At 28.5% G+C, this 72089-nt stretch overlaps 1 protein-coding gene and 2 long non-coding RNA genes across 4 annotated transcripts in view; all 3 read right to left on the bottom strand.

Annotated features, from left to right (window-relative positions):
* Window positions 1–11021: 11021 nt before the first annotated feature.
* Window positions 11022–24013, bottom strand: LOC147806885 (uncharacterized). The gene is made up of 3 exons (XR_015435336.1): window positions 22998–24013; window positions 20526–22889; window positions 11022–11657 (listed from the first exon to the last, which is right to left on the bottom strand). It is a non-coding gene; the product is annotated as an uncharacterized LOC147806885 (long non-coding RNA).
* Window positions 24014–30269: 6256 nt separating this feature from the next.
* Window positions 30270–66874, bottom strand: LOC147806884 (tetratricopeptide repeat protein 39B-like). Its single transcript, XM_087167373.1, has 6 exons — window positions 66211–66874; window positions 56276–56396; window positions 34344–34411; window positions 31586–31677; window positions 31366–31499; window positions 30270–30349 (listed from the first exon to the last, which is right to left on the bottom strand). Exons 1-6 carry the CDS (start codon window positions 66211–66213, stop codon window positions 30333–30335), a joined length of 435 nt encoding a protein of 144 aa, XP_087023499.1. The 5' UTR covers window positions 66214–66874; the 3' UTR covers window positions 30270–30332.
* Window positions 66875–71873: 4999 nt separating this feature from the next.
* LOC147806883 (uncharacterized) overlaps window positions 71874–72089 on the bottom strand; it is a 13823-nt gene continuing 13607 nt past the window's right edge. For both annotated transcript variants that reach the window (XR_015435334.1, XR_015435335.1), the window contains exon 3: window positions 71874–71913. This is a non-coding gene — a long non-coding RNA (uncharacterized LOC147806883). The remainder of the gene's footprint in view (window positions 71914–72089) is intronic.

Below are 72089 nucleotides of genomic sequence, written 5' to 3'. Positions count from 1 at the left end.
CTTTATGTGCCCCCTAATTAGTGTATAAAAATCCCCTTTGGTACGATTGTTTGGTATATAAAACTCTATTTTCTGGCAGAGCTTGAAAATTATAAGTTAATATTAAAGGGAGTTACGGAGTGAGTGGTGTACGTAGCTCCGGAGACGAAATTTATCCCTTTTTCAGCTATTAATCCCACTTTCCCAAAGAAAAATAATTATTTTTATCTATATAACACTTTATTCACGTTGAAATATCGAAGAATAAATTTCAAAAAATAAAATAAGGTAAATAGAAAAAAAAATTAAAAATTAATCCGTGACCTGGACCGAACCCCTGACCACCGCGTCTACAAACTTCTTTACCCGTAGCGGTAACAACCACACCACGACTCACACGATGCTTCCACGAATATATAGCTTAAAAAAACTTCCTTCCAGTTAAATGACAAACTCTCTTTTGGCCCTTTATGTGCCCCCTAATTAGTGTATAAAAATCCCCTTTGGTACGATTGTTTGGTATATAAAACTCTATTTTCTCGCAGAGTTTGAAAATTATAAGTTAATATTAAAGGGAGTTACGAGGTGAGTGGTGTGCGCAGCTCCGGTGACAAAATTTATCCCCTTTTCAGCTATTAATCCCACTTTCCCAAAGAAAAATAATTATTTTTATCTATATAACACTTTATTCACGTTGAAATATCGAAGAATAAATTTCAAAAAATAAAATAAGGTAAATAGAAAAAAAAATTAAAAATTAATCCGTGACCTGGATCGAACCCCTGACCACCACGTCTACAAACTTCTTTACCCGTAGCGGTAACAACCACACCACGACTCACACGATGCTTCCACGAATATATAGCTTAAAAAAACTTCCTTCCGGTTAAATGACAAACTCTCTTTTGGCCCTTTATGTGCCCCCTAATTAGTGTATAAAAATCCCCTTTGGTACGATTGTTTGGTATATAAAACTCTATTTTCTGGCAGAGTTTGAAAATTATAAGTTAATATTAAAGGGAGTTACGGAGTGAGTGGTGTGCGTAGCTCCGGTGACAAAATTTATCCCTTTTTCAGCTATTAATCCCACTTTCCCAAAGAAAAATAATTATTTTCATCTATATAACACTTTATTCACGTTGAAATATCGAAGAATAAATTTCAAAAAATAAAATAAGGTAAATAGAAAAAAAAATTAAAAATTAATCCGTGACCTGGACGGAACCCCTGACCACCGCGTCTACAAACTTCTTTACCCATAGCGGTAACAACCACACCACGACTCACACGATGCTTCCACGAATATATAGCTTAAAAAAACTTCCTTCCGGTTAAATGACAAACTCTCTTTTGGCCCTTTATGTGCCCCCTAATTAGTGTATAAAAATCCCCTTTGGTACGATTGTTTGGTATATAAAACTCTATTTTCTGGCAGAGTTTGAAAATTATAAGTTAATATTAAAGGGAGTTACGGAGTGAGTGGTGTACGTAGCTCCGGAGACGAAATTTATCCCTTTTTCAGCTATTAATCCCACTTTCCCAAAGAAAAATAATTATTTTTATCTATATAACACTTTATTCACGTTGAAATATCGAAAAATAAATTTCAAAAAATAAAATAAGACAAAGAGAAAAAAAAAATACAAATTAATCCGTGATCTGGACCGAACCCCTGACCACCGCGTCTACAAACTTCTTTACCCGTAGCGGTAACAACCACACCACGACTCACACGATGCTTCCACGAATATATAGCTAAAAGAAACTTCCTTCCAGTTAAATGACAAACTCTCTTTTGGCCCTTTATGTGCCCCCTAATTGGTGTATAAAAATCCCCTTTGGTACGATTGTTTGGTATATAAAACTCTATTTTCTGGCAGAGTTTGAAAATTATAAGTTAATATTAAAGGGAGTTACGGAGTGAGTGGTGTGCGTAGCTCCGGTGACGAAATTTATCCCTTTTTCAGCTATTAATCCCACTTTCCCAAAGAAAAATAATTATTTTTATCTATATAACACTTTATTCACGTTGAAATATCGAAGAATAAATTTCAAAAAATAAAATAAGGTAAATAGAAAAAAAAATTAAAAATTAATCCGTGACCTGGACCGAACCCCTGACCACCACGTCTACAAACTTCTTTACCCGTAGCGGTAACAACCACACCAAGACTCACACGTTGCTTCCACGAATATATAGCTTAAAAAAACTTCCTTCCGGTTAAATGACAAACTCTCTTTTGGCCCTTTATGTGCCCCCTAATTAGTGTATAAAAATCCCCTTTGGTACGATTGTTTGGTATATAAAACTCTATTTTCTGGCAGAGTTTGAAAATTATAAGTTAATATTAAAGGGAGTTGCGAAGTGAGTGGTGTGCGTAGCTCCGGAGACGAAATTTATCCCTTTTTCAGCTATTAATCCCTTTTTCCCAAAGAAAAATAATTATTTTTATCTATATAACACTTTATTCACGTTGAAATATCGAAAAATAAATTTCAAAAAATAAAATAAAGTAAAAAGAAAAAAAAAATTTAAAAAATAATCCGTGACCTGGACCGAACCCCTGACCACCGCGTCTACAAAATTCTTTACCCATAGCGGTAACAACCACACCACGACTCACACGATGCTTCCACGAATATATAGCTTAAAAAAACTTCCTTCCGGTTAAATGACATACTCTCTTTTGGCCCTTTATGTGCCCCCTAATTAGTGTATAAAAATCCCCTTTGGTACGATTGTTTGGTATATAAAACTCTATTTTCTGGCAGAGCTTGAAAATTATAAGTTAATATTAAAGGGAGTTACGGAGTGAGTGGTGTGCGTAGCTCCGGTCACAAAATTTATCCCTTTTTCAGCTATTAATCCCACTTTCCCAAAGAAAAATAATTATTTTCATCTATATAACACTTTATTCACGTTGAAATATCGAAGAATAAATTTTAAAAAATAAAATAAGGTAAATAGAAAAAAAAATTAAAAATTAATCCGTGACCTGGACGGAACCCCTGACCACCGCGTCTACAAACTTCTTTAACCATAGCGGTAACAACCACACCACGACTCACACGATGCTTCCACGAATATATAGCTTAAAAAAACTTCCTTCCGGTTAAATGACAAACTCTCTTTTGGCCCTTTATGTGCCCCGTAATTAGTGTATAAAAATCCCCTTTGGTACGATTGTTTGGTATATAAAACTCTATTTTCTGGCAGAGTTTGAAAATTATAAGTTAATATTAAAGGGAGTTACGGAGTGAGTGGTGTACGTAGCTCCGGAGACGAAATTTATCCCTTTTTCAGCTATTAATCCCACTTTCCCAAAGAAAAATAATTATTTTTATCTATATAACACTTTATTCACGTTGAAATATCGAAAAATAAATTTCAAAAAATAAAATAAGGCAAGGAGAAAAAAAAAATACAAATTAATCCGTGATCTTTACCGAACCCCTGACCACCGCGTCTACAAACTTTTTTACCCATAGCGGTAACAACCACACCACGACTCACACGATGCTTCCACGAATATATGGCTTAAAAAAACTTCCTTCCGATTAATTGACAAACTCTCTTTTGGCCCTTTATGTGCCCCCTAATTAGTGTATAAAAATCCCCTTTGGTACGATTGTTTGGTATATAAAACTCTATTTTCTGGCAGAGTTTGAAAATTATAAGTTAATATTAAAGGGAGTTGCGGAGTGAGTGGTGTGCGTAGCTCCGGTGACGAAATTTATCCCTTTTTCAGCTATTAATCCCACTTTCCCAAAGAAAAATAATTATTTTTATCTATATAACACTTTATTCACGTTGAAATATCGAAGAATAAATTTCAAAAAATAAAATAAGGTAAATAGAAAAAAAAATTAAAAATTAATCCGTGACCTGGACCGAACCCCTGACCACCACGTCTACAAACTTCTTTACCCGTAGCGGTAACAACCACACCACGACTCACACGATGCTTCCACGAATATATAGCTTAAAAAAACTTCCTTCCGGTTAAATGACAAACTCTCTTTTGGCCCTTTATGTGCCCCCTAATTAGTGTATAAAAATCCCCTTTGGTACGATTGTTTGGTATATAAAACTCTATTTTCTGGCAGAGTTTGAAAATTATAAGTTAATGTTAAAGGGAGTTACGAAGTGAGTGGTGTGCGTAGCTCCGGAGACAAAATTTATCCCTTTTTCAGCTATTAATCCCTTTTTCCCAAAGAAAAATAATTATTTTTATCTATATAACACTTTATTCACGTTGAAATATCGAAAAATAAATTTCAAAAAATAAAATAAAGTAAAAAGAAAAAAAAAAAATTTAAAAATTAATCCGTGACCTTTACCGAACCCCTGACCACCGCGTCTACAAAATTCTTTACCCATAGCGGTAACAACCACACCACGACTCACACGATGCTTCCACGAATATATAGCTTAAAAAAACTTCCTTCCGGTTAAATGACATACTCTCTTTTGGCCCTTTATGTGCCCCCTAATTAGTGTATAAAAATCCCCTTTGGTACGATTGTTTGGTATATAAAACTCTATTTTCTGGCAGAGCTTGAAAATTATAAGTTAATATTAAAGGGAGTTACGGAGTGAGTGGTGTGCGTAGCTCCGGTGACAAAATTTATCCCTTTTTCAGCTATTAATCCCACTTTCCCAAAGAAAAATAATTATTTTCATCTATATAACACTTTATTCACGTTGAAATATCGAAGAATAAATTTTAAAAAATAAAATAAGGTATATAGAAAAAAAAATTAAAAATTAATCCGTGACCTGGACGGAACCCCTGACCACCGCGTCTACAAACTTCTTTAACCATAGCGGTAACAACCACACCACGACTCACACGATGCTTCCACGAATATATAGCTTAAAAAAACTTCCTTCCGGTTAAATGACAAACTCTCTTTTGGCCCTTTATGTGCCCCCTAATTAGTGTATAAAAATCCCCTTTGGTACGATTGTTTGGTATATAAAACTCTATTTTCTGGCAGAGTTTGAAAATTATAAGTTAATATTAAAGGGAGTTACGGAGTGAGTGGTGTACGTAGCTCCGGAGACGAAATTTATCCCTTTTTCAGCTATTAATCCCACTTTCCCAAAGAAAAATAATTATTTTTATCTATATAACACTTTATTCACGTTGAAATATCGAAAAATAAATTTCAAAAAATAAAATAAGGCAAGGAGAAAAAAAAAATACAAATTAATCCGTGATCTTTACCGAACCCCTGACCACCGCGTCTACAAACTTTTTTACCCATAGCGGTAACAACCACACCACGACTCACACGATGCTTCCACGAATATATAACTTAAAAAAACTTCCTTCCGGTTAAATGACAAACTCTCTTTTGGCCCTTTATGTGCCCCCTAATTAGTGTATAAAAATCCCCTTTGGTACGATTGTTTGGTATATAAAACTCTATTTTCTGGCAGAGTTTGAAAATTATAAGTTAATATTAAAGGGAGTAACGAAGTGAGTGGTGTGCGTAGCTCCGGTGACGAAATTTATCCCTTTTTCAGCTATTAATCCCACTTTCCCAAAGAAAAATAATTATTTTTATCTATATAACACTTTATTCACGTTGAAATATCGAAGAATATATTTCAGAAAATAAAATAAGGTAAATAGAAAAAAAAATTAAAAATTAATCCGTGACCTGGACCGAACCCCTGACCACCTCGTCTACAAACTTCTTTACCCATAGCGGTAACAACCACACCACGACTCACACGATGCTTCCACGAATATATAGCTTAAAAAAACTTACTTCCGGTTAAATGACAAACTCTATTTTGGCCCTTTATATGGCCCCTAATTAGTGTATAAAAATCCCCTTTGGTACGATTGTTTGGTATATAAAACTCTATTTTCTGGCAGAGTTTGAAAATTATAAGTTAATATTAAAGGGAGTTACGAAGTGGGTGATGTGCGTAGCTCCGGAGACAAAATTTATCCCTTTTTCAGCTATTAATCTCACTTTCCCAAAGAAAAATAATTATTTTTATCTATATAACACTGTATTCACGTTGAAATATCGAAAAATAAATTTCAAAAAATAAAATAATGCAAATAGAAGAAAAAAATTAAAAATTAATCCGTGACCTGGTCCGAACCCCTGACCTCTGCGTCTACAAACTTCTTTACCCACAGCGGTAACAACCACACCACGACTCACACGATGCTTCCACGAATATATAGCTTAAAAAAAACTTCCTTCCGGTTAATTGACAAACTCTGTTTTGGCCCTTTATGTGCCCCCTAATTAATGTATAAAAATCCCCTTTGGTATGATTGTTTGGTATATAAAAATCTATTTTCTGGCAGAGTTTGAAAATTATAAGTTAATATTAAAGGGAGTTACGGAATGAGTGGTGTGCGTAGCTCCGGAGACGAAATTTATCCCTTTTTCAGCTATTAATCCCACTTTCCCAAAGAAAAATAATTATTTTTATGTATATAACACTTTATTCACGTTGAAATATCGAAGAATAAATTTCAAAAAATAAAATAAGGTAAATAGAAAAAAAAATTAAAAATTAATCCGTGACCTGGACCGAACTCCTGACCACCGCGTCTACAAACTTCTTTACCCATAGCGGTAACAACCACACCACGACTCATGCTTCCACGAATATATAGCTTAAAAAAACTTCCTTCCGGTTAATTGACAAACTCTATTTTGGCCCTTTATGTGCCCCCTAATTAGTGTATAAAAATCCCCTTTGGTACGATTGTTTGGTATATAAAACTCTATTTTCTGGCAGAGTTTGAAAATTATAAGTTGAGAAATGTGTTCTGTGTTTGAAATCAAATGTCTTTCTTGGTTAAAGAACGCATAATGGAATAAAAAATAAAATAAAATAAAATGACGGGAGATAGGTTCAAATTTCAAGTCCGTCTATCTCCCTCTAATATTAAGCTATAAATTTCAAACTCTGGCGGAAATTTGGCCTCTGTGAGCCGAACCACCCTACAATGGAAAATATTTATAGACCTATTAGGAGGGGGGGCCGCATACGCCCCTTAAGTCTTTTCTTTAGCTCACCGGGAGAGAGAACTTGAAGCTATGAAGTAGCCTGATCTCCGTATAAACGTATTTCAACGGCTAAGACTGCATGCTAGTGACTTGCGCCTTAAGCGATGGGGTGCGGGTTCGAACCCCATCTGAGGATAATTTTTAAAAATTTTTATATTTTTTTATTTTTTTTTTTTTTTGACATTATATTATTTATTTATTGTGTTTTTCGATATATTAATGAATTTTATACAAAAAAATAATTTTTTTTATTCGGTAAATTTCAAATAATGCTTAGAAAATTCCTGGAAAATTAGTTTATTTTTATTATATTTTTTTTTAAAACTCCTTGTACAATATTTTCACGATAGTTTAGCATTCGAAATGTGTTCCATGCTTAAAATAAAGTGTCTTTCTTGGTGAAAGAACGCATAATGGAATAAAAAATAAAATAAAATGGCGGGAAAAAGATTCAAATTTTAAGTCCATCTAACTCTCTTTAATATTAAGCTATAAATTTCAAACTCGGATCGAAAGTTGGCCTCGATGAGCCAAATAACCCTACCATTGGAAATTTTTATAGACCAATTAGAGGGGCCAGAAAGGCCCCTCAAGTCTTTTGTTTAGCTAACCGAGGGAAGGTACTTGAATCTATGTAGTAGCTCGATGACCGTGTAAACGTGGTTCAACGGCTAAGACCGCTTGCTAGTGGCTTACGCCTTAAGCGAGGTGGTGCAGGTTCGAACCCCTGCCGAGGGCAATTTTTAAAATTTCGTATATTTTTTTCTTTTGTCTTTTTTTTACTTTATATTATTTATTTAATGTGTTTTTCGATATATTAAAGGATCCTATATGTAAAAAATAATTTTTTTTTTCCTGGAAATTTCAAATAATGCTCAAAAACTCGAAAAATTAGTTTATTTTCATGATATTATTTTTTTAAATTTCTTTTACAATATTTTCACGATTGTTTAGTATGCGAAATGTGTTCTGTGTTTGAAATCAAGTGTCTTTCTTGGTGAAAGAACGCGTAATGGAATAAAAAATAAAATAAAATGGCGGGAAAAAGATTCAAATTTCAAGTCCATCTAACTCCCCTTAATTTAAAGCTATAAATTTAAATCTCGGGCGGAAAGTTGGCCTCTATGAGCCAAACCAACCTACCAAGAAAATTTTTTATACACCATATAGGGGGGGGGCAGAAAATGCCCCTTAAGTTTTTTGTTTAGCTAACCGGGAGAGGGTGCTTGAAGCTATGTAGTAGCCTGATCCCCGTATAAACGTGGTTCAACGGCTAAGACCGCGTGCTAGTGACTTACGCCTTAAGATAGGGGGTGCAGGTTCGAACCCAGGCAGAGGTCAATTTTTAAAATTGTTTACATTTTTTTCTTTTGGTTTTTTTTTACATTATATTATTTATTTAATGTGTTTTTCGATATATTACAGGATCCTATGTGTAAAAAATATTTTTTTTATTCTTGCAATTTCAAATAATGCTTAAAAACTCGAAAAATTAGTTTATTTTTATCATATTATTTTTTTTAAACTTCTTTTACAATATTTTCACGATAGTTTAGCATGCGAAATGTATTCCGTGTTTGAAATCAAGTGTCTTTCTTAGTGAAAGAACCCATAATGGAATAAAAAATAAAATAAAATGGCGGGAAAAAGTTCAAATTTACAGTCCGTCTAACTCCCTTCAATTGAAAGCTATAATTTTAAAACTCGGGCGGAGAGTTTGCCTCTATGGGCCAAACCACACTACCAAGAAAACTTTTTATAGACCATATAGGGGGGCAGAAAATGCCCCTTAAGTTTTTTGTTTAGCTAACCGGGAGAGGGTACTTGAATCTATGTAGTAGCACGATCCCCGTATAAACGTGGTTCAACGGCTAAGACCGCATGCGAGTGACTTACGCCTTAAGCGAGGGGGCGCGAGTTCGAACCCCGGTTGTAGTCAATTTTTTTTAAAAAAATTTTCTTTTGTTTCTTTCGCTTTTTATTATTTATTTAATGTGTTTTTCGATATATTATAGGATCCTATATGTAAAAAATATTTTTTTTAATCGTGCAATTTCAAACAATGCTTAAAAACTCGAAAAATTAGTTTATTTTTATCATATTATTTTTTTAAACTTCTTTTGCAATATTTTCACGATAGTTTTGCATGCGAAATGTGTTCTGTGTTTAAAATCAAGTGTCTTTCTTAGTGAAAGATCGCATAATGGAATAAAAAATAAAGAGCAAGGAACTAACGCTTCACCGTTATAAATTTTGAACATTTTATGCCAGTGATATAAACGAAAAAGAACTAGAGCTATAATTAGAACATTTCAAGCATGATTTGGCCTAGTAGAATAAGTTAGATAAATTTGGAATAGATGCATAAAATAGTAAAAAACAACAATCTCGGAGACACGTTTCCATACATTGACGTTTGTCATATTTTTTTCAAGCGTGACATTGGACAATTGTCACTCATGATAACTAGATGTAGTGGCGCACGTTCATTCTCCATACTAAACTTGATAAAAAATGAACTAAAAATGACTTAAATAATGATTTTCAATGATCATTGAAAATGATGTGTAGGAAATAGATTTTAGCAATGTAATAGAAGGCTTCACCTCTCAAAACGCGTAAAAAGTATTGCTACCTTAAACTTTTGGTGAAAAAAATGTAGTTAAAACTTTTATAATAATGTATCAATGTTTTATTTTCTTAAACCAAAAATTATTCAAAAGTAAAATTTTTTCTTTGAAATTACTCATAAAGAGCCCGAGGGCCCCCAAAACGGTTCTGCTTTTTGGATTATACATTTTCAATTTAAAAAGTTTTATATATTACCTTAACGCTAGTTTCGTGTACAAAATGAATAAATAATGAAAATGTGACCGAGCTTACACTTTATCGTTCTCATTTATCTGCTATATAACTAAAGTTTTTCTGGAGAGTATGCATAGCGCTATCGAAAGACGGAGCTCCAAAACTAGCACAGCAGTACGTTGTAGTTTTGGGAGGTAATGTCCCAATAGTTTCGTCAAGAGAGCAGTCCAAAGTTTAAAACAATTATTGTTAATTTTACTTTCTGTGTATTTCACTATATCTCAAAAAATTATAAAAAGAATTTGAAACATTTTTGTTCTCAGTTATAAAATTCGTTTATCCAAAAGAAAATTCTATGCAAAATATAACTTATAGTAAATGCTCATTATTTTATATAATAATAGTCGAAAAATATTTATAATATTATATATTAATAACTGCAAGGTAGAAATTTTTTTCAAAATTTAACTTTTCACTAATTGACCGATTTAACTGAAATTTTGCTATTTAAAATTGCATTCCTTAAAATGATGTAAAAAAATTTTCTACTATACAATTCAAAAATTTTAAGACTTATGTTAAATAAAAAAACAATGATCATTTACTAAAAGATATATTTTGAGTGGAATTAAATTTAAATAAACGAATTTTACAATTGTGAACAAAAATCTTTCAATTCGTTTAAAAAGTAAAAAAAAGAAAAGTAGTCAAAAAAAAATTAACATGAAGGGATCCAAATTTTGGAATTCTCTTCTGTCCAAACTATTGGAACCGTATCTCCAGAGCTCCGGTTGCCCCCAATATCTTGGGGGCCAGACATTTACATCACTAAAAAAAAAAAAAAGCTGGCTTATTCAGAGAAAGTGCATTTTTGTGTCTGATTTCGTAAAATATTGTTACTGTAAGACTGTCTTTTTTGTGTTAAAAGGGCATTTATATTCTATTCCTTTACTATTTGATTAAAAGGGGCCACATACTGTCTTTGGAGATTACTGACCTCATTTCAAATCAACTTAAATAGAGTTTAATACTCATTATATGAATTATTTGTGTTTGCTTATGCTTTACTGCTATTTTATAGCCTGAATTAATAATGCTTTGTTTTTTTAATAAAGTGGAAAACAGTATTCTTTCTTCTTAGAATAAATCAATTATATTTTAAATGGGAATAAAAAGTACATTGAATGCTTAATTTCTGAATCATTTTGATCAATATTAATGTACTTAAGTGTGTACTCAATAAAAGTTAATTTAAAAAAAGGAGCTGTTATGGTACATTGTTTTCAAAAATGCTGCAAATCAAGTTTCGTTTCTTTTTTGCCTACTATGGCAGGTAACACAACTTTTTTTTTATTATAATTAATTTAAGACAGAAAGTAAGATTTGTATACTATTGAATTTGTAATCTTTGTTGAGAAGAATATAATTACATGTATAGAATTGGCATGTGATGTGAAGATGTGATGATGAATTGGCATGTGAAATGTAAGATACATAATATGTATCTTCAAGAAATGATAAATAAATAAGATACATTTTATTTTGATAATTTTTATTTTTACCTTTTTAATTATTTCTTAGTGGTAAGTAAGAGCACAGCATATATGTAAAAAGTACAAAATAGGACACACAAAAAAAAAATATGTTAGTTGGATCAGAAAATTTGAAGCATGTCTATTTTTTTTTTTGTTCTTATACAATAGAGAAAGAGTATTGGTAGACAGCTTGACTCTATGATGGTGCAATCACATAAGGTTTATGACAGCTACTAGTGGCAACATCCTGAGAAAAGGAGCAGCTAAAAGTCTTGTCTGCTTATTCAGCTGTAAAATAGAAGCATTTTTCTTGATAAAAAAAATTGAAATCATGTTACCTTAAAGTTCTGCAGTGGGTCAGAATCTAATCTAAGACATACATTATATTAATATCAGACAACTATGCTAAATAATAAAGAGCTTAATTATTTTTTATGAATTTAAAAAATTTACAATTATATCTATTACATATAACAAAATTAATGACTAAATTTTGACTTGTTATGGCACAGAGATATTCTTCAAAGTGAATGAGTATCTGCATAAATCATAGTAGAAACATGAAGTCCTGGTAAACATATCTCACAGAAAAGCTTTAAGCAGACAATGCTGTGAGATTATTCTCCGGGACAAATGTAAATCATCAGTAAAACAAACAGCAATGTAAATACTAACAAATTTTTTTATTAAAAACAAATTATATTAAATATTTAAAGAATAATTCCTTAAAAAATCTAGGTAAAAGCTAGAAGAGAACAAGTTGCTTCAAATTAGTATTGCACTCAAGATACCTTGTGAAAATTTCAATGGATGGCTAAGTATATAACTTAAAGCACAGCTTTTTAAATTGTAAATCTAAAAAAGATTGAAAACATTACTTTGAATCAACTTGAGTAACAGAGTGAAAGGGGACATTTAACACAAAAGTATACATTTTAAGAGAAAATTTTTAATAACCAGGAAAGTATTATAAGCATGCACACATACAATTATATATATATAAAATAAAAAATGCCCACGATTTATTAAACCTGGCTCATCCAACATCTTCTGGGACTACTTGCGACACCGTCAGAGTAGTTTCACTACACTTTTGGGTGGAAGTGCTACTCCAACTCATACTTTGGGATTTGGTGCATTCGTCACTTAAAAAATCTAAACATAAAAAAGGAGTTGAAAAGGGTGTTAATATCTGAAGGCATGTTGACGCAGTTAACAGAACATTGGAGCACACATCCACAATTAGGAAATCGCTCTCGTGCTTTGCTAGTCGACCAAAAAGCTTTTATTAACAATAAAAAATTGGCCCACTTCCTCCATGCATGTTTAACTTGTCATGAGGTTGAACTAATTCTCTCAACTCAATCTTCTAGCATTCAGGTGTTCACTCAAGTATTATAGTTATAATGGGTTTTGCAAAAATGAATTTTTGAATCACATAGTTACAGTCTAGTAAAAGAAGTAAAAACTAAAGGAAGATAGTTCTCATTGTTACAATTTTAAGTTATGTCTAAGTGTTGATAGGTTACTGGGTTACAAAGTTACATTGAGAGTTAAATTGTTAAAATTAAATAAATTATTGTTACGAGAGGTTTGATGCTCGGTTTCTTATTTTCAATTCTTTTGCAGGTTTTCCATTTAATCAGGTTATTTACGACTGAAAGAGAGGGGTAGTGTCTGATTAATCTTATTTAATATTTCTATTGCAGAATCCATCAGAGTTTAGACATAAATAACAGCATTTAAAGAACAAGACAATCACAGGATATTACATCACAACATTTAATAGTTAGTCACAGCACAGATTTTTTAAAAATTTATTTTCTTTGCATATGACATAAATGAGCTCACGGCCAACTGCTTGATCGGCGGGTGCACTGCCTACGGTAGAACTTAGTTGCAGAACTGTGGTGAACAATAATTTTGTACAAAATAAGAGGTAAACAGCAGAGCAACAATTTCGTGCTTTTGTATAAACAACTGAAGTTTATTTAAAAATGATAAAAGATTTCGCTTTTGTAAGAGATAATAAGTCTGTGTATAGTTCATTTTGTAAATATACATCTTTAACCTTAGCTGATAATTGTCTTTGCCAGGTCCTGTGAATGTGCCATTTACATAGCAAACGTGAAACCTTTTCAAAAATCGTATTGAATGGATCAGCTGTAAATTTATTATTAGTCATTATACAATAACAATTTAGGTTTGGAATTTTAGATTTAAGAGAAAGAAATACTTAATGGTTTCTGCATCTAAACTGCTAGTAATAAAATGTGCAACTGGATAACTATGTCAAAACTCTGTAACTGAAGTTTATCTAAAAATATGATAAATATTTGTGTTATGAATTAAGCTAAAGAGACTTTACTACATCATCAAGTAAAACTTAAATAGAACATTAAACAAGGAAACCCATATTTCTTTTAGACTGCTCTTATATCTCACAACTTGCAAACTTAATTCTTTATTTTGATCTTTTAGAACAGACACATTTACAGACTGATGGCAGAAATAACTAACTTTTTAAAAAATTAACATAAGCAACTAACTTAACTTTCTGATACAAGAACAATGTTAACCTTAAAGGACAAAAAATAAATCTTCAAAAAATAACTAAAGCATTACACCAATATTAACAAAAATATGGTTTAATAACACAAGCCTGCGAAATTGAAGTTTTTGAAAAATACAAGAGAAGTTATTGTTGATTTATATGTTATTTGATGTGCTGATTTCGAAAATGATCTTCATTTTTCCTAATCACATTAGGATTTTTTGTAAAATCGATATTAATGTTTTTACTAAAATCCTATTTGGAAAGGAATTTTCTCAAACAAATTTTCAAGTACTATCCAGTAACTGCTCTCTTCATTCATTTTGATCTATGTAAAATTTAATCTTGTGAAAGAAAATTGATTTTTGAGCTATCAGCTAATTTTTTATAGGTCAAAATGAATAAAAAATACTGTTACCAGACCGCACAAGTCACCTCTGGTCGAGGGAAAAACAATAAGTTCCTTGCGTTTAAACTTTTTATATCAGTTTCTGGAAAAAATCACCAACATACAATTTTAATTAATTTTTTTTTATTAAGATAGCTTACGTAAAATTGACGATTGACCAAAAATAGCAAATATTGTGTATGTGTACATGAAAGTTTGAAACAAATACAAAACAAGCAAAAAACTTATTGGTAATTTAAAGGTAACGTAAAAAAGAGAAAAGTTTCTATTTAAGGATATACTCGTTTTCCTCTGAAACTTATTTTTGGTGATCTTCTTTTATGCTAAATCTCAGATCTATCCCGAGCTATCATCGAACAGTAGTCGGCGAGCATGTTCTTGTCCCATCTTCCTTGATATTTACGCTCCATATATCTGATATCTTGATGGAACCTTTCTTCTTGTTCTTCGCTGACTGCTCCTAAATTATCGGGTAAAAAGTTCACATGTGAGCAAAGGAAATGCATTTTTACACTCATGAAGCTACCCAAAGTTTTAAATTTGTCCAGCATTTTCATTACAATTTCCTAATAATCAGGATCCTTGTAATTACCCAGAAATTTACTGACGACATCTTTGAAAGCAACCCAAGTTTCTTTTTCCGTTGCTGCCGTGTCTCAAATTCTTTATCCTTCATGAGTTTGCGGATATCTGGACCAACAAAGATTCCTCCGTTCAACTTGGCTTGGGATAAACCTGAAAACTTTTCGAACGGGTATTTGAAACAATCGCCATATTTTGAAACAGCCTTGACAAACTGCTTCATTACACCTTATTTTATATGTAGCGGAAGTAACAATACTTTTTTCGAATCAACTTAGCTGTTTCGAATAACGTTCTTGGTGCCTGAGTCAAGATTTTGTCTTTTCAGTCATTCTTTTTTTTACCCAATGTTGAGTCTTGTCACGGCTGTCCCATTCACAAATGAAACATGGGAACTTTGTAAATCCACCTTGTTGACCAAGAAGCATGGAGATAACTTTCAAATCACAGGAGATGGTCCAACTGTGATCGATGTATTTTAGTTTGTCTAGGACGAATACCAGGTTTTCATAGCATTCTTTTAAATATACTGAGTGTCCAACTGGTACAGATGCATACTGGCTCCCATGATGAACAGCTTTGAGGCTTCTTTTAGATGAATCTATAAACAGCCTCCACTCATCTTTTTCGTAGATGACATTAAATTTGCTCATCAATCCAGGAACATCAGAACAATATACAAAGTTCTCCTCTTCATCAAAGTACTTAATAAATTCCTTTTCACGATTCCTGTACTAATAAAATGATGTTCCTTTGGCCAATAAGTTTTTTTTTCTTTCTGTCTGGAGCCTAACAATTCATCTGCCTCTTTCAAAAGGCCAAGATCACTGCTCAGATAATTAAGTTCAACCTGAGAGAAGGGCTGAGGTGAACTGGCTACAGGTGGCTTATATTCAATATCGGAGTCTTGAACTTCTGGATGTTTCAAGTCTGAAGAGATGATTGGCAATTCAGTTGGAGGCGCAGGCTCACCAGGTCCATAAGGAACGAGGCATATAGCCGATTTAATACTATCAGGATAAGATATTAGCCTTTGATTGTTCTGGTTATACCCACGAACATAGCAGGAACAAAAATAACAATCATCAAAGTGGTTTTTGGGCCCCCTCCATGTCATAGGAATTCCAAATGAAACACTACACACAAACTTTATAGAGAGCCCACGATTTGTTCTGGTCTCCTAATTTCATGCCAAAATATGCTCCATTAGTTGTCTTACATAGTCTGTAATGCTCCTCATGCAATTTTTAACAACACTATACTCGCCGCATACATAACAAAAGCCACCTGGGAAAGTTTTACAATGTCTCGAACTCGAAGTCATGTTTCACGAAACACACAGAAAAAAAGCAGACGTTAAAGTCACTCCCTATTACGTTTGCTAGTGTTTCTGAGAGGTCAGCGAACCTAGATAAAAATTCTCGCGACGCTATTGTTAGAGAGAGATTGTGACAGAGTAGTCATAGAGGGCTGCTTTTGTAGATTTAACCTAAGTAGAATGCTGGTCAGTCAAGAAGTTAAGCAATTCAAAAACGAAATTTTTTTATGATAAATGTTCATAAAAATTCCAGTAAAACTGAATTTTTCAAAAAAACGCAACGTGATAGAAAGTTTTCATTATTATTTTCCATTTCAGCACCAAAAAATACATTAAGTTCAGCTATCAGACCCCTTGAATTTTTTTCATCGAAGGCCTGTGTAATAAAAGTTTATTAACTTCCAGACATAGTTTTTTTCTTCCTCTCTTCTTCAGCCCGCATTTGATTTAGAGTGAAAAAGAGAGACCTTATATTATTTTGAATGTTTTATAAGTCAAAATCAATCCTACTGAATACATGACAATTCATCATTTATTATGAAGTAAGATTTAAATACTTTTAAAAATGACATTAATTAATTTTATTTCTCCCTATTGATAGAAATTGAATGCTAAAATAATAAATTTTTAAAAATTGATGAAGAAAAAAGAAATAATTTTTTTAAAATAATCAATATAATACATTTATTGTTTATTAATAAAGGAGGAAGATACTAACCAGCCTTTCTTTCTAACCAACCAGCTTAATGTCTTTTTCTTAGCCTGCATTTGATTAAAGAAAAATACTGGGAAACATCAAAAGATAATTATTCTGAACTTAATTATTTTATTAAAATTTTAATTTACAAACAGAACACTATAACAATACAGTTTTAAAAAAAACACTTAAGGTAAAATGCCACCGTTAATAATATTCAATTGCACAATGTCAGATTTGATTTAAGCGAAATCTTTCAAGTCTTGAAAAGTGATTTCACGTCACTCTCTGAAACCGAATTTAGGACGAGGGTCAGGGAGAGACTGACCGAGATGTGTTATCGGTCGATTAGAGAGAAATTCAAATTGGAATGTAGAATCGCAGTCAAAATAGTGTTGAATCAACTTGCACCTAAACAAGTTGATCTTATTCTGGGAAAGGAAAACAACATTCATCCGAACATTGTTAAGCTCACTTGGTGGTCGAGTTACACAAAGTTTATTCTAAACAAAAATTTTAGAATTTCAAGTCGAGCGCATCAGTACAGAAAACTATATTACGATAAGGAAAGCTTTGTTATCGTAAGGGAAGAGGATGTGAAGTATGCAAGAAAGGCTATAAAGCGATTGCATAAACTTAAAGTCATTGTTCAGAAGGATAATACGCTATCTTCCATAAGTCATTTAAATTCTTGTAAAAATAGCTTACTGATAGAAAGTACATGAAAAGAAATTGCAACATTTAAGTGATTTAACTATTATTTAAATTTTGCCTATTCTACTTTTCAGTGTAGATTCAAATTCAGTGCCTGTCATTGGAAAAAAAAAAACTTTTTAGTCTGATTATACGAGCTAATAATTCATAATACATTTATTACTTTAATTGAAATACAGTAGGGAACCGATTACCCGGAACGGTCGGGACGATCGCTTTTCCGGATAACTGATTTTTCCGGTTTTCTGAATCGCTACAAAAAACCGTTTTTTTAATTGTTAAACCCAACTAAAAAAAATAATAAAATTGGAAATAATCTTAAAAATATGAAAAAACGATGAAGTAATACACTAATGATTATTTCCAAAATGATGGTAAGGTAAACATCTTTAAAAAAAGAAAGAAAAATGAAAATTTTTTTTAAAAAATGGCGAGAAAACTTATCGAATTTCGTTCCGGTTTTTGGGTTTTCCGGTTTTCTGATTTCCGGATAACGGGTTCTGTACTGTAATTAAGTATAATTAAGCTATGTAACAAAATATTGCTAGCTGTTGAGTAAATAATACATGAAATTCATTCAAAATGATGTTATGTAAAGCATTACTCTATAATAGGATTTTAAATAATTTATGATTTGAAATCTTTTAGGGAGAAAGAGAGATATTTTCTAATTATGCTATTTACAATCACCCAGGCACTAATTAAGTTAATTTCTATTAGATGTCTAGTATGTTTTTAAGATCTCACAGTACCTTTGCAACAATTATTTTAAATAAAGATATAATAATTCATTTTGTGGATGCTTTACATGCTCATTTAACTTATAATCAATAATTTATTTTCAAAAAGTAATTAAACTGTTTAATTTTTTTAACATTTTAAAAAAATTTGAAAAAATTCAAAAATTTTAAATCCCTAAGGCTTTTTTATTTGAACATATTTTCAAAAAAATTTTTTTCCCTTGGTGCTTACCATATTCATCTTAACAATTTGTGCATTTATTTGTTGATTAATCAATTAGAATATTTTTGATAGATTATTTTGTAAAAATGTAGAAAAAAAGGTTAAAAATTCCTGTTAGGTATATATAACATGCTGTAAAAATTTTAATACCTTATAAAATGCTTATTCCATGCACAGTTTAAATAAGTGTATTATACTCAAGATAAAAAAGTAATAATACTTAAATAGAAAAAATTCCTTAGGGATTTAATTAAGATTAAAACACAAAATTATCATCAATGAGGAAAAGCACTCTAAAATCTGTCTGCTGTGCAAGTTTCTGTATTAGGACAATCTAAAATCAGTCATAACTTTTTTAAAAATGTAGATAGATAGATGACTTTTTTTCAGTGAATTTGAAATAGTTTAAAGTTTTATTATAAGCAATAAAAAAATTCGATACTTTGGTCATTTTTTGGGTACTGTGACCTCTTAAAAATATTAAATTTTTTTTGCAGACATAAAGCATGTGATTGAAATGGAAAGTAATGAACATAAAAGAATAAATGTATTTTAAATGCAATTGAAATATTTGACTAAAATTTCAAGTATTACTCAAAGCTCTTAGAAATAATATTTCTTTTAAATATACATGTATTAAAATAATTTAAATATCACATTATAAAGTTAACTATTTGATAATAGTAATTATTGTCCAATATGTCATTTGCAATATTGATAAAAACTAATAAAAATTTCATAGCAAATCAAATAATTCAGATGCATTTAGTTTATTCTAAAAATAATTAAGGAGTGGACTTTAAATTAAAAATATTATCTTCCTGGCTTTTTCATTTTCCACTTTATTTTTCATTTGAGTATACTAGGACATTTATCAAAATTAAAAAAGGAAGCCTCTCACAGAGATATAAGTAAGCTTTTCTTCTGTTATCTGTTCAATATTAGATGGCTAAATATATGGTTCATCATTAAATTGGAAGCATTTGAGATGCAACAACATCCTCAAAAATATTCATAGAAAAGATCTGCATAATAAATGTTATTGTGATTTCATAATTAATGTCATGAAATTACTAAAATATTTCTTGTGAACTTAGCTAAAAAATTTTTTTTTCCTTTTAACTCTGAAATGTAAACTAATTATAATAATTATAATAAAAGGCTAAGAAATAGAAGTCCTATCACTTTTTCTTTTTTATTTGTAGTGAAGAGCAGTTCTGGTATGATAACAACAAATGAAAAGGAACAATTCTGGCACCGCCGCTGGAATAGAACACATGAAGAGAAAGGTATTTTGTTGCCGTTGAACATAAAAGAATTTGAAAATGGTTTACCCTACCTTCCAAAAATATATAAACTTATAAATATAGATTTTATATGAATGATAAATAGGTTTAAGTAGCATTCAATTTTACTCAAAAATGATAACTAGCTACAAATTAGATTTAAAAAAAATTTTAAATTTAAATCAGTGACATTTAAAAAAAAAAATTCAAGTGGTTTAAATTATGATTTTTCCTCTTTCAATACCTATTCATGTTAAATAATTCCTTGTTAACAATGTTTGATATTTCTGATTCATACCGAAATAAAGACAATAATGTTATCTTTTTAACATATTAATAACTGGTACATTCATATATTTTAAATAGGCATTAAGAAAAGATGTTGGTGCATGCAAAAGTCTCATTCAGACATGTATTCTTTAATCCAACATGCTAAGCAGGGCATGTATTAAAATGTTGAAATTTTTTAAGCACTAGGAGATCCTGAATAACACACAAAAATAATGGGTTAGCGTTATTTTTAAAAAATATCTATAAATTTATTAAAGAAAATTATTTAGAGTCATATAATAATAATAAGAACAAACAGGTATGAAAGTTACAACAATAAATTTAACATGTTAAGCAACATACCGAGCTGGTTCTAAGAGTTTTTTAGCAGTTACACCATCTCCCTGCTTTAACTTGATCAATGCCAATTCAGTCATAGTGAAAGGTATCAAATACATATCATCTTTAACTCACTTTTCACTGAAATATTTCCAATTGTTTAGGATCACAAAAAATATAATTAAACAACCAAAAAATCCTAAAGGACTTTTGAAATGAAATCATAAGTTTTTCTGTATTGTTTAGCTTTATTCATTCACATATAGCACGAAATAATTATTTCTTATATTTTAGTATTTTTATTATTCTTTTGAGGTCAAAATGCAGCAAATTTACATTTTGTTTGAAAATATTCATAAAAATTCATAAAAAGAAGTTTTTAAATAATAACATGTAATATAAGTCTTATAATGTATAATGTTAATCCTTCACTAAATAGTTTTTTTCTTCCTCTTTTTTGAATCAAATTTTCACTTAATCATAATACTTCATTAGAAATTAGAAATTTTTCTCCACTTCCATAAACTTTCTTGTCTTTAGTTAAATAAACTCAGTAAATATTAATGGTTACCTTTTGTAGAAAAATATCCAACATTCGTTTTCTTATCTAGGGAAAAACTATTATTTGGAAAGGAAGTAAAAAGTTTCTTTTAAAACAAAATTTCTTAAAACTTTATGTTAATAAGTAAATCAAAATCAACCAACTACTTTGTGATTCATATGTTTATGCTTATTATCATCTTTTTTAGAGTATAACAAAAGTTTGAAAAAATAATGGACATCAAATATAGCTTAAAAACATAGAAAAAATATTACAAAAATAGAAATTAAATTTTCAAAGCATGAAAATTAATAAAGTCTATTTCAACAAGATATTTTTAAATAATGCAACAACCATTTTTAAACTTTTATCAACATTAATTTTACTAATATAAATCTTTATATCAAGAAGCTGGGAGAAAGCTGTGCACAATTCTTATTAAAATGTAAATTGTGGAAAACACTTTGATTAAAATTTATAAGAAAGCTAATATGAACTAATTTATTTAAGTAATGAATCACAAATTAAAAACTGCCAGTAATTACATAGGTGTCAGAATCTAATAAAACAAATGGGATTGATGAATTAGTCACATCAATTATAAATTAGCTATCAATAATTTTAAAATAAATTTCATTCAACGTATTTTATTTTAATACACAAATTAACAAAAAAACAAACACTGGTTTTCATTATTGTAATAATTGTAATTTAATTGAGACAATTATCAGTCAAGATCAGTAGACTACTGATGGACTCTGGTCTACTGATTGAACTATATTTTAGAGTGAATATTTTTAAAGATACATTCTCTTGTAATTAAATTGTTACTGCAGAAATTGTTATTGTTAGAAATTGATCAACTTGTATTAAAGATTTTAAAATTTTGCAATATGATCTACAGATTTAGTTTTTAGCCAAGTTATAGAAATAAGCACCTGTACATTGTTTCTAGATTATATTAATTGAACTGTATTTGTGCTTTTATTTTTATTCGTCAATTTGTAAATCACTCTAGTATTCAGCGGTAAATTACGTGCATGTTAACTAAAGACTATAATACTTACGTAGTTTTATACAGTATTTTAAACCGAGTTTTTATTTAAACCCAAACAGCCAACAATCAATATAAGGACTCTTGCTGACTTAAACAGAGCACTTAAATTATAGTATAGTGAGGTAACATATATAAAATAAAGTTTCTAAAAATTTAATTGTTAATAATTCTTGCGAGGTAGATACATTTTTTTCTGTAATTTAAAAAATAGATTTAACACTTCTCTTTAAATACTTCTTTTAGGAATGAAGACATTTAATTTTAAATGCTATTATGGAAAGTTTCATGGAACCAGGTGTGCCAAAAATTACGTATGATTCGAAAAATTAAGCAAAGAACGGAGGATATTTACTAAAACATTTTTCTTGTTTAATTTCAAAATTAGATACTAAGATTGTCAGCAGATGGAATCTATGGCTACAAACACCATTGTTCCAACTAAAAAAGTATTTGCAAGAATGTCATGTCTAAATTAATGTCCTTAAACTTGGCCAGGTTTTGCTGCATATGGTAGTCATTTAGAAAAATTTCCTTCTGTTGTCTTTTAATATTATCAGAACTTTTGTTCAATTATGTGCAACTAATTTTGAAACTAAAAAATTACCTAGTTTCTTAAGAACAGTAGAAAAGCAAGTAATTCTATCACCTTCATTTTTTCTTTAGTTAATATTTCAAATTCTAGGTCATTTTTCTGACAGCAAGTATAATGAACAGTAAAATAACATTGCATGCATCAAATGGGACTTTCATATCTTACATTTTAATGAAGAGGTCTATGCAATAGGGAAGCCTACAAAAAAGAATGTAAGCTATTTATAAAAACGCAAATGAAATTAGTCAGTCTATAATATTGCATGTGCAAATAAAAAAACACACAATAGCAAATAAAGCTAATTACCAATAATTTATTCATTCAAATTATTTTAAAATACAGTCGTTTAAAATCGTATCAAGAAATGACTCCACGGAAACAATCTTCAACTTGATTGATGCGACCCAAATTAGTACCGCTGACTCGACCAAATTATATACACCTCTCAGTAATATTAATCATGTCGTGTGCCCGCTATATCTAGATAAATATGATTATGAAAAAAATTAGAGACAATAACTAAAAACACACAAAATTCACTGAATTGGTTAAGTAAGAACATTTTAAAAAGTGCAATGTCATTAATTTTGAAACTTCACAAGAAACTTGATTTATGAGTATTTTACAAGATGAAGTTTTAAATAAATTTTATCTAAAACTGATTTTGCCAGCTAAGTGTTACACAATGAGTCAAGATGCAACAAGTTTTCAACTGTGATAAAACTAGTGCTTATATATATATATATATATATATAATTTCTTAGGGACAATTTCACTTCGATATTCAACGTTTTTGATATAAGTTTAAAATCTATTTTTTATCACAATCAGGCTGAGTTATGAGAGCGAATGCAAAATATATGCCTATTGTGGCAAAATGACCGATGCACAAAAACTAAGTGACAGTACAATAGACTACACATAAATATTTTTGAAAATTAAAAAGAATAAAACAATTTTAGTACTTAAAAAATTTAAAAAAATAAGAATCAAGGAGGAAAAATGTTTTAAGAAATTAAAAAGAATGCATGAAGAAAGATTTTAAGGAATAAGAACTTTAAAAAAAATGAGCCCCACACCAGACTCCAAAGAATGGAAATTAGTACTTGATAACAATACTGTATTTTTCACTGAGGAACCAAAGTATCAATCTCAGACATGATAAATGTTAATGTTTTTTTTTTATTTATAAGATAGACAAATGATTCCTGAAAGAAGAAATTATCTGAATTTTCTTCAATGTTGTTTTCTTTTAGTGCTTAATTTTTTATCTTTTCGTATATAAAAAATAAATAAAAGACTTACAGACAAAAGAAACATTAAAACAAACAAATTCCACCATAGTTGAACTAAGTGTGGCTTTAAAAAAAAGAAGAAAAAAAGATATTAAAGTTTGTAAAATCTATTGCAATAACTGAAAAAAGATTGATGATAAAAACTTCAAGTATTTACTACGAAATCGCACAAATTGAGCAGGTGAAAAAGAAGTTAATCAAATGTATGTTTCGAGATTCACATATTATAATTAATAACACTGTACTAAAAATATTGAGATTTTAAAAATATTCAAAATTTAGCAGTGACAACTGCTGAAAAATTGATAGAAAAAAAACAGTAGAATTATCGTATAAGATTATTAATATTCAGTTGCGCAATTTGAATTTTCTGTATCATAGTAATATCTGTGTTTTAAGATATCATGTCCTCCATGAACTCCAAAAAAAAAAAACTTAAATCAAGTCTGCGAAAAATCAATTACACAAATAAATACGTGATTAGAATTTCTCGCTTCTTAATAATATTGTATGAAAATATCACGATTTAAAAAATCCTGACGATATCAAGTAGCAAAAACTTTAAAAACCTCAACTAAAACTTGGTAGTGTCCTCGTAAAACAAACGATAATAATAAATACATGAATTGAATTTTGCGTGTCACAATAATATTGGAATTTTAAGAACCATGAGAAAATCAGTAGCAGTAACTGCAAAAGAAAAAATAAAACATCGGAATCAGGAATTATAATGATATCCAGCGAGTTGAAATCTCCATCTACAGTTATCATATGAAAAATTCAATCTAATTGCACCCAATTAAAAAACGAGAGCAAATATATAATATTGACTAAATAATTCCTTTATTACAAATCGGAATTTATGACATATTTAAAATCAAAGTTTAAAAGGAATGAAAAAAAAAAACACCATTTTTTTTTCTAGGGAACGATAATTGAAATGTTTCCATTTCAGAATTACTTTGAAGACCGTCAACTTAATTATTTTTCTATTCGCCTCCGTGGTTCATTAATTTTTACCGAAGAAGTTATTACAGATGCAAAGTTTTATAAGAGTTAGTTATTACAGATATAAAGCATAGAAACTCAAACAAATCTGCTGAAAAAAAGTTTTTTTGGATCTCATTAAGTACTCAAAAAGAAAAAAAGAGGTGCTTGTAAAGGAGGTATAAATTTCATGTTAACTAGATTTTGTGTAAGTGGTAAAATTTAAGTTTTTGATTAGCGAAATTCCGAGAAAATTTTGTTGAAATATAAATTATTGATTTACGAAAGTCCGTGAATCAATAATCTTGAGATTCGCGGAATTCTGCAAATTAACAGAAGAAACACATGCCTAATAAGAACAAAAATTCCAAATAATCTACCTATACATTATTAGCCCTTACTGTTTACATTCAAAACTGAAATGAATTTATCTTAAAAAAAACATACCTTTGGCATCTCAAAGACTAGAAAATATAGTTTTGATTTTGCAAAGAATATTTTCAGTAAGTTCGCGAGATTTTGCTATCATTGGAAAACTGTTCCAATTATACACCAATTCCTAAAAGAAACAATATATAGCTGTAATGAAATATTACAAGTTACAAAATTATAATGTTATGAATAAATGTTAAAATAATTTATAGTGTAATTAATAAAACAGTTTAACACATTTAATCAGCAATATATATATATATATATATATATATATATATATATATATATATATATATATATATATATATATATATATATAACGAGTGTATTCTAGAGATTAAAAATGCAATTTGAATATTTAGTAAAAACGGCAGCTCTAGACACATTAGTTACCCATAAGATTTCTTTTTGTGTGTAATGCAGATTTTTGCTGAACATTTTTAAATAAAAAAAAATTACATTAATAAAAATAAATTCTGCACAAAAAAAATCAAATTCAATTTAACAAAAAATAGATCAAAAATAATATTGACCCACCGGGGGAAAGATTAGGTAACAAGCAATTGTCCTTAATTAAGACAAATAACCTATTAAAAATACACATAAAGCATGTAAAAAATTTCGCCAAATAATTTTTTTTTTTTCTGAAAAAGTTCCCCCCAGAAATTTTTTTTTACGTAAATGAAAAATTTTTTTTGGAAATATCAACTTTGCCATTATCTCATAAAAAATAGAAGTATATTAAATTTAGAAATATTTTCATAATACTCTTTGTTATCTTGTTTTCTCATTTATAACTAAAATAATACTAAACATTTACATTCATTATGTAAAACATTTACAACAAAAAAATGGATAGTTTTAAATCACATATTGAATAAAAATAAGGTAATTATTTATACTTAATTCATGAATTCATTAAAATAAATAATACAGATCTCAGTGAGCAATGAAGTGAACTCAGTGAACTGATGTGTCAAAATAATTACTGTTTTTTGAAATAAATTTCCCTTCAAAGTACAGTATTTTTCTCTAGATACATCAAAAATAAATCTGAAAGCTAATTTAGATTATAGTTTAAAAAGTCTTTATTAACAAATTTCCTAACATAAATTTCTTTTTCTTCAATTTTCTAAAGTTGTAACACCTAATATTTTCTTCATGTTTCTCATGGCCAATCATAAAAAATAAATCATATGACCAGAATAAAAATTGCAATTTAAATATTATTTTAAAATCACTGAGGTTTAAAGTAATTATTTCCGTAATTAAAACTTATCTTTAAAAATTATACTTACATTTAAATTATAATTATATTTTGTTAAAAAATTCATCAACAAAAAAATTGTAGTTGGGTATAATATTAGGCAGGTGAAAAACTGAAAACTTTAGCCAAAACGCCATCTTCTTCATGTATGAATAAACACCAAATTTACAAAATACAGAATATGAAACTTCTCACTGAAAAACAAATTATGAAAATAATTTTAGAAACTAACAAGTAGTAGGTAATGAAATTTTTTTAAAAAAACTAATTATAAAGCTTAAGAACACAGATTCTTTTCTTTTAAAAAAAATAAGTGATATAATTTAAAGATGATATGAAAAACTTGTGATACCTATGGTATACTAAAAAAAACTCATGATATACTAAAAATTTAGAAATGCAATAAATATTTCTTTACATTTTCATTTTAATATTTATCTGTGTTTAGAAATAAAAACTTGTTATTAAACGAAATTTGAAAATATTTACAACATTTAGATAAATGACTTAGTTTAAAAGAAAGAATGTGTGTAAAATATTCAATTTACAAATTTTTTTACAACAATGAGCTCATAAGTAAATAATCAATTTATTTAAAAAAAAAATCGATATCAAGAATCTTTATTTAAATAATGATAGTAGAAAATAAAGAGAGTAGAACGTGTAAAATGTAAACTTTTTAAAATTGTTTGATATTTTAAGAATGTAACAGAAAATAATCAAAGTTTAATTAGGCTAAACTTAAAAGTTTAAAAATAATGTTTGCAAACAAAAAATTATTTTAACTTAGGCAAATATACTTTCAAAGAAATTCATTATACTACACTTAATTTTAAAATATTTAATTTTCACTTTTTTCTTAAGCAATCAATTTCATTTTTAAAAACAAAATAATTTGCCATTATTTGAAAGGTACCAAATATTAAAATAAAAAATTAGATTGTAACTAAAGTAATAATAAATAAGCTTTCACTAAACAAGTTTTTTTAAATCTAATTCAATAAAATCTTAACAATTACAATTAATAACTAACAGATTTTAATTTTGATATTTCAATTTGATTTTAACAAAAAAATTTAATTTATGAAATATGGTATAATTAAAATAAAAGCTAAAAATAAACATAAGATAATTGTTACATTTTTATATAAATTGACATCACATGAAGAATATATGTTAAAAAATACTGAAACTGAATATAAACAGACTCATTGAATATTTTTGACTGGTAATTTAATAGCCAATATAAAGAAATAAAGAGTTTATAACAAAGGAATATGGTTAAACAGGGTTCCCACTCTATAATGAGATTGAAATTCAAGAACTTTCCAGGACTTTTCAAGGACCTCAACAAAATTTTCAAGGACCTTAATCTAAGACCAATTTTAAAAATTCTTCTCTTCTATTTTACTAGAAGCAACAATGCTTGTTGTGGCAATAATTAATTTCAAATATAATACCTAAATGCTTTGCCTATATAGAGAGAAGAGAGTATATGTATTATGGACTAAAATTTATATTTTTTTAAAAACAACCCTACTGGTTTTACATATTAATTCACAAAATCATTTTCAGCACAATCTATAACTAATGGTAATGAGGTGTTAATGGGGAAATCCTTTAATCCTGCGTATTTCCATGTGAAGGCTGCATGAAAGACAGAGCTAAATCTTAGGTATTCCATATTCCATGACTATTCCATAATCCCCTCCTCTATTAAACATCGTTTCTGAAATTATTCATCCATAATTTACACAACCTTCTCTAAATGTTATGCAGCAACAATTCTTTCTGAAAATAAAAATTAGAAGGAACATATCCCATTTTCACCATGTTTAAAAGCATTATTCGTTATGTGTAATCCACAACTGCCAATGAATATGACCTGGTGGGAATATTTCTCTTAATTCACACTGAAGCTTCTAATAGAATTTCCAATTGACATAGGGTCCATCCATGGATAATTGAAGTATTTTAGAGAGATTTTAACCATCATCCATGCATTTGTAAAAAGAGGACAAAATATTTTCTGCAGTTCCATGACCCATAAATTGGGAGGTAAGATACTTAGTGCAAACTTTATTATCAATTCCTTACCATAATGTCCATCTGCTTAAATTGTAGAGACTGATTTAACGTCTCATCAAAGAGTACAGTGTAGCAATCAACATTCTTCAGCTCATTTATTAGAATCCCTTTGAAGTATAGTGCCAATCCAAAGGAGCCCAAATAGGCTCACTTTGTGGCACTACAAAAAAATTGTCTCGCTATACAGCTATCAGCAAACATTTTGGAGAACAATTTATTAATCCCTTCACAGGAGTTACATGAATAATTACTAGTGATGCACTTCAGACTCCAGAGAATTTCAGCATCAAGCACATTCCTTTTGACCAGATAAGAAGACAAGGTTACCTCGGCCACTAAAGTCTCTGTTTCACTTGGGGCACACGATGTTGAAGGAGTATTTACACCAGATGAATTAGATGTTGATGTCTTTGGAAAAAGAGAAGTATTTACTTTTTTGTTTTACCTTTCTTTCATGTGTGACTTCAGAGCAGATTCTTCCATTTTTGCGATATCGATCTCCTTCATGCATAATCGGCACTTGGCTCTGAACTTCTTTTCGGGCATCGATAAAATCCATTCTTTATAAGCTTGATTATCCATCCATTGGGGATTAAAATAGCACTTCCCAGGCATAACTAGTCTAAACTACATAACACAAATACAAAGCCGTGCCTTTGCGAATACACTTTACAATAAAGTTTTGAAATGATGCAAACATAAGGACAAGTGCGGATGGTAAAACGGCAAATTTATTGAAAACTACAAGGTACATATTGTTACGAAATTCGAGAGTATTCCAGTTTCGATAAGAAAAAAGATCTAAGCATATGCGACAGAAGATGAAGTGGAGTCCCGCCCCGAACGCATTGATTGTCTGCTGTGCTCCGCGTGCTTGGCAGACACCAAGACGCTAGGCCCGGTTAGAAACGGTGGCGTTAAAAACCATGTGAGAGAGCTCAGGAACAAAACAGAAAGAACGAGAAAGATCCGCGGGTGTTTATAAAAAGGGCCGCCTGCAGTATTTAACAAATTCAAGGACCTATCAAGTTTTTCAAGGACCTAAGACGTTTTTCAAGCACTTTCAAGGACCTAAATATAGCACACAAAAAATTCAAGGACTTTCAAGGACTCTCAAGGACCGTGGGAACCCTGTTAAATGATATTTAGAAAAAAGAATTTAAAAAAAACAGGGTCAAAGATTATATTCTTTTATTTTCAAAAAGTTAATATAAAAACTAAACTTTAATTTTTTTCAAAAATTTTTTTCTTTCAAAAAATGAAGTAGAAATAACAAGAGAAATAGTTCACACTACCTTTTGTATATAAAAATAATTACTTATAATTATTTATTTTTTATTTATAATTTTGATTTATTATTAAATTATAAATACAAATATCATGTGTATCAGATATTAATATCATCATGTGTATCAAATATTGGTTTTGGATTTACCAATGAAAATAATGTTTTAAGTCATTAAACTTAATAATGCTTAATAATCAGACGACCTTTCTGGGACACAAACTTGACAGATTTTCATACTACATACTTTTCTAAAGGTATTGATTTACCAGCTAATCGCTGTTTTAAGCTTGGAACTTTCCTAAAACAGCACATAAAATAAACTGCTTAATATTTTTAAAATTCAAGAAAAATAATTTAAATGCTACGTTGCAGAAAAAAAGAGCTAAAGTTCCAAAATGAGATAAAATTATATTACTTTAAAAACTTATGATCATAAAAAGCTTTCCGCAATGATATTTAAATGTAGTCTTGTTTTATAAGCAAGACCTTTAATGGAAAATAAGAATAACCTAACATAGAATGGAAATTAAAAAAATAATTAACATAAGCACTTATTTTTGTAACTGCCTGAATAATTGCTTCATAATATATATTTCAGTTCTTAAACAATAGCCCTAACCAACTTAAATAATAGTGTTTTTAAACTTTACTATCAATTATAAATTGTTGATGACCACATAATCAATGATGAACAAGTAAGGATATGACGAAATAAACAACATTGCAAGTACATAAAATATACACAACAGCAGTAGTTTACTTTTCCTCAAACTTCTTTTATTTATAACACAGCTATAAAGGTATAATTGGAAGGCATATCAGCCTGGTAATTTATGAACATAAAAAACAAACAGAAAAAAATTAAATTCTAAAAATATTTTAATGTTTTTTTCAGTTTAAATTATTCAAATTTCAAATAATCACCGAACGCATGTTAACAAACAATATTTGAGAACAAATTTTTTTTTTTAAATAAAAAAAGATCATCAGAATCATGCTCCTCTAAATTACTTATGTCATTATGAGTGTCCTAAGAACCTGTTTGTATAATTAGAAAACATTTTTAATTATTTTAACATTTTTAATTATGCTTGTATAGTTCGAAATTTTTTTTAATTTTTTAATTCTTTAAAAAAAAAACAAAGATTAAGCAGTTTCAAGAAAATTCGAAAATATTATTCATTTATTAACAAAGATATCTAAGAAACTATGTAAGATGCAAGAATTCTAAATAGATTACATTTACAGATAAAGACAAGCATTTCTGTAATCATTACTAAAATAAATCTCACTCCACGATTTCTGAAATAGTACCTTGTAATTCTGTTTTTCCTTCTTCTACCATCATAAAGAGAATTGAAGCATGAACATAAGTATAAACCACCGGAGACCACTCTAATCTCAATATATCAGAGCATTTTGCTGCTTCTTTCCAATCACATTCAAAGCTAATCGAAATATAATAAAGTTTATCATATAAACAATGTATGTTCACAATTATAAAAGCAAGAAGGTAATTAATTCTGAATGTTACCGGTGGCACCACACCAATTCCCAATAACCAAGATAATGACATTTTTTACACTCTTGCTGAACATTAATAGACAGTTGATATGTGTCAATGGCCTAAATACCCAAAATGTAATTTTTAGTACAAGATGATAAATACTACCTACACTGGTGGACAAAATTAAATGATGGAAAGCATTTTCGCATATTTCTATGATGCTATATTCTTCTACGACGCACATTTTTATGACGCTATTTCTGGACGGTTATTGATATGGAGGGAACCTGGAACCCGATACCATCCCAGGAACATTATCGAAAGGGACCATTATGCTGGTGGAGGACTCATGGCTTGGGCAGGGATCATGCAAGATACCCGCACACCGCTCCTATGTGCTTGACAATTGATCCGTTAATGCCCAGAGGTACAGGTAGGAGAACCTAGAGCCCTATGCGCATTTTTTCAGGGACGCTGATGGCCCTGAGTTCATTTTTATGGAGGACAATGCGCGACCACATAGGGCTCTCATGGTTGATGAGTATCTGGAAAGCGAGGATATTCAACGAATGGATTGGCCAGCCAAATCCCCTGACCTGAATCCTATTGAACATGCTTGGGATGCTCTTGGGAGAGCTATAGCGATGCGCCAACCTCCCCCAGAACCATTCTGGAGTTCAAAATTCCTCTGGTGGAAGAATGGGAGGGTCTTCCACAAGTCCTCCTTAACTCCCTTATTAACAGCATGCATACTTGTTGTACATGCTGTCTGTTTGTCAGGGGTGAAAATACACCATACTAGAGGCAACACACACTCTACACGCCTCACTTTTATAGTCATCTTTTATCCTTAAGTTCAGACTACATTGGATTTATTGGCAATAGGTCTTGCCAGTGAATGGCACTTTCATTTTTGTTTCGCATACTTTATTATCATGGAATAAGCTATAACCATACCAAATTTCATTTATTTATATTTAGTATTTTTTTTAGATATTTGGGAAAATGTCTTCCATCTCTTAATTTTGTCGACCAGTGTATTTTAGATAATTTATCATCTATAATTATGTGAATAATAATAAGCATGATTAATTAAAAAATCTCAACTTCTGAAAGTAAGGAATATAAATATTAATAAAAATGATATAATGAAAAAATAATCATTAAAATGCATATTATTAAAAGTAACAACTAAAAGGAGAGTTATTTTAATAGGACATAATTATTTTTCACATCAGTAACTAAGAGTTGATAGAAAATAAAAGAAAAACTTGATATATCAGCAAAGCAGTGACTTATGTTTTTGCTTGTCTTCAACTTTGAGATAAAGGACTAAATTAAAACTTTGTTTTTTCATATTCCCAATTTTAGGCAAGAAGGAAAAATAGCTGATAGTAAAAATATGATTATTGATATAATCATTTGCTTGGGATTTTTCCTTAGTTCATGTTATCCTCTAAAATATAGTGCACTTAAGAATTCTAAATTATAGAGATTTAGTGTTGCAGTATCAATTTATGCAAAGTAACAGAATTGCTCAAATTACATACTTAATATTTTAGATTGGGGCAAAAGAACAGTAAATAACGATGAGAAATAAGAGCAAATCCACATACATTTATCTCAGGCATAAGAGTAGAAAAAAAATCTTAAATGACCTATCAACTAAAATCATTAAAAAAAAAAAAAAAAAACAATATTTGCGTAATAATTTGCGCAAAAGAAAACATTTAAATTATTTGCATACTTATTTAAAGCCTTTTTACTTTGTACTTAGACAGTCAAACAAACTGTTAACTTTCAAAAGTAAATTATGATTAAAGAGAATAAAATAATAACAGAGTAATAAAGTCTAAAGTTTAGAAAGTTGAAGCCAAAATCTGAAATATCTAGTGCATGTGTTCTATGGTGAATGGCCAATTTTATCTGTGACATATGCATGAATGCAATTATTTAACACCGTAAGTTTAAGTAAAACATTCTTAAATGAATGTAAATAAGACAATTCTCATATGAAATTACAATAAATTCACAGATCATTATTTAAAACGTAATTTAAATCATGAATTAATTGATAAATATACAAATGATTTACCTCATTAATTTGCCCTTTCTGCATTTTTATTCAGTCAGATAAGAAAATGAACAAAGCTGCCTAAATAAAGAACAAATTCTTACTATAAATTATAATTGTTTTTCAGCAAGAAAATCTTGTTTTATATAAATTATAATTATACAACAACATATTTTATTGTAACCAAAAAAATTAAAGTTAAAATTTTTAAATCATTTCTCAAATGTTAAAATAATTAAATGAGTGGGGAAAAAATTCTTGTTTCAAAAAAATATGCACACTTTATATGAAAAATAAAACATTTATGTAAAAAAAAAAAAAAAAGAAAAAAGAAAACAGGCAAAACCAATAGTTTTAAACATCACATGAATCACTGATATGAACAGAATACAAATATTCGTCGATTACAAAAAAAAAAGAAAGAAAAAGAAACTTTTTTTTAATGATTGATCAGCGATTTTATGAACTTATGATGATGAACTCTGAATCCTTCAGAAACTTCTGATTTTCCAAAAACATGTAATTATAATTTTAATATTAGTAAAAGAATTTTGGTTTAAAAAATTAAGTAGCTCTGTATTTTACACCAATTATTTCGTATAATCTGAGTTTTACTTTGTTTCAAAAATCAGAAAAAATAATTATTCAAAATTTAGAGTTTAAATTGTAAAACAGAAATATCCAAAAATTAAAAGTTGGATGAAAACTTACTTCTGAGTATCTGGAGAGCATTTCTTGTACTATTTTCTCTGATGTTTCTATATTGCCATCTCCACAGTCTGGAATAAACATCAATATTGAATTTTATAACTTCAAATTACATTGAATAAATGTTGTTCTGAAATAAAATCTGAAAGTATAAAACATTCAAAATAAAAACCTTACATATGGTCATATAAATGAATATAAACAAATCTTAAGGAAATTACAACTTTTTTAAAAAAATGCCAAATTTAAAAATTATATAGTATAACCAAAAGATTTTTTTTTTTTTTTAAGATTTAGAGTTGCATTTGTCATAATAAAGAAAATGAAATTTAAAATATACATAGTTAAACATGTTAGTATAAAAATGTGATACATTTTGAAATGCATGTAAAAGTGTTTAATATAGAGAATGGCCAAAAATAATGCTTCCTAAACTGAAAATTACATAAAAAGAGAGTTAAAGTCAGGTTAATATTACAAGCTACATTAATGTTATTCTTATATAGAACGTCACTCTTTGCGCAATTTTGATAAGAGAAAAATTTGAATTTCTAGGAGACCAAAATAGAAACATAAATTGAGCTAAAAAGGTAAAGCCCTCATAATCATAACTCAGGGTGGCCACTCAAATCATGTTTCAAATTCCCCTGATTTTTCCAGTAAAAATCTGACAATTTCCGGGTCAGCGTGTTTTTTTCCCTCCTGGAGTGTAGTACAAGAAAAGTGTCAATATTAGTGTATTAGTCAGTATAATAGCGTAGTATTTCATTTAAAATGTTATGTTTTAAATATATCATCTCGAATAGATGTGAAGGAAACAATATGTCTAGCTTGAAGAACGCTTTTAATGAATAAAATTTTTTTTATGTGTTAGATAGTTTTTGCACAAAATGTACCTAATAGCAATGACCCAAAGCAACTTTGGATAAGTACTGTTTAATATATTTTTATTAAGCAAAAGAAAATAATTCCACGTGATTAGAAACCAATAAATTTTTACATTTCTTTACTTTCAATATAGAGCCATTTTATACTTAATTTTATCCAGACAATGCTCTTTATAAAATTCACTGAAATAATTTTCTTTAAACCAATATCATAAGTCAAATGTTTAAATAAAATTGTTTATTTCAAATTAGCATTATTATTTTGAAAAATTTTTCAATTTCTTGTTGTACATTCTATAGAAAAAAAAAAACAAGATAAAATTCCTTAAATTTTATTCTTTTTTCTTTCTTTCTTATTAGAAATTAGAATATATTAAAAATTCCAATCTAACATAGTTTCCTAGTTCAGATGAGTTAAATAGTTTTGTTTTTACATCTGGGCAATTCCATGGTGTCAGAAAAAAATGTACATACATTTCTGAGAAAAACTATCCTATAAAACAAAAGTTTATAATCAAACTTTTACATTAAATATTTAGTATATCATAACTTATCAAAAAACAATTTGTTTTATAAAAACTGATTATTAACAGTTCAAATTAAATGGGTTAAATTGTTGCTGTCAGATGTGAATCGTGCAAAAGCAAAAATGATTACTAATTTGCAAAACTCTGAATTTGTTTGTAATTTAAATGTAAACTTGTCTGAATTTTGAAGCTGACATTTGAACAAAAAATTCTATGCAGTTGTTTGTGAAATAGGATACATAATTTATTTGAAATTTTTTACTTCTGTGCCAGACGTAAATTACTCAAATTGGATAGAAATTTAAGTCAATGCTAACCATTATAATGACTGAAAATTACTTTAATTTTAATCTTAATGCTACAAATATTATTTTTTAATTAAATAGCTTCTTTAAATTGTCTTCTATTTCCTGTTGGAATGGTCAGATTAATATGTTTTATAACATTTTCCACCTTATAAAAGTTAGTTAAAAAATCACTCATTTTAGCTATGCAACATATATTAACAACAATGTAATATATTAGCATCAATGTAATATATTAACATCAATGTAATATATTAACAGCAATATAAATAAAACTCATATTTAAGCAATATCATTTTAAAAAACATGGAATAAAAAACTTTTTTTTTAAATATGGGAAAAATTGTATACTGTATTGTTAGCAGCCTATAACAAATTTTTCTGGGCACAGGAAAAATTATAATCATAGCTTTATTTATTGCCTGCATAAAATTAAATAATCTTTTTGTAGCAGACAATATTAACCGATATGGCTTTTACTTCCATTTAGTGGCATAGCTAGCATTGAACAAGAAAGAACATATGTCCGGCTGTAGTATAAAAGATGGGTCAAATTTTTGGAATAAATTTTTATATGAATTCCCGAATAAATTTTTGTCTCTTTTTAATACCCCTTCTCCAGTTTTGTTGACCAATTACAGGCCCAATAAATAACTAATAATTTTTACCCCATTTACCTAAAGATTGAATAGGATGTGAGTTATTGTTGTAGTTTGCTATGCAAGTAGGTTTAATATTTTTCCCCCATAAAATTATTTCTCTTCTTTACTCAAAATAAATAAATAAATAACTATAGAATGTTCTGAAATTATTTTTTCTCTCAATACACACATGTTTCAAGCTCTAAGCAAAATGATTGATTTAAAATGTTCTAAATGAAATTTAATTGTTACTAAAAAAATTAAAACCGAGATGCTTATCTTTAAATAAATAAAATTAAATTAAAACTGAGATAGTTACCTTAAATAAATAAATTAAATTAAATTAAAAAAATATATTAAAACTTCATTGATCAATTTTAAGTTATAACATAAATAACTCAAAGTACAACATAGTTGCAAAAATCAGGTTACTGAGGTGAAATACATTATTTTAAATTAACCTTAAGGAATATTTATATTGTTTCTCTTCATATTTTACTTCATTTTATAAAGAAAAGGTGAAATAAAAGATGAAAATAAATAAAAAACAAATGCAATGAAAAAAAAAAGCAGTGGTGTCTGAGTGGTGTGTAAAAATAATTAACTATTAATTTAAAATAAACATATATATTATTATCAAATCTTGCTTTAAACAGAAATTTTTTTTTAATTATATTAAATCCTAGTGCTACAGTACAATTAATGATGTGTTTTGGTATAACATGAAAAACATCAAAAGTATATCTTGAGAAATTTTTTTGTAAATCAAAATAAGAAATGTTTCTACATATTTGTGCAAGATAACCTGTTTTGTTATAGTTTACTTTAATTATTATTCTTTCTATTTTCTCTTATTAGTGTGAATTCTTTTAAAAAAAACTGTACTTTGTTACAGATTCTCTTTCCATGGATGAAAATTTCAAATGATGTTGCCCTTCATTTAACAGCCTATGACTTATTGAAAACTGATATTTATAAGTTAAAAATCTTTATTTCTAAATCTTCAACTTTTTACCTTGGAAATAATACTTAGTTCACTTAATATTAAGTTTAAAATTTTGGTCATCTGGTTGCCCAACTTGAAACCTGTCCCTGTACAGTGCAGAACAAAAAAGCAAAGTCTTGTTTTCCTTCTTTCTAACAAACAAATATAAATAAAAAAAATTCCATTCTAAGTTTATATGTCATTTAACATGTTTTCCATACATTCCTTGGTTTCGGCAGCTTTACAGGGTAAAAGGAGAAACAATTTCAGAAATATCAAAATAAAATTTATCATGAAATCCAGAAAAAAATAATTTAATGGACAAAAGCTTTCAAAAAAAGATAAAAATCTTTTCAAGATTTCAATTTCATCTTTTTCTACTTTTCAAATTTTCAAGATAAAATCTCTAATTAAATTATGAACAATTATTTTTTGGAGAATTTTATAAAGTTAAAAATACTAAAACATTTTGAATAATTTTGTTAAAAGAAAAAAATACTCCGAAAGTATCGGAACAAACTTGAACAATTAATGAATTCAGCCCACAGATTAAAAGAAGATTTAAAGAAAAAAAAATTAAACGCTACTTTTATAAACAGAAGCAAATATCCTAATCCTTTCTTCCACATTTTTGCCTTTCTTAAACTGCATAGTCCCATAATCTCCAAAGAGGAAAAAGATTTCTCCATTCATTTCCCAACACAAAAGAGTTTGCAATGGTATTCCAGTTTCGCAGGAATTTTAATGAAGAGAATTTTAATGCAAGAAAAGTATTACTGAGTTGATGATATTTCAACTTTTTTACGATAAATTTACGTCTAAATAAGCGTGGATGTAATGGATGGTAAAATAATTTTAATTAAGAGAAAAATTCCAGCTTTTCTTTGGAATTCCCTGATTTTTCCAGGTCTTAATCCAAATTTCCCTGACTTTTCCAGTTTTTTTCCAGTATAAAAAAATTCCCTCATAATTCCAGGTTTTCGAGGTGGGTGGTCACTCTGGTTTGAGTCCCATTGCGGCCAGATTAACAGTGGGAGGTTTTAGTGGTTTTCTTCGCCGTGTAACGCAAATGCGGTTTAGTTTTATCAAAAAAAGTCCTCGATGGAGGCAATTTCCCCCTATACTTGGTATCTTGTTTTCTGGATTGGGCGCAAAATTACAAATCTACGTAGTTGAACATTGATAGTCGTAAATCCAAAACTGGATCTGCTGTTTCATGACTGTATCAAATGACAATATAAAATAAAATTGTCAAGGAGGAATCACGATGGCGCAGCGGAAAAGAAATTCCCCTCGCAATGAGGTGTCCCGGGTTCAATGATTGGTCTATGTGGGTTTTACTCCCGGTTTGCACCGACCAGAAAGTTAAGTGTAAGATTATCACTGTTAATGGGTCAAGGGTTAAAATCGTTGGGCTAATCATATAAGGTTTTCTGTTTAGGTAAAAAAAAATATTTAACATTTATTGTCATTTATTGGAACTTCGGGAAGCATGTTGAAAATATCTTTTAAACAGTTAACAAAAACAGCAAAAATATCACATTTGGAACAAAAAGTTACTTATTACTATATTGTACTAAATCCTTTCTTCATAAAATGGGAAACATATAAATAATAGTAATTAAATAAATTTATCAAGCCTCTGATTGAAAGTATAATGACATTCTGTTAACAAACAGTTCTGTAAACCTATTTCTTGAATAAACAAATATGTAATATATGAAGCATATTTTTCTCATTTGTAATGTGTACCAATGTTATGGAGTAAAAAATATTTTTTCTTTTACATAAAATTTTAAATTTTTTTACAATTTTTACAGACAATTTCAATCTTAAATTTCATATTACAATTTTTAAATAATGTCAATCATGCAATATACAATGTAATTTTTTTTCCTAAGTGTGATATAAAAAATTTTAGGATAGTTTTCGGTATTCAAAGTACAAATCGAAGATTAGGTTAAGCCGAATAATATACTGCAGGGAACAATACTCAGCTACTTTTTTTAAACTTCTAAATTAATACCAATTTATTTTAAGATCGTCAATAAATTATTGTATTACGAATTAAAATGCCTATTAAATCTTTGAATGAGCGAAATGCTATAAACAAAAAAATGAAGAATATTTTTATCAATGCAAATTGATAAAAATAAAAAAAAAGCATGAATCAACTAGTATTATTCATTTATTGAATTCTATCACAGATAAAATTTTGGAAGGGGAATAATGTGGCGTAACTACCACTACAAATATCAAATACCAAAGCACTAGTATATAAGACTTGTTAACTTGAATCTATCTTGAGGTACCTTCTGATAGATGACATAGTCTACTAAATAAATTTACTTCAGTATCTCATGAACTTAACTACTATCCTCGATAACAACAACTGGAGAAAAAGATATAATTTTGAAATATATAAGATCCTTAATAGTGATGATATCATTAAATCTATTAAACTAAGTAGAATGAGATGGGCTGGGCATGCAGTGAGAATGAGCCCAGAACGTACAGCATAAAGAGTCTTTATTGTAACCCCCTCCAATAAAAGGCCAAGAGGAAGGCCTAAAAAGGGATAGAAAGATGGTGTAGATGAGGATTTTGCCATCCTAAAAGTAAAGAACTGGAAATCAATTGCTGGGAGAAGGGCAGAATGGGAAAAGCTTCTGAGTAAGGCCCAAGCTCACAAAGAGCTGTTGTGCCAATACTGATGCTTGATTTAATGATCCAATATTATATAGACATAATTTTATTTCCTAGCGACGTTATTGAAATTTAAAATAACTTTTATGTCTGGAAAAATGAGTACTTACATCATATTTACTCCGTTAATCACAAAGCTATGGGACTAGTAAAAATAGGAGTCTTTATTACTTAAAATTGGAAAAAAATTTCTAAAATAATTCTACCAAAATAAGTGAACATGAAAATATTTAGAGTAAAGCTGTTAATTGTTTCAAAAGTTATAGAAAAATTTAGATATTTTAAGTTCAATGTGAGCTTTTGAAGCTATCTTGAATTTACAGAAGAGGTCAGAGTGGTACAAAACTTAAACTATGCTATCTAGACAGGGAGGTGTAGTTTCTGATGAATTTGTTCATGTCAATAGAACCAAAAGTTTAATAGTTAATATGATTTAATGAAGAAAAAAACAATACAAATTTAGACTGATAAATATTTAAGCATCAGACGCTGCTGTCTGAGCAAGTCAGGTAATGTTTCGTAAGTTTCCTTTATTCTAAATTGAACATGATCAAAAGAAAATAAATAATTAAAAATGTTGTTTTCAAATCCGAACCAAGTAGTTGGCGCCAGAACAGAATTTGAAGACATTCAAATAGTCAATGATGAAATAATAATTTCTCTCAAAAGACAAGAGCTTTAAATGCTTTGTATTTTAATTTGCACTTTTCAACGCTTAGCTGTCAAGCGAAGTTATGTATTTTTTCATGTGCTTTTTTTTAAAGTAATATCAAAAAAGGCAAGACCCAAAAACCTAGATTTTAAAATTTAGAAGTAATAAGAAAATAAGAGAGAAAAGAAATAAGTGTGTAAAAAAATACAATTTTACACATTTGTGTGCTTAAAATTGCTATTAAATAGGTCCTGCATATTGTTTTGTTCTGAATATGATTTAAAAAAAAGCCAAGAATACAAAACTAAAAGTTTACGTATAAAAACCTTTAAATTACTATTTATCTAAAAAAAATTAATTAATATGCATCAGATATAAAAACAAGTAAAGGTATTGAAGTTTGAAAGTTTCATAGTTTGGAAGTTATAAGGGTTTTTATATGCAAATAGGTTTAACTAAACATATTTACTTTTTGTGCACAGGTTTGGATTTAGCAATTTTTATTGTACTATGATCATTTTAAGTACTCAACGAACTTTTCCAGGGTGTGTAGCCAAACATCTCAAAAATAAGTGAAAAAAGTACTTTTTAAGCACTCAAAAAATATTTTTAAGCCCTATATACTTTCACAAAATGTGAAATAATTTTTAAAGACCTTACATGATCCAGATAAAATAACTAGTTTCTAACAAAGAACTCCAAATTTTAAAATTATTATCATCCTCATTACTTTTCCCCATATCTCATAAGGATAGATCCCATATCTTGTAAAGATAGGAACACAAATCCACAACTTTCTTCCAGTTGGCATTCTAAGTAATATAATCATGCAGTACCTGCCTATTTTACAATACCTAGACACTTTAATAGCTGCAGACATTTTAAAATAGCTGCAGCTGTTTGGAAGTTAAAAGGGTGCATTAAAACTTTAACTTTACTGAGCACTATGTATATATACTGTATTAGTTTATTTCGTTATATAGAAGCTCCCCTGATTTTGATGTACTTTAATTTAGGACAAAATAAACATATGCCAAACATTTAAATGGTTTAATAATATCTGACTCTTATTAAATAAAAATTATCCATTAAAAGTTATACATTTAATTAGTATTTGAATACAGACTTATAAGTTTAGAAATCTAACAAAAAGTTTTTATAAAAAAAATTTAGGGTAAGTCAATTTTCAAATAAACTTTTCTTTTGAAGGTAGATATTTTTTGCAAAATAAGCTTGTTTAACTAGTAAAGTACATGATTATTATAATTTTATGTTGGAATATTTTCTTAATATTTCATTTAAAATCATATGATCGATTATCTTGACTTGAAAAATAGTAGACTGCACTTGAGAAAAAATAAATTAAAATGTAGGAAAACAGAATATGTCATACAATACAGGCTTTATAGTGAGCTAAGGAAAAATTTAAGAAAAAATAAGAAAATTATTTTGAACAGAAGACATATGTTAGACTACTTTTAAAAAAGACAAAGGGCAAACTAAAAAACATATAATTTGGTCTACAGAAATATATAAAAAAATAATTTATTGATTTGTAAAAAATTAATTTGATTTTCTGTGTTTTATGCTTGTTTCAAAATTGAAAGTTTTTCCTGATATTTCAGAATCAATAAAACTCAGAGTTAATGACTCATATCAAACAGGTAAAATTCAAACATATATAGCTAACAATTCAGATTATTCTCATCTTGAATCATATAACAGTATTTGTAGAGTAAATAGAAATAATCATTTTAATGTAAATTAGACATATGCATATTTTTTAGTACAAATCTATTTTTAGAGTAATGATGGTTAATGTATAAATGTAATTTTTAGTAATGAAAAGCAAAAAAAAAAAAATAATAATAATTAAAAAGAAATAGCAAATATAATGTATGCTTTTCAACAAAGCTTTTAAAATAAAAGAGGAATTATTAATAGAAAATTTGAGAAACTTCACAATAAAAAGGAAATTTTATAAGAAAAAATAAATCCAATTCTTTAACAATTGCAGCAGGCCTTAAAGTTCATCAAAATATTATGAACAAAACAGTAATTTAAGCACAGTTGCTGGAGAAAATAATTTTAACAAAATAATTTTATAAATCATAAATGAATTCATACTTTTAAAATATGCTTAAAAATGCAGTTAATTATATTATTTTAACTAAACTCTTTTCAGAAATTAAATAGTTATAATTCATAATTAAGGAAGCTTTTTTAATGCTTCATACACCATATGACAAATATTAGGCACAGTCATTAAATGTAGCAACAGCTACTTCATAAAATTTATTTGATGAAACTAAAAATGATTATCAAAAAGGCATTGTAAATTTCAATGGCATATGGTCCATTTTTGGCCTACAACATATTATAGTTAAAATAAAGATATTGACGGCATTTACAGTTTTGGATACTTCTGCAATATTAGAGAAAGTTTTTCAATTTTTGGGGCACATTATTTGTTTCTGGAAGGTAATTTTTCCTGGAAGGTACAGTCTGGAAGTACAGTCTGGTTTTTTTCTGGAAGGTACAGTCTATTTAAATATGAATCTAAACCCTCTAAATCTAGCCTTTTGTGAAAGTTTATTTATGAACAATGTTTAATGGTGCACATGTATCAAAACAAATTTTCTTTCTTCAGTCTTTTGTTATTTTAGATCTTCATATTAATTTTAAAGTATAATGGAAATTACATCTCATTTTTTTCAAGTATTTAAATACAAGTGTATGTTATATGAAAGTTCAGAAAAGAAACCATGTCTCAGATTAAAATTTTTATTTAATTACAAAGGATTTATTTATTTCATTGTAAGAGCATTTATGGGCATTTTTTATTAACAGAAAATTACTTTTAGAAATAACAGAAATGATTTGGTCATTTTTCTAAACTCTAAAAGGGAGTATGACACTGGATTAAAAAAAAAAAACAATCGAAAAAAGTCATGTTAGTATACAACCGTGAAATGAGTCAAAAACAAGCAAAAAAAAATTTCAAGAAATTTCCTTCAACAAAATCATACCTCTTTTTTGCCTATGTTCAGATCTATATAATTTTCTGTTAATCAGATATTCTGTTATTATTACAATAAAAAATTATTATTTATAAACTGCTTACATACATTCTATACTTCCCCCCAAAAAATTTTTTACTATCTCAAGCAAAAAGGGAGTGAAAGACTATACGAGGACTTACAATAACTGAGAAATATATACGAGAATCAAAGTCATATCCAAACAAGGGCTAGGGGGAGGACGATTTCATAACGTTAAAAACTTTGAGTGAGGACAGCAAAATAGAAAGGAGGGAAATATTGATGAAGATAGTGAAGATTTTTTTCACCTCTCTGTTTGACATGTTTCACAGGTTACATTTTCTACAAAATTTTGAAACATTCCTTGTGAATGATTATAACCCAATGTGACAATTTAGTGTGATTGCCACAGACCTCTAATATCATACAATAAATTACAAATTTTATTAAACTTTGAGTTAATACCATTATTGATTACATTTTAAAATGATTTTGTACACTTAAAAATTTAAACGTTTTTACCGTTTTAGAATGAATGATTTTAAAATTATATGTGATTAAAATGCATGCTAAGTTTCAAAAACCATTTTCCTGGCATGGCACCAGCGATCTTTTCAATAATTACTGTTGTAAAATTGCATACATGTCTGTCTGATTTTTTATTTCTTAACTGCTAAAGACCTTTCTGAACAAGGAATGATTTCCAAAATATTTTTTAAAAATAAGTTTTTCAGACAAATTTTTGTTTACCAATTAAAAACTCTTGCCCTACAAGATTAAGAGTGTTTTCGGAAATTCTTTTACAAAGGAAAATAAATAAAATCCAGTGCAGCAAACATGAAAGTTATAATTTTAAATGCTATAAAATTTCAAAATCCATAGAAAATTACCTAATGTGCATTGCATAAACCAATAAACAGAGCACCCTGAATAACTTTTTATCTAATGATCAGATCTTCATATTCTAGGACTCAATAGTTTGAGTGGGTGACCTCAAATATGCTAAATTATTTGAGCAGATAATATTTTAGGTCACAAAATCAGACACATAAACATACTTTCTCTGAACAAACACACCCTTTTTCAGACGAATTAGAATTATTTACCCCCTAAATGAAGGGGAATATTTCTCGCTATCTCGGAAATATGGTCACTAAAGTTTGATCAGGAGAGCAGTCTAAATTTGGACCCTTAATGTTAATTTTACTATTTGCATATTTCCCCATAGGAACAGAAATTGTTATGCAAATTAAAAAATTGTTGGACGCAATTATAAAATCCGTTTAGACACAGATAATTCCATGCAAAAAATAAATTTTAGCAAGTATTTACTACTTTTTATTATTTTATTTAATAGTCAAGAAACTTATGAATTGTAAGGTATACAGTTATTTGCATTAATTTAAAGAATGTAATTTTAAAAGCCAAACAAGGCAGTGAAATCGGTCCAATGGTTTCCGAGAAATCCTCCTCTGAAAATTTTGTATTTTTAAAATTCGATTTCTCAGGAACCATTTGACCAAATTTGCTCAAATGTTGTAATTTGCAATTCAAAAATACATTCTTAAAAACAATGTAAAAAATTGCATGTCTTAATGTTAAATTTTTTTCCAATTATTATTAAATAAAGTAATAAAAATTTATAAATATTCCCTAAATATTATTGCTTACACGGACTTATCTAAGGCTAAACGAACTTTATAACTGCGAGCAAATTTTTTCCTTTTTTCACTTAAAACTTTCTCCAGATATGGCGAATTAAGCAAAAAGGTAAAATATTAAGGGGTTCAAATCTTTGGAGCGTTCTCTTGTCAAACTATTGAGACCATATTGTGGGTACCCCCAATAATTTTGGGGGACAGAAATTTTAATTCATCGAAAAAGATATGTTTATTTAGAGAAAGTACATTTTTGTGTCTTATTTCATAATTTAAAATATCATTTGCACTAATTAATTAGCATAATTGAAGTCCCTTTTTGAAGTCATTAAGATTAACCCCTAGAATGTGAAGATCTGAATCATCAAATCAAAAATTATTCAGGGTGGTTTGTCTTTTATTTTGCGCACTGCAATCTACAGTAATTTTTCAAATATTAAAAAATTAGATTACAATTGCTTTATATTTCCATTAACTGTGACTCTTCTTCATATTGACATTTTGTCCCATTTTCATAATTAGCATAAAGAATGCAGACTAAGAATACTCAAATGGTGAACTAACAGTTGTTCTGTCTTTGTGAAAGCGAAAGAAAAAAAATTCAGAACATTTTTTTTGCAAAGTATTTATATACCAAACTATTAAAAAAAAAAAAAAAAAAAAAAAAAGCAAATTTTGATTAACTTAAATACATTAAAAGTGAATTTTATAGCAAAAGAATTACACAATATACTATTTTTAATTTCAAAACTTTGTTTAGTCAGATAGTTTAACAGTATCCAGTATAATTCCATTAATGGAGTACTGAACAATTCATAAGATTTAGAGATCAAAACATATACAATTTTACAGTGCTGTTACATTGAAATAAAAAAATAAATAATCAGTATCAATCTGTTAACATTTTCTCATACCAATGTTTAATTAAATTTTATAATAGAGTTCAAGACTTCCTTAACACATAGACACGTATTTACAGTGAAATCACCTTCACGCCATGAGTAAAGTGTATTCTGCTTCCAATGATATTTTAATAACGTGAGTCTCTGGAGATCACGAGAATAATATATCGCTCTGTGTGTTTCCATAGTATCATGTCTGTTTATTTGTGTCCGTTGCTTCTTATCTCGCCACTTTACACAATCAGTTCGGATCAATGAGGAATATTACTTAAAATCTTTACTCTAACTAGTAAAACTTTCGAAAAGAAAATGGAAAACTTATTTCTTAGCGAGTCAAATAGAAGTGAAGAAGAAAGCTTTTATGAGGCTCACAATAATTTCCTTTAATAAATCATTTTTGTACTACTTTTATAAAAATTCGGTGGTTTTGTTACGTCCTGTGAAATATCTTTTCAAATACATACGAATATCCTTCACAAAGAGTTAAATAAGCGTCACCCCAATATGGGTGACGTGGTCTGATCAGAAACCAAGCTGATATCTGAATATGGGTGATGAGGCAGTCAACATATTAAACAAATAAGTTTAAAGTAGGGTTTCTTAATACAAATCTTGAAACAAAAGCGCAGTGAATGTGTTTCTTAACACTTTTGTGCAAAAGTAATTTAGTGGATAATACCTCAATTTCCCATTTGAAAATGTTACGACATGATAAGTATTGATTATTTTTTAAATTAGATGAAAGAGATAAATCAATATAACTTTTAAAACTACAAAAATCAACACTTTAATGTTTGTTATTGTATTTGCATAAATAAGTTTATGGACCGCGAATTATTTACCATAAAAATTTGATACTACATAAGATTTATTGAGTATCTTTCTTAAAAGTGACTGCATTCCTAAATAATTTGAAACAAAGTATCCTGCAGGTAAGGTTGTATGACTTAATAGTGTATATAAGTTAGTGGTTCATAAATTTGAACCATCGAATAGTGTGCGTTTTAAAAGATGCTGGATTGAAAATTCAATTTTTTCAAAATAATTTAACCATTCCCAAAATAATAGAAAATTCAAACTCTCTTATGGGCAGTTCAGTAATTATAAACATGATTTGTATTTGTAAAAAAATGGAATATTCTGAACACACAAAAATCAGGAATATCATGACAAAGTAGATAAAAATCAGGACAATATATGATCAAAAATATCAAGAATATCAGGACAACTAAGAACCCTGAGATGTTCCAAACTCTTAATAGTTATAAAAATAGCATATTATTCATTAAAAAGCATTATTTTGTTCAAGACTTTAAAAGAAAGAAAATCAAGCAAATATTTGACCTTTCCAGCAGGATACACCTTTCAAGTATCATGATCATAAAAAGGGAAGAGAATGCCAGAAGGAGTATCAGAGGAGTGTCCAAATTGTGCTGAAAACATAAACATTTTTTAGTTGACAATTCAAACATTATTAATGAACTTTTTAAGGTGAAATATTTTATAGGAGGTGAGGGTTTGGTTATGTGTGTTAACATACACCCTTCCGGTGGTTAGTTTTGGAGAGATACATTTCTTACAAATTTGTCTAAAAATCTTATTAAATATAGTTTTTAACTAGTCAAGAATTTTTTTCAATAATAATCTGAACCTGTATTCTGGTTTATATCTAGAATTACAAAGTTGTTTAAGTTTTCTGTAGTAATTTCCCCCCTCGCTATCTTTACTACACCAGACTAATGTGGACAAGTTAAGGTGCTAGTTACAAATTTGATAATTTATTAAGTAGTCATTTATCATAACTCAGAATGGTATATGTAAAGCAAAAATGAAATCAATTACAATCTAAGCCTTATTGGAGGGCATTTCACTTAACTAAAAAAGACACTTTAAACAAAATCAATACATTAAAAATTACTATTTAATTCGATTTATTTGATAGCATTGAATCAACTTAAAATTGAATCAGTTTTAATAACCATAATTTTAACTTGATGATGTAATGGTTTGAATGGATAACACTAGGAGCGCATGGTTTAGTGATATTTCCCTCACTGGGGTAATGAAAACCACTGGCAAAAGAGAACCATTTGTTGCTTTAATTTAACGTATGGCAAAAATTCTTTAATTTATCTATATTGAATGGTATTCTTTTATAAAACTTGATAAAACACCACCTTTAAATTTTCTTAAAACTTTTAAGGGATGAATTAATCTAAAGGTTTTGTGCTAAATATTGAAATCATTAATTGTAAAGGTATATTATTTTGCAAAATCATTTTGATTTAGGAAATGAATGAATTATATATTTAATCAATATCAAATAAATTATATATTTAACCAATATCAAATGAATTATATATTTAACCAATAAACATTTATTCCATTGGAAGTTGAACAGAGTCATTGTCCACACTACCCATACCACCATTTGTCTACACTAGTAGCATGAAGACATGTTGTATTTGTTTAAGCTTAATACTGGTTAATTGAAAATATACAGAGCAAAAGGTAATATCAAAATAGGCAAAAATGTATAATTTTAAACTTATTGGCACCTCTTTTAAAAATAATGAAAATAAAATATGCTATAAAAGAGAAAATATAAAAGTTTCTTTTGCACCTTAAAAACCCTCTTTTACAAATTTAAACAAAAATATTCAGTCTAACTTTACAATTGCATGGAAGTGTACAGTCCGCAAAAAAAAGAAGAATCACCCTGAATAACTTTCGTTCTAATGATCAGATTTTCACGAACTAAGTGTCAATCTTAATGGTTTCTGGGGGTGACCTCAAATATGCTAATTAATTAGTGCTAACTATTAATTAAGTTGTGAAATCGGACACAAAAACGCACTTTCTCTGAATAAATATATATTTTTTTTTACATATTTCGAATCTAGACATGTAAATTAGGGGGGGGGTAGACAAAATTTTTAAAAAATTGGGTGGTAAATTGGGTCGCAATAAAGGTTTATATATTTGGCGATAGTCCAGAAAACCGCCAAAAAAAGTCGCCTGCGCAAATGATTATTTTAAGATAACCCATTGACTAATTCAAAAGAGGAATGCTTAATTTTACTAGATTGCTAGGCAACCAATCCCTGACAGTAGAAAAAATGAAATAATGTTTCGTGATTGCTCGGAGAGGTTTAATTAGTTGTTAATAGTAAATATCTCGTAGTTTCTAGGCAATAGACAATTTTTAAGCTGATTTCTGTCCAAAATGCAAAAAAAATAATTTTTTAATCCTATTTGAAAAGAAAATTTGAATTGATTTATAAATTATTTATGATTTTCTAAGTTTTTAGAATTTAAATACATGAACTTTTTATCTGATATTATTTAGATTATGCTGCTTTTGCTATATTTATTAGAGGATCTCATACTAAAATCAAATTAACATAACTTATTATAGCTATATACAAAATTTTAGGGATAATCATTTTTACAGCTTTAATAGAGTCTTCGAGGCAAGAAAGTTTGAAGGAAAAAAGTGCTTGAAAATTAAATGTAGATTGTATAGTAATTCTAATGCACATTAACAAGGTTTTCTGTAATTTAGGATATTTCTTTTTTCTATAACTCAAGGAATTGCGGAATGTTTAGTGGCATTTTAAAAACATTGAAATATGTTATGTTTAAGAATAAGATATTGAAATAATGTTGCATATTGTAAGATTCATTGTTTAAAAAATCGCTTCATTCTGCTAGATATTTAGGTTACATGGTTTTCTTTGGATAAAGATGATTAGCAAATAGCATCCTCATGTTTCGATACATTCCGAAACTTACGCTCGTAAATTCACCATAAAATGTCACACAGCATATTCTTCAATTACGATAAGCTACATTTACCACCAAATACTGTACTATGATTATTTCCGTTTTCTTATACAGGGTGATTCTAAAAAGATGGGTAAAATTTTAGAAAGTGATAGTACACACCCAAGCAAACAATTTTTATCAAAGAATGCATGGTCGAAAACAAAACGCAAAGGTGCTGGCGCATTTGGAAAGTTGTTTGATGCAAACGTCTTATGCATAAGACTCCCATTGAAACTGCAGATGAACTTGTCGCCAAGCTTTCGGCCGCTGCAGGGAAAGTTCGTGATATGCCTGGTGTGTTTCAGAATGTTCAACTATCTTTTCTTCGCTGTTGTACTGCGTGCATAGTCGCTGCCGGCCACTGTTTTGAACATTTATTGTAATAACATGCCATTAAATTTGCTTTTATAACTTAATTTCATCGTTCTTTGTGTGTTTTTGCCTCATATAAGAACATGAACTTTGACGCCCTTTAGCGGTTTTGCGTTTTGTTTTCGACCATGCATCCTTTGATGAAAATTGTTTGCTTGGGTGTGTACTATCACTTACTAAAATTTTGCCCATCTTTTTAGAATCACCCTGTATATATCTGATACTCTCTTTTTAAACAGAGCTCGTAAGATCCTTAAGATACTGAAATGGGGGCACAAAAACTTAAAAGTTAAAATATTTAATTTCATTCACTCAAAGTATCTGGTCTCAAAATTTTAATTTTTAAGTTAAATATAACTTTTACAATATTGATGCTCTTACGTTTTTAAAGACCACATGAATCCTATTAAAATATTAAAATGCATATGTTTACTTTAACGAGTGTAAAATCCTTATCAAAATAATGATCAAGATCCAAATGTAAAACAGTATAATTGACGATAAAAACTCAACTGGCTTTTATCGTATATTTCAATATCTTATTCTTAAACATAACATATTTCAATGTTTTTAAAATGCCACTAAGCATTCAGCAATTCTTTGAGTTATAGAAAAAAGAAATATCGTAGATTATAGAAAACCTTACAAATGTGCATTAGAATATGAAGAGGGAAGTAAAAGTTGACATGTTTCGAGAGTTCAAATATAATCACCCATTCTCAAGACTTGTCAGGCTTAAATAACTTCAGAAAAGAATTCAAAAGAATAAAAGAATTATTGAAGAATTATTTGAGATATTACAGAATCAGTCCCTGCTAAATATTTCATTGGAAAAAGCGATTCATGAAATAAAACGATAACTGCAGCAACATTTTACAAATATATTGCAAATGTTACTACCCATGGGTAATTAAAAATGCTATTAAATTCCCTATTCCCTAGGTATAAATCTCATATCAATTTGAAACTGAGCAAGTTTCGTTCATCAAAACAAATTTTCTGGTTTAGTTTTCTACCTAATTCATGGAAATCTCCCGTTAGATCTTGAAAACAAAAGAATTGTAAAACAATATGTCGAGAACATTTTACATCCATTTTTAAATAAGATTTTGAGGTATCAACTGATGAAGTTAAAATGCTTTTATGAAATGCGATATTTTTCCATTCGATGTAGAAAACTTTGACTTTAACAAATGCATGCAAAACAGACACCAAGATTTAATGAGCAAGACAGCTTATCAACAAAACACGTGCTTCGAGAGTAACGATGCACTATTTCTTCAGGAGCTTGAGAAGGAAATCTCACAAGTTCTGTTGCAAATTTTTAAAAGAACATTGACAGAAAAGTTTAATCTCCCAAATATCCAATAGCCTGTGCTTTTCTCCATATGGAAGAATTTATTTCAAAAAGAACATTTGGTTAATCAAATTTTGGCACTGAAGCTGATACAACTAGCATTGATAATGAAAGTATCTTGAAAACTGATTTTGAGATAAGTCCTCTTAAGGCATTGTTAGTTGCAAAAACAATTGGTTCCATAAGTAAATGGTAAGTACTGCTGAAGACCTACTAGATATAAATCAATGAGAGATGGATTTTACTCAAACTTCGAAACTCCTTTTTCTCATTTATTATCCAGTGAGGAATTCTAGAAATGGTACTGAAAAATCAAAAGAAATTTCGAAGATATATTTACATTAGCCAAAAATTTGGAAAAAAGAAGGTTAAATCAAAAGAAAAAGAAATAAATTACTTTTTTGCATTAACTTCAGAAAAAGAACGAAAATTTAAAGAGCTGAAAAAAAGTTAAAGCAGAAAGTATGACAAAGAGAAAAAAAATACTTAAAAAGATTAAAAAAAAGCTTCAAAAAATATGGGAAAAAGAGTAAACAAAAAAATAAACATTCATAATTTAGAATAGACTATTAAACTGTGAGAAAAAAAAAATGAAATATTTTTTTTTTTTTAATTATGTATTCAAACATATTTTACTTTCCATTCCACGACTGAAAAAAAAGTAACATTTTCCACGTTAACTGTGGTTATATGTTGTAATTCCAAGTAAAATCTTGTTTTTAGACACTTGTGTGGCCTATGAATTCCTAACGAGCATCAAACATTCTCAAAATTAAGTGTTCATTCACTGGAAAATTTAGTGTTTATTCACTGGTAAGAACTGTTCCTTCACTTGGTTATCTTACCACCAAAAGCTTAAAACAATATTATGTAAGTTATCTAATTTTTTTTTTTTTTTACCTAATTCTCATTTAATAACAAATATGTTGACAACATCATTTAGCTAAAATTAAAAATTTTGAAATGTTCATGATTTTTTTTAAAGGCAAGCTAAGCTTAAATGTTCCTTCATTGGTTAGTTTACCCTATAAGATGTTGAGAAATTTGTGATGTGAGACATGCTTAAAAATGTTGACTGTGTATTTTTATTAGTATTTATGAAATATATATTCAAGAAATTGATAAATATATTATTCCAAATCTATGCATACGTATGTATATTATTGAAATTGTATCAGTGTTTGAAAAACAAAATCAAAAAATAAAAAATAATCACATTAAATAAGCACAATCTGATGTAAAATCATATTCTATCAGATGCATGCTTTTATAAACCTAGGCATTCGTTGAATAAAGTGTTTTTTATTCAAAATGCTTCATTCAAATTTCTTTACTAAATTGTAAATAAATTATTAAACGAATAAAAAAGAAATATTATATCTTATGGTTTGAAAGAAATTAAAATAAAAAGATTAGCAAACGATTATTAGGGGAAAAAATATGAATGAAATTTTACGCTACGCGCGCGAAGTCAAGTTCCTCGCAAGTTTATATTTTAATATTAATCGCCTCATTTAATCATTTCTTTATCGTCGCCAAATTATTTTTTTAGAAATAATTAATTTTAATTTTTCTCAGCTTCTAATAAATAAAAACAGTTGAAACTTTAGATTTTTCAATTGAAAAATATGTAGATTAATATGGCATAAAAAAATTCATACCTTATAATTCAAAATTTTGTCATCCTCAATTTAATTAAATAATAAAAAATAATTAATAATTATTAAAAATTATTTTTGTCATGAAATTATCTTTGGGTAAGTGAGTTTTATGACTGGGTGCAATTTTCTTTGAATTGCTTCATTAGTTTTAAAAATATGACTAAAAACGTAAAAACTGAAATTAACATTAAGGGGTACGAACCTTGGATCGCTCTCCTGATCAGACTATGGGGATCATGTTTCCCAGATTGCGGCTACCCCCCATATTTCGAAGGTTAAGAATCCAAATATGTAAAAAAAAAAATTGTTTAGTCAGAGAAAGTACGTTTTTGTGTCTGATTTCGTAACTTAATTGATAGTTAGCACTAATTAATTAGCATATTTGAGGTCACCCCCTGGAACCTTTAAGATTGACACTTAGTTCGTGAAAATCCAATCATTAGAACAAAAGTTATTCAGGGTGATTCTTTTTTTTTTTTTTTTTTTTTTTTTTTGTGGTTTGTATATCAATGTACATTTCACTTTGACATTTTGCATTTTAAATTTTTATTTTTACATTTTGATCATTCAAAATTTAAATTTTGATGACTAAAAATACTTTGTTTAATCAGCAAATCAAATAAATAACGAAATAAATAATCAAGTAATCAAATATATAATGAACTAAAACATTTTCTTTTGAGTTTTAAAAAAAATCTAAATCAATGAGGCAGATTTTACATTTATTTTAATCTATTTTGAAAAAAATGGGTTTTTGAAGTTTCTTCTTAATTCTGAGAAAACATAAACTATCTTTTAAGTTTTCCTGTTCTGTTACACAAATTAACAAAATTAGTACTTAAGATTTTTCTGCATTAGTAATTTTAGTAAAAAAAAAGAAAATAAGAATTAACTTATGCTATGTACATTTTATCAGTGTTAAAATCATGTTTTGTTTAAGAAATACAGATTTAACAGTGTAACATTTTATTTCAATCAGAATTTTTTTTAAATTCTTTTTGTGTTTAATGATTAAAATTCTAATAAGATGTATAAATACTAAATACCATTTAACTATAAAACTACACTAAAATTCTTAATATTAGTAATAAAAAAAAGGTTAATATTATTTAATTAATGCAAACCATTTAAAACTAATTAACCAAAATCAACCCGATTTATTAACAATGATATATAAAGAACTTTTTTTTATAAGGTCTCTCTGCCGAAGTAGTTTTAGCAAACAAATAATTAACTTGCTAAGCAAAGAAATATACCAGGTGATTTCGTGTTTAGGGTTGTAGCAGCCTTGAACGAAACATCGGAGGACAATTTTATCAGGGTACATAAAAATCAGATTTTGTTTAAAAGAAAGATATATATATTAAATATTATAAATTTTACTTCAATAAGATTTTTTATTTTAAATTATTTTAACAATTAAGGATCTGAACTCTAAAATGCACAAATATTATTTAATATTACTTAACAGTAATGCAATGGATTTCCCAAAAACTAATCGAACAATTTTGCTAAATTTTTGCATTTCGCAATTTACAACTGCATTCTTTAAAATGATCTAAAAACTTATATACCTTACAATCCAATAGTTTTTTGACTATTACTATTAAATTTAAAAAAAAGTTATATATACTAAAAGTTGTATTTTGTATAGAATCTTCATAAATTTTTTTTAACATAATTATAAGCAAAAACTTTTGAATTCGCTTAAAAAGTTCTAAGACTGATGGTGAAATACGTAAAAAGTAAAATTAACATTAAGGGGTTCAAACTCTGGTAGTGACTCCTGCCCAGGCTATCCAGAATATATTTTCCAGAATACCGTTAGATCCTATATTCTGGGGGTTTGAAATTCGAAACCATCAACAAAGAAAAGTATGTTTATACAGAGAAAATACATTTATGTGTGTAACTTAAATTTTTGCCTGCATTAATTAATCAGCATATTTGAGGTCACGCCCTTGAACCATTAAGATTGAGTCCTAAAAGGTAAAGATCCGATAATATTAAATCAAAAGCTACTTAGGGTTGTCCTTTTTATTTTGCGCACTATACATAAGGAAATCTAGTTAAAATCTTTCATGTAAAAATTAACTAAAATGAGTCATAAAATAATGTAGAACATAAAAAGTTTGTGGCTTCAAAAAGTAAGAATTTCCTTTTCTTCTCTACAAAAGTTTATGATTAATACCTTATAAAATGCATAAATTAATTTAGCGTAAAAATGCTCTTTAATTTAGTTGAATTCGGATTAGATAATTGTTGGCTGACCACCAAAAAATCAAGAAAGCTATTGTTTAAATTACAATAAGAAAAAAAAATCTTATGAAAAAAAATTTTTTTTTCTATAATGGAATAAGAAAAAGCCTTTAGAATTAAATTTAAAAAAAAAATAGACAAATAACTAACTTACTTCTGACTCTGCCTGGAGGTAAGGATACAGAAGAAGACATTGACCAGCAAGAGGAACTGGTAGACGGAGGGCTGGGATTCAAATGCTGATCTGTTAGAAGCGAATCAGTGTAGCTCGCCTGCTGAAAAACATAAAATATTTTCAAGCAATGAATGTCAGATACATGAAAATACAATTTGAAGAAAAATATAACCTTCAGAACAAGAATACTTTTAAATAAAAGGCATTTTTGGAGAATCGCACTATCTTATAATTTTTGGGTTTCATTATCAGCCAGTTTAACATTTATAACAGTAACGTTTCTTGTGCCTTGCAAGACAAATTAACTATAAAATTTGTCGCTTGCTTATCCCGCTTGAACAGTTCGTCATAGAATGCAATTAATATGTGTCAGACATAAAGACAAGTAAAGATAATGAAGTTTGAAAGTTTCATAGTTTGGAAGTTATAAGGGTTTTTATGTGCAAATAGGTTTAACTAAACATATTTACTTTTTATGAAAGAGTTGGGATTTAGCAATTTTTACTGTACTGTGATCAGTTTAAGTACTCAAAGAGCTTTTCCAGGGTGTGTAGCGTAATCACAAAAAAATAAGTAAAAAAAGTAATTTTTAAGCACTTAAAAAATATTTTTAAGCACTATATACGTTATCAAAATGAGAAATAATTTTCAAAGACTTTACATGATCATTACTTTTCCCCTAATCTCTTAAAGATAGAGCGCATATCTTGTCGAGACAAATCCCCAACTTTCTTCGGGTTGGCATTCTAAATAATATAATCATGCAGTACTAGCTATTTTACAATACCTAGACACAATAATAGCCACAGAGATTTTAAAATAGCTGCAGCTGTTTGAAAGTTAAAAGGGTGCATAGAGACTTCAAATTTACTGAGTTTCAGGTATATATACTGCATTAGTTTATTACTTTATAATGGAGCTCCTCTGATTTTGATGTACTTCAATTTAGGACAAAATAAACATAAGTCAAACATTTAAATGGAATATCTGACCCTTACTGAATAAAAATTATAAATTTAAAGTTATACATTTAGTTAGTATTTGAATACGGACTTATAAGTTTAGAAATCTAACAAAAAGTTTTTATAATAAAAATTTAGGGTAAGTCAATTTTCAAATAAACTTTTCTTTTGAAGGTATATATTTTTTGCAAAATAAGCTTATTTTACTAGTCAAATACATAGTTATTATAATTTTATGTTAGAATAGTTTCTTAATATTTTATTTATAACGATATGAACAATGTATTTTATTTATAATGATCTTGACTTGAAAAGTGAGACTGTACTCGAGAAAAAATAAATTAAAACATAGGAAAACAGAATATGTCATACAATACAGGCTTTATAATGGGCTAAGGAAAAATTAAAGAAAAAAATAAGGAAATTTTTTATAACAGCAGATATATGCCAGACTACGTTTAAAAAAGACAAAGGGCAATCTAAAAAAAAATTTTTTTTACTGAAATATATATTAAATATCCAAGAAAAAAACTAATTTATTGATTTGTTAAACGATTATTTTGATTTTCTGTGTTTTGTGCTTGTTTCAAAAGGGAACGTTTTTCCTGATATTTCAGAATCAATAAAACTTAGAGCTAATAACTCATATCAAACAAGTAAAATTCAAATATATATAGCTAACAGTTCAGATTATTCTCACCAAGAATCATATAGCAGTATCAGTAGAATAAAAAGAAATAATAATTTTAATGGTTACCAAAAATCAAACACAAATTGAAAAAAAAAAAAAAAAAACTGAATGGTGAAGATAAAAAAAAATCAATTCAGCACCTTCAATTTCATATTTTTCTCAAACAAAACTATTTAAGACTATAAAACAAAAGCTTAAAAGAAAGTGATGATACAAATCAAGTTTGTTATGGGGATTGAAAGACTGAAAGAAAATATTAGTGACGAAACTATGTTCTGTGCCTCTTATGAAAATCAAGGCATTTGAGTTTGGATATGCATTTATACAATAGTATCGGAAAAAGTGCATGAAGCTGGTGTGATATTATGGAATTGCATGAGCACAAATGAAGATGATTTTATTTTTCAACTAGCTTTACACCATACACTAAAATATTTCAAGATCTTGCTTAATACAAAATCACAATGGCACCGTAGCCAGTTAATTCCCCAGATCTTACCAAACTGATAGTTTATGGATAATAAAGAAAGAACTATAAGAAGTTGCTCTAATTAACAAAAAGCGAAAAGCATTAGGACTACTAAGACTTGAAAGAAAATTGTCAAACACTTGTTTATTTCATGTAATTGTTTATATGCAGTGATCAAAGCTAAAGGTGATGCTAAAAAATAAGTAATTTGTTTTTCTCCTTTTATAAATGAATTGTAGTGCTTTTAATAAAATATTTTAATATTTTGGACCACATCAATTTTTATTCTTATGTTATGTTATTATTTCTTTCAAAAATACATTGTGCAATGTTATTTTTAATTTTCATGTTACTTTTTAATTTTTTCAATGTTTAAAAATAACATATATATATATATATATATATATATACAGACACAATACATTCTTTATATAGTTGTGAACTCAGCTTTAAAGAAACAAAACTGGAAATTACACCTATGAAATTCATACATTGGAATTAATTAAGATCAAGTACTTGTATAAACACAACAAAAAATTTGTTCCCTAGGGTATAATTATTTTATTATGAGTTATTTAATAAAAGGAATAAAAAATATCACAATTTTGACCAGAATAGGTTATGAATATTAGTAGTTCAAATGTAGAAGCCACTTTTTAATAAAACTTCTTTTTAATAGCGAATTTTGCAATTTTAACTACTACTTGGTTTCTGTAAATGATAAACTAAAAACTAGTTTGGCTGTGTTTTTATTTATTAATTTATTTTTTTGGTGTCAACTTTTCCAAAACAGAGAAAGGAAATTAAATTTTATTATTTTAAAAAAATTTAAAGCTTTAATATTTACATTTAAGTAAAAAATAATTTTTTTCATAGTTTAGCTATGCTACATGCCATAAAATGCTCTGAAAATCTTAACAAAATATCACACAATTTAGCTCTCTAGGTCAACTCTCTATCTATTAATTTACAAATTGTAAAAAATTTGTAAATTTTCAAAATTTCAAACATGTTTAGCTTATCCAAATTATTGACCTTAATTTTTTATTGAATGATTGATGTAGAAATGCCCATTACTCTCAAGAGTACATAGAAAATCTGCTACAAAATTAATTTTATTTAAAAGTAGGCAACATAAGTTATATAGATATATGGAACAAGTTATTAAAGAATTAAAATATACAAGTGGGCTGCGCCCCCTGCTCGCTAACGCTCACCAACCCCCGAAAATTGCTACGCAATCTTAAATGGTTTGCTTCGCAAGCCAAGCTCGTTTTGCTCGCTACTAACTTAAGTACATTGCAAATGCGCAAAATTCTCAAAACAATCATTCAAATCCATATTGTTGTTTATTTATACCTCGACCCGCCCTATTCAGGGCACACGAGAGTAGAACAAACATTCTACTGACAAAACATACATAAAACACATAAAACACAAAAATTTACATTAGCAACTAGTATAAATGACATATAAAGAAAAAATTAAATTTTGAAAATATTTACACTCTAAAATACAAAGGCATAGAGAAATGCCTTAAACAAATAGCATAGAAATTAATTTTAACTTAATAATAATGAAATTACATGGCAGATAAGTAACTGGAAAACAAAAGAAGATTTTGACAGCTGTCGAAAGTGTAAGGCTCTCAAGGAGGCTGGATAGCAAGAATTTAGAAAGGAAATACGAAATAAGAAAAATAAAAATAAGAGTCATCTACAAAAAGTCTGCAATGAGGAAAAAATGTTTATAGAGTTTCTCTAGCGATCGGTATATTCAACAAACATATGTGAATAGATTGAGTAGAAACTGAGAAGTTATAGCTAGAAGGTGGTAACTGTTAATACTCATTAGAACGTGATCGTAATTCAAGGAGGGCATGGCGATGCGCAGGGCAAGTGATGTCTGAGGCTTGATGATAAGGATTATGGCTGGTTCCAAGAAAGGTATTGGTGTGCCAGCAGTTGATGCAATATTTTTCGTCGGAGTGACATTCATTTGTGTGATGGTTGCCTCCGCAGTTAGAGCAAGTGGCGAATTCTTGAGTGCAAGAGTGGGTGGAATGATCAAGACCTTGACACCATGAGCAGCGTCGAAGTAGAATTCTTTTTTTGATAATGCATCTGTTAAGGCCTATATAGATGTGTTTTGTCCTCAGGAGTTGTTGAGCAAGTTTACGCGATACATTGACAATGAGATGTTTTTTGTCATTATGTTTTTTGTGAGGTATTGACTTTGTGTAGGTGATGGTATTATTGTCAAATGATGATTCTCTGAAATGCTGGAGGATGTTGGATATACTGCTGCCATCAAAGAGAGCTGGTGCATTCAGAATTATAAGTGAGGTAAGGCGTTGTTCTTTGTCGTGGAATTCGAGCTTATTTTTGATGCTATTTGTTAATCTAGTCTTTGCCTCATGATCGTGAAACTTTATTTCGACGAAATTCTTTGTCTTGTAAACCTTCTTCACAATTGGTAGCGTTGTAGAATCATTTATGATTTTGATGATGTCATCACCAGATTTCTCGTCTTCAGCAGTGATGATAATAGGTGCGGGAGGAAGCTGTTTCTGGGTGATATTCCTGTAAGTTGAAGTATGGCAAGATTGTTTAAGTTCGTTGAGCTGATCTGATATCCTAATAATTTGTCGCTCTAAGTTCTTAATATGTGTTGGATCAACTTTATCTGAGAGTATAGAAATACGATGATTTAGTTTTTCTAGTTGTTGAACTTGTATGTGTGATGAAGAGGACTGGCAGCTGAACAAGGTTTTAATTTTTTGGATTGCCTCATTGCAAGCTTGTCTCTGAGTAATTGAGAGTTTGAACTTATCACCAGATTTGCTCTCTACATTTTTAACAATTATGCTGATTAATGTGTCTAATTCGTGAGAATTGTCAGGAGCTGGCAAAATTGAAGCAGATGTAATGGTAGTGTTGGCCGTTGTCGGTAATGGGGAAGATGGAGAGGTAAACTTATGATCGATGTTTGTGTTTATAACGTTGTGGATTGTTTCGCTGAGTGGGGATAAATTAGCCCGTGGTAGAGAATTTGCAGGACTATTCAGCACTGATTGTTGTGACATAGATAATAGATCGGCCTGAAGAGGTGAATTTTCTTGAAAAGGATTAAATGGCGATTTAGCCGATATTTGGGATGAAGAGGATGTTCGTGTTTTGCTAACGCCTTTTGCTTCTGTTTGTTCTATGTTAATTGGAGAATGATGGCCAGTTCTGGGTAAGCCTGCTAGTTTGCTGTTTTGTTGACTTTGGCTGATTCTTACAGCTTGCTTAAAAGGAGACTCAGTCGAATTGTGAGCTGAAGGGAGATAACTTTTAAGACGTGTTAATGAGATGTCACGAGGCGGTCTAGATCTGCCAGAATTGTTCTCTGGTGTTTGTTGATCAAATATAGTGCTTACTGTGTTCATGTTGGAAGATGTTGGTGTAGCACTGATGCCTTTTGCCTCTATTTGGTCTCTGCAGACTGGAGAAAGGCTACGAGTTCTCGATGAGCCACTTAGATTACTAGGAGGTGGAACACTAGCATTTGAAGTGTGCAGTGGTGGCTCCCCTCTACCATAAAGTCGTGGAGTGTTATCCACAGCAATTGTCCGATAAGAGTGCTTAGAGTTGTTTAGCTTTGGAAATCTGTTTCGTTTGTTCATGTTCCAGAAGAAAGTACTTGGTTGTTTACAAGGAGATGGACAAGTTATAGGAGTCAAAATAAAGATTTATGAGAAAATAAAGTAATAATTTTTTTTTTAAGATCTAATGGCGAGGGTGAGTCTTGACCGAGCCCCCAAAGAGACCCATTTCCGAAAGATTATTAGGATAATTATTAAGAACAGATGTTCCAAGAGCGTAAAGAAAATTTTTAATGATTTTTGATGATATTTGATGATTTCCGATGTTCCATTGATGAAATTGCATGCCACCGCCAGTTTAACAAATAGCAATGTCTAATGGGCCCTGTTAGCCTCAAACTAGAAAGTACGATATTTAATTTTGTTAAGTTTGTTGAAAAATGGCCAGATCAGTAGTTAGTTAGTGAAATAGTTGATAAAGACTATTAGAAAGCAAAAAAAAAAAGAGAAAAATTTTTTTTGTTGATACAAACGAGAATGATAATGAAATAGCAATAGATGTGCAGAAATCCTAATAGAAAACAAGAAACGTTAAAAGTGGCGGAGATTGAAAACTCCATTGGTTGATGCGTAATGCTCAAACATTAATGTATAAACTGGCAGCGGCGTACAAGTATAGAGAATTGCCTGATGAAAGATTGACGAGATACAGTAATGATAAATTAAGATAACTAATTATGCATCAAAATTGGCGATAGATAAATGATATGCAGGATAGGTAGTGGTTGGTATTCAAATCCATATAACAACTTTTTTTTTTATTAAAAATTACATCTTTGTAGTAAATACTAAGTCATTAAAATAAATTTGAATTCAAATAAATGACATGTAATTCGTTAAGCCCATTAGAAATGTGCTATAGTATAAAATCTTAAGATAAAATTTCTAAAACTGATATCTCTTTAAAAAGGTTAAAATTTTGGCTATAATTAAGTCTATTAAAAATTGAAATAAGTGAATTGCAATGGAAAAACCTGCATAAACAAAACATTATGTTTTTTTAAAAAATAATAACCATGAACGATTCACAACTTTGTTAAAAACATAAGAATAAATCTTTGAACTTTGACATACATAAGAAAAACTTGCAGATACTAAACATTAATTTGAAATAAATACTAAATACGAACAAATACTGAGAAAGATTAAGGGCTTTGTTAATAACAAAAAATAATTACTATTAAAGATTAAGAACTTCTTTAAACACACAATTATAAATTTCTGGACTTGGAGCTATCACTGTTAGGCTGTCAAATGATCTAACCCTAGAGAGGACAACATAAAGTTGCCCATGACTAAAAACTGGTTCAGTCTATATAAATTCGTGAAAAAAAGCGCTTTTGACAAAATATTAAAATGGAGATCTATCAACAAAGACTACTCACTTCTGCCTAGCTTAATAGTATGAGATTGCCGCAGCTGAATTGAACAACCTGCTGATGCTCTCTCTGGTTATTCCAGTTTCCGTTTTTAAAAGGGCTATATGTTTAGCCACTTCAGCTAGATTTGGCATGTGACATTTTTAGCGGCAATCATTGGTTGATTTTCTAGCGTTGCCATTCGGGAAGTTGTAATGAGGCTTTTTTTGTCGCCGTGTAAGAGAAATATATATATATATAGAGATTTACAAATAAATCAGTTTCCTGAGTTATAACTTAATTAAAAAAAGAAAAAATTTTAAATATTGCATAAGAATTTCGAAAAATTCATTAAATCCTTTAATAAAAAAAAAATTATACTAAAAATAAACAATATTAAACAATGAGAAATAAGTTTTATTTCTTTTAGAATTCATAATTTAAATAGTGAAAAGTAAACTATTTCATTCATGTAAATGTTAATATAACTGAAAAAATGATTTTTATGAATAATTTTTTTTTTTAATGTGTGATATACATTTTGTAAGTTGCATAGTAAGAAAGGAAAGTTATTTTGATATTAGTAACTATATTAAAATTAACTAAACTTATTGGCAAATAGCATAAGATATTTAAATTTTTTTTTCTTGCCAGAAGAGATTCAAAATATCAAAATTGTACTATGTTAAGAGAAATTCAGCAGAGTTTAAAATGAAGATTTGATTTTGCTCATTTTTCAGGTATCCACAGAATATTACTTAAGATTTCAGGAGACAAAATATATTTCAATTCTTCAGATTTAATTACAATTTTTTAAATAAAGATTTAACCCCTAGCAAGCTTATCAATAATTATGATCAAAGTGAATGAATAAATATTAAATTTGACTTTAAGGCAATAGAATAAAGAATTGTTTGATATTTGCACTACTTTAACTAATATTTAAAGTTTCCCTGTATTTGATTTTGCTTAACACAATTAATTAAATGTATTACATTACTATTTCATGAAAATTTTATATTGATTTATTGAAAAAAGGTAGCATGCTTAAAAAATAATGAAAAGTAATGGAATCTTATTAAAGTGATAGAAAAAAATTTTCACAAAAAAATATTCTATTATTATTTACAAAATAAACAAATTTTAAAGAACTGTAAAAAACTTAGTAGAAGGGTTAAATCTTGTTTATATTGATGCTTTATAATCAGCAGGGAAATCGTGTCACCAAATTCATAAATGTCAAAAATTAAAAGAGTCATTTTTCTCAATTCTTTTCCTTAACTTGTCCATGCTAAAGCATTCTTTTTTATTTGTCTTATTTTTTTAATTACTATTATTTCATGTTAAACTGTGATTAAAAATTCTAAATGAGCAAAAAAAAATATGCACCAATTACACTTTGTATTTAAATTATATTTTTAAGAAAATAATGCAAATGAAATATCATAACTGTTCCCTTGTTCCCAAAATGGAATTTTTAACTTTTAAGTAATTTATTACATTAATCAAGAAATCTATAGATGAATTCACATCTAATCTGATTTAGTATGAATTTCTAATTGATTTAAGTATACATGATTCATATTCATAGATTAATTTGAGTATTTTGTTCTACACATAATTTTGAATATATCCCCAATATTTGTGTATAAACTATCCCAAATACATAAAGTGGCAATAAAACTCAATTGGTGGCTTTAGATGAATAAAATAAAATTCCCGGGTTATAAAGAGCATTTTTCTTGAAAGAATATTAAAGTTTGCTTTTATAGTATATAAGTTTTACTTAATCTTAAAAACTCAATGTGTTACTTTATTGAGTGTAATTACTGTCCCCCTAGCTTTCTTCAATAAATTGGGAGTAAAAAAAAAATTAATTTGCACAAACTATATAATAACTTACTTTTATAGCAATTTCTTTCAATGCATAATTACCGAAATAATTACATTAGGAAAATGACTGCCGAATAAGGGATTGTATTCAAATAAGATATAAATATTATTAATTGAGAAAACGTTAAAAAAATTTAAATAAAAGTGTTTGGATAATTATGAATACATTATTTTTTGTGTACCACAGATAGTTTTGATTTAAAAACGTGAGCTTTGTAAAAAACAAATATTGCTAAAAAAACTATATCCAAAATTAGATGTATATTTTAAAATTTATTTTCATAATTTTTATTGGAAGTTTGCTCAACATATATTTCTTTCTTTTTTGCACCAAAAAAAATTTCGAATATTTGCATAAAAAGTTTCACTTATAGATTTAACTAGATTAAGATCTAAATGTTGTAATTTCAATTTGGATCTTTTAGTTAGCTCTACTTATAAAAAGTTATTAATATTATATATTTTTTATTTTTACATATAATAAACAAAGATTCGGTTCTTTAAAAAAAAGAAAAACAATTTCCCCATGACCTAGAAGTTAGCAATTTCAGCATTAGTAATTTGTTGATAGTTTTTAACTATACAGTAACCTCCCAATTATTTACTGACTTGAGTGACCCCTGAAGCGCGGATAAGCAAATTTGGGGATAATCTGTTAAGGGTTCCAAGAATGTGTTGACTAAATAAATGACCATGAGGATAAGACATTCCCAGTCATCAAATTAAGGCAAGATGGAAAAACTTTGCTATCAATATTATTGCTTTGAATAGCAACAATACCATCCAGGAGAAGAAACTGCTTTGATGGAATCTATTCATTGAAATTTGAACTTCATCCTGTATTCGTAGTTCCACAACTGTAAATCATGACTCACATTGTTTTGCTGTTTCTCACCATTTTCAGTGCTCCTTATTACTAATTTATTGCACTTGAAGCTGCAATGTTTCAGTGTAGACCTATTATTTGATTAGTTGCGAACATCTAGACTACAAACATGAATCTTTGCTAGTATGTTGTTCTCAAAAGTCTTGAAATAGTTTCATCTCTCTAATAGTTTCATCTCTCTAGTCTCAATTCTAAACGTTATGTTGTTTGTCCTTGTGAAAAAAAGGTGAAGCGCTGATGATCTGAATTCTCTACCTGTGGATAATCGGAAGTTTACTGTAAAACAATTGCATAAATATGGGTAATAAAATCAATATCAAGAATAAAAGTTCTAGTTATGCCAAAAGTGAAGAACAAACGTGGCATAAATAAAAAGATTACACAAAGCATGCATATTTATCAAAACTCAATAAAGAGTTAACTTATGAGCTTCTAAGTTAACATATAAATAGGAAGAATCCACAATGTGCTAGTTTGGAAAAAAAAAGAGTAGCAAGAATTGTTAGAAAAAAATAGGCTAGGCCCTTTAAGAATAAGTTAACATTAATATCCTCATAAAAATTGATGCAAATACCTGCATAGTTAATTAGAGGTATGACTTTTTACAGTAACGAAGAATGGCACTGAAAATCCTGAGTCATTATTGCCAAATGAACTTTATTCTAAACATCCTGAAACTCCAACAGATAGTATGGAATAAAGCAAATAAATCAGTGTTAGGTTTGCAAGTACTCACTTGGAAAATGATTTTAATTTATAAACATTATTACATTACACATTATGCTTTACTTTCATCAAAAGTCTACATTTTATTCAAGAAATAATAATAATACAGTGAACCTGGGATATAGTGAACACTCGGATATAGTGAACTTTTTTAGCGGTCCCGTCCGTATTCCTATTTAAATAATGTTATTTTTAACGCTTATAGTGAACAGCTTAGAACTCGGAAACTCGGTTATAGTGGACTCAAATTTCATTTCTTTAAATATCTTTTTCAGTCCTCCATCTTTAACACCTTTGAAAATGAATGCATTCCAATAAAATGTGTCATATTACTCTCCTTTATGGTTATCACTTTTAACTATACTGTAATAAATGTCAAACAGATCATTTATCTTATACTCCCCCCTCCCTGACAAGCCTCGCTTTATCTCTTTTCCCCAAGCTTGCTCTACAACTAGTTAACTTGGCCACCTGCTGAATTTTTGGAATTTTCTTATCTTTACAAATCACCCCTTGACAATCAAGAAGGGGAACAATTTAACTCATTCTACAGCTGCTCTCTTCATATTCTTACATTATCTATTTGAGACAAGATTTTTATTTCAAAAGCAGTGAAAATGGCAAATTCTCTAAAGAGAAAAGCGTTTTCGATAGAGGACAAAGTTAAAATTGTAAAGCGTATTGATGATGGAACCAATCAATCGACACTGTGTAATGAAATTTCCTTGTCAAAATCTACAGTTTCAAACATTTGGAAAAATCGAAGTGCAATTCTTGCAGCATACGACAAAAACATGGTTTCATCGAAAAAACTGTGTGGAGATGAAAGAGAAAACGTAGAAGATACTTAGTTAAGATGGTTCGAAATCTTGTTCAAAATGTAAATATCTTGCATTCTTCGCACATTGTAGATAAGAAAATTGATGAACTCAATTTAAAATCAAATTGTATTCAATCAAAAATCACAAGTTTTTTTCATAAAAAGTGAAAATAAAACTAATATTTAGCGACGTAATTACTTTTTTCATCAATTTTTGCTTTATTATCCGTTAATTAGTTAATAATTTTTTAAATAACTTATGCAAAATTGCAAAGCCAATTTTCAATCATTCAACTGTCTTATGCAAAAAATATTCTTCAAAAAATTTGGATATAGTGAACCATCGGTTATAGTGGACACATTACTGAGTCCGCAGACGGTTAACTATTCGGGGTTCGACTGTAATTGGAAATAATAATAATAATAGGAATTGGTTTTCAAGAATATATTGTAATAAATTCAAAAATATTTTTTTCATTTTTAAGAAAAAATATGTGGTTAGTGGTTGTGATTATTTATGATAGCAATTTGTAATCAAGTACTTAGTAATACAGATTCAAAAACATTCTTATTTTTTTATAATAAATTGTTTAGACAATAAAGTAAAAGTATATTTTACTATGTGTTTAGGTATTGTGGATAATGCAAAAGAAAATTATGGAGATAAGATTATCATTAATGGGTTGTTTGAATGAAAATGTTTACTGGTTGTAGGCACAAAATGTATGACAAATTTTCAAAAAGTGAGATGAACTGTCATTTACATATTTCCTAGCAATATTATTTATTTTCTTAAAAATATTCAATAACTTTTCAAAAAAATATCATTTAAAATATTTTTCATGTTTTTTTAATAAATTATTTATTGATAAGAAAAAAGTTAATTATTTTCTTTGTATGTTTTAAAAGCATTTAAGTGAGCATGCAGTAATTAATTACATTTTCTCATGCAATGGCAATTTAAAACTTTAACTAAATTTTTGTTTTAAAGTTTCTTTATTGCTAGTCATTGATTTGCAGACTTCAATCAACAGTTTTAATGTAAAAATTATCAACATTTAGTTAATTATGATATGAATTCCTAATTGACTGAGAATGACATATAGGGTACATGGGTGGAAAAAGATGCAAAGAGTGAACTCATATTATATTGCAAAATATGAAAACATTTACAGAAGTAAATTGAATGATGAATTTTATATAATCAATTAAAAAAAAATTTGTACCAGATTACAGTTACTCTTGTACATGCTATTAAACAGAGCAAATGCTGGGCTGAATAAAGTTCAGCAACAAGGGCTACACTACATGGAATTTAATATATAATTTGTATGTAATAATGTAGTACAATTTTACAAAAGTAATTGAATGAATTTTAAAAAAAATATTCAAATGTACTTAATACAGGATTCCCACTCTTTTAAGAAAGCAAAAATAAAGGACTTTAAAAATAATAGGATTATTTATCATCGAATATGCATATATACCACCAGTGACAGTGCCAATTATTGACCTTTCTTGAAAAAGAAAATCAATCAATAAAAAAAAAAACAATAAAAGGCAACTTTATTATAATATAAGTACTGATAAAATTGTATTTACTAACAGGGCTCGTCGAAGTGAGACCGAGTAATTTTTGCAAACCTAAGTCGGATTTTTGAAGGGGAAAAAAAAACATTTTCAGACTGTTAACGGTTAAAAATATCTATGAAACTAATCAGTATTCCATCTTTAATAATTTCATTGAAATTGAATCGTAAAATTAATTGGTGAAATCAAGATTTGCAATTTTCTTTTCATATATTTAAAAAAATAAAGTTGAGAAAAAATTATTACAACAAGTTTTTATATTGCGGTTTCTAGAAAATAGCTGCCTACTTGTTAAAAAAAAAAGAGGAACACAAAGCTTGATAAGCTAATCATGGGAAATTATGACACAAAGTGAAAACAAAATATCAAAAACTAAACTATTGATATAAAAATATCAATTTATAAATGTTTCATGCTGAAAATAATTTTTTGAGCTAACAGTTTTAATTAAATTACTTACTAATAAAGAATATCACATGTTTATAGTAATTAATTCAAGAAAAAACTTACTTCTTACATAAATCATAATACTTGATTTTAAAAATTGAGTGAATATGAATCGTGAAATTGGATTTTAAAAAAGCGAAAATACAAATTACAATACTGAATTTTTAAATCGCGTAAATGGGAATCATGATGCATAACTTTTAAATCACGAGAATATGAATCACATCGCATAACTTTTAAATTAGCTAAATATCAAAATTGAAGATTGATATTAAAATCGTGTGAATGAGAATCGTGATATTAGCAGATTCCGATGGAGTTCCTAATATTCAGAATGGCGAAAATCAGCCAAATCAAAGGAATCAAATTGGCAGAAGAATCATAAACGTCTCGTCAATGTGATTTAGCAATAGTTTCAAAATCTCGTCGGATTATAAAACTTTGATTCGCGAAGCGCGCTAACCAATGGTCTAACAGAATTCCGTGATATTTGCGGAAAAATCACATGCCCTGCTTCTCGTTTTTAGACCTGCCCTGGGTTGAAAGAAAATTGGTATAAGGAGTGAAAAGGCACTAGAATGTCGAAAAATCAGAACATTTTGGCCAAAAACCGTAGTTTCAAAACAAAGCTAAAAAATCGGAACAAACGCGATTTAACCGGAACAGTTGGCAACTATGCTAGACATGCATCACATATTTAGTTGTGGGCCAATCTTGCTAAATATTCAGTTATGCCGAAAAAATTCTTTCTTTTCCATTAATAAAATGTTTCAAATGAATATTAAAAGAATTAATACTAAAAAGTATAATTAGAGTCATGCATGATAGTAGTTTTCTTAATATATCATGTCAAATTAAGTCCTTTTTCAAGTAAAAACAGACAACGCTGGTATTTAAGCACCTTAAATCATTCACTTTTTTTCATTTGGTTTGAACTTTTTTTTTTTAAATTTACTGAAATAAATATTTTTATGAAATTTTTATAGAATAAAAACACAATTATGTTCAGAAGACTTATAATTTTCAAACCAATGCTTTTCAGTGAAACTTATTAATAAAAGGCTCTAAAACCATTTTTTAAGGGTATCAACACATTCCTTAGGCAGAAAATTGATAAGGTTACTTAATTAATAAGTACTGGTAAATTATTTAATTTTTAATCATTTATAGACATTTACTTGTAATATTTTTTATTATCCTCTATCACTCTTAATATTACTCTCTACTATTACTATGATTTGATATTTTATTTTTATTGCAAATTAACAGTTTAAAACAAAACAGTATTCTTCATTATTAGTGGCATTTTCTTATCCTGCAATATCACCTTATCATATTATGTTTATGGTACCTCAACTTTTATAATGAGGATTACATAAAATTTTTTCCAGCCAAAACTGTTATTAGGAATTAACTTTACATAGGATTACTAAACAATCTGATGAAAAACATGAACTAATTTTGCTACCAAAAGTTAATTAGAAATTTTAAAAGAAGAAGAAACATTTTAAGTTGCAATGTTAACTCAATAAAATGATTATTAAAATCTAAGTTAGAATTTTATTCTAATCCACATTTATAACAAAAGGTTTGGGACAGATTTTAGACAAAATGCAGAATATATTAATGAAAGAACCAGTATATGAATGAAATATGCTTACCCCCCTTGCCTGTAGCCCCCTCAGACACACCCTTTCTTGTCTCTCTTAAATGCTCTACCATAGTCTAATTCTAGGTGATAAAAGATCAACTTTTTGTTTTAAAAAATTGACCTGAAAAAATTGTTCCCATCAACTATAGTGATGCTGAAAAATTAAATATTTTTAAAAACCTTGTACCAAAATTAAGTACTTTTAATAGCCCTTATTTCCCAAAATAAAAATTAAGCAGTTTTTAAGGACTTCTAAGGAGTGTGGGGATATTGTAATAAGGAGGTCACCCAAGTCTGCACAACACGTGGGTTATCTGTATAAGTAATAAAGAAATTTACAAGTTTTATATTATTTAAAACTTACTGTAGAGGTATTCTACATCCTCTCCCAGACTGTTTCATGATTAATCTCAAGTTGATCATCTTTTTCCAACAAAACAATTTAATTATAGGTGAAGCAGGACTGTGAAGATGAGTCCTACAAGTAATTAATATTATGATATAAAGATTGATAAGTATAAAAGAGATACAAAAAATCAAAACAAATTAAAACCATGAAAATAACACACAAGCATCAAAACTATGATGGAGCATTATATTTGGTAAAAAGCACATTACAGAAAAATTATACAGAAAAACATTACAAATAGGTAT

This window comes from Parasteatoda tepidariorum, chromosome 7 (assembly GCF_982258835.1).
Source record: "Parasteatoda tepidariorum strain Cologne lab strain chromosome 7, Ptep-v5.0, whole genome shotgun sequence".
In the NCBI taxonomy this organism is placed as follows: Eukaryota; Metazoa; Arthropoda; class Arachnida; order Araneae; family Theridiidae; genus Parasteatoda; species Parasteatoda tepidariorum.
Note: the sequence above shows the minus strand (reverse complement) of the source record. Positions and strands in the feature narration are given on the sequence as shown.

Bases quoted from the DNA above. Each gene is read 5' to 3' on its own strand.
- LOC147806884 (XM_087167373.1), bottom strand. The intron at 34,412-56,275 runs GTAAGTTAGTTA...TGTTTATTCCAG, and splicing joins ACCTCCAGGCAGAGTCAGAA to ACTGTGGAGATGGCAATATA. The intron at 31,500-31,585 runs GTAACATTCAGA...TATTTCGATTAG, and splicing joins GAATTGGTGTGGTGCCACCG to CTTTGAATGTGATTGGAAAG.